The sequence below is a fragment of the Poeciliopsis prolifica genome, unplaced genomic scaffold (genome assembly GCF_027474105.1).
Source record: "Poeciliopsis prolifica strain line A6 unplaced genomic scaffold, Auburn_PproV2 SCAFFOLD128, whole genome shotgun sequence".
NCBI lineage: Eukaryota > Metazoa > Chordata > Actinopteri > Cyprinodontiformes > Poeciliidae > Poeciliopsis > Poeciliopsis prolifica.
In genome coordinates, this window is record NW_026562503.1 from 334,427 (window position 1) to 403,966 (window position 69,540).

A 69,540-nucleotide genomic window follows, 5' to 3' on the forward strand; every position below is an offset into this window, starting at 1 on the left:
GAAATTGGCCCTGTAGCTTCCAGACTGATCATCAGGAGGCCATTCTGCTACAACAACAAAAGGACAAGTTGCAGATAAAGAATGGACTGTTGTATAGGAGGATTTTAAGGCCTACAGGGAAGGAAGTGTTCCAATTGGTGCTTCCACCAAAATATCGGCTCCAAGTATTAAAGCAGTTGCATGACGACTTTGGGCACCTCGGTATTGAAAAAACAACCGAGTTGGTGCGGGATCGGTTCTATTGGCCGAAAATGGCACATGACATTGAACAGTATGTCAAGACCTGTGGGGTATGCGTGGCTCACAAGACCTTGCCTCGCAAAACAAGTCCCCTACACCAGATCACAAGTCGAGGCCCATTAGACTTGGTCTGTATAGACTTCCTGTCGATTGAGCCAGACTCTCGTGGGGTGGCTAATGTCCTCATTATTACCGACCATTTTACTCGGTATGCTCAGGCCATACCCACCATCAACCAAAGAGCTACTACAGTTGCTAAAGTTCTGCTAGAAAAGTTCTTTGTGCACTATGGCCTACCATGTCGAATCCACTCTGACCAAGGTCGTGACTTCGAGAGTTCACTGATAAAAGAGCTCCTTAACATGCTGGGGATAAAGAAATCGAGAACTACACCCTATCACCCCCAAGGGGATCCTCAGCCAGAGCGCTTTAATCGTACTCTCTTGTCTATGTTGAGCACTCTCAATCCAAAGGACAAACAGAAATGGAGTCAGCATGTAGCCTCTATGGTTCATGCTTATAACTGTACTCGCAATGAGGCAACAGGATATTCACCATACTTCCTGATGTTTGGCCGAGATGCTCGTCTGCCTGTGGATGTGTGTTTTGGTCTGTCTCCAGCTGGAGAAGGAGGCACAAACACATCAATATGTGAACAACTGAGAAAAGAATTACATCATGCTTTCCAGCTCGCAACTGAGGCTTCCAATAAGAATCATAAGAAAAACAAGCGAGGCTATGACAGCAGGGTACGAGCCCAGAACCTGCAGGAAGGGGATCGAGTTCTCATTCGAGCCTTGGGAATCCCTGGAAAACATAAGTTAAAGGAGAAGTGGAATCTGCAACCTTATGTGGTTGTTGGAAAGCTTCCCAACTTACCTGTTTATCGGGTAAAACCGGAGAGTGGGCAAGGAGCTGTAAAGACTCTTTCACCGAGATCATCTGCTACCAATAGGGTTTCTGGTGAGGATTCCAGACATCCCTGAACAAAGCTGCCTGCCTCAGAGACCTTCCACCAGATCCACTCCTGTGGCTAAAGCAAAGACTGAGGTGCAGCATTCAGCAGAGGAAGTGAGAGAAGAAGATTCTGAAGATGATGAAGACACCCTCAGTATTACTACGACGAGGTTGTCCATGATGCCTGGTTAACACATCCTCCACCTGTTCAGTTGTTGTCCCTTGCTAATGACAAGTCGGATGTCATCTCTGAAAGAGATCCTGGTGGACCAAGTCTGTCCTGCAATGAGGAGAGATTGCTTGACCACGACGCAGCGGTAGAAGAGGACGCCAGTGGTGTTATACTTTCATCAGAGGACCTTGTGGCGGACACAGGGCTAGAGGTGGGAGACGTCCCAAAATCTAGTGTGTCTGATGATGAAGTTGACTCTACCAGCATTCCTTCTGCTAAACGTCTAGTTAAGCCTGTCATCCGTTTGAGCTACGACGAGCCAGGAAAGCCCAGACAAGCCATTGGTCATTGTGCACAGAGGAATGAGGATATACATAACCAGAGACGCTGAGGAAGATCCTAATATTGTCTGTCATCCGCCCCGCAATGTCCCAGTTCACAGATCAGCAAGATGCAGCTTTGAGAGTTTGCAAAATATAGGACTGTCTGATGGGGACATCTAGACATTTAGGACGGGGAGGGTGTAACCCGTTGGGTTCTCAGCTAGAAGAGTTTGTTAACCGATGGGTTCTCAGCTAGGAGAGTTTGTCAACTCTTTTACCACATGAAAAATTGTCTGATGGGGACATCTAGACATTTAGGACGGGGAGGGTGTAACCCCCTGGGTTCCCAGAAATATTGTTGTTTTGAAAAAAATAACAAACTTAATATCTTAAAGTAAGATATAACAATGTCAAAGTCTTTTAGTAGGAGTTTGAAATGAGCAAGAGTTCATTAAAAAGAAAAAACAGTTGAAGTAAAAAGTATTAAAATATTGTGTTCTGTTACTTTAAGAACGAACAATTATTGTATAGTTTGTATGTAAAGTACAGCTCAACACGAGGTGTGACACACTAGAATGCTGTGTGTTTTGTTGTTCTGCCTAAGGTCAGTTACTATTGGGTGATTGCACTTTTCCTGAGTTCTGATTGACTGGGGGGCGGGACAAAAGAGAGTACCGCGGGAGAGGAGAGCAGAACAAGAGAAGGGGAGAGACGACGCGGGTACTCGGTGGAGTTAGCTGGAACTTTTGGTGAGCCGTTTCGGTGGAATACCGGCTACCAAAGTGCCCCAACTTGGCTGTGGACTAGCACCAAGGGACAGCTGACGGACCAAGGAAGAAGCGAGCGGTGAGCTGGATGCGGAGGTCTGCATCGGAGCTGTCGAGACCCACTACACCTGCGTCGGGCCTGCTGTGTTGGAGTTGGCTGCGGTTTCCTCCGCCTCTACCCAAAAGGCGCGGATTAACCGACGGATGTCTGGTGAGATGAGCCGTCAGGAACTATGTACACCCGTCACCGTGAATTGAGGACCAAGGGTGAGTGTCTTCAGTATCAGGCCTGCAACGGGGGTTTATAGACTATTTTGCCGGCTTTAATTTGTTTTATTTTTGGTGGGCCCACTCATTAAAGACTGTCAATTGTTTTATGTTTTTGGTGTTCAAACTAAAGGACTCTAATGTGTTCGGGACTGTTCAACATAAGGTAGTTTGGGACTACGCGAACATTTAAAAGGAAGGGAAAGTCCCTATTTATAAACCAGGTGGTTGTTATTTGTTTTGATATTTTTAGTTATTTGATGGTTAACAATCACCAAAAGGTGTTGTTTGAATTATATTTTGCCAGACATAAGGTCTGCTGGTGACCATATTCAGTGTGAGGGTATATTTTCACATGTGGTTTACTTTATTTTTGTTCTGAAGTTTGGTAAATAAATACTTTACCTGAATAAAGTCTCATCATTTATGGGTCAGACATAGGCAGTTAAACTAAGTTGAATGACAAAACAGTACCTGGGGTTTCATGGGAAATGTAGTGAAACCCGTTTCATGGGGTGTAACATTAAATAATTAGAACCCAGAGCGCTAAATCTAGCCTAGATACCAGAAAGCGCTACAGAAGTTAGCAGTGAAGTTATCAGTGAAGTTAGCAGTGAAGTTAGCAGTGAAGTTATCAGTGAAGTTAGCAGTGAAGTTAGCAGTGAAGTTAGCAGTGAAGTTATCAGTGAAGTTATCAGTGAATTAGCAGTGAAGTTATCAGTGAAGTTAGCAGTGAAGTTAGCAGTGAAGTTATCAGTGAAGTTAGCAGTGAAGTTAGCAGTGAAGTTATCAGTGAAGTTAGCAGTGAAGTTAGCAGTGAAGTTATCAGTGAAGTTAGCAGTGAAGTTAGCAGTGAAGTTATCAGTGAAGTTAGCGTTCACGGAGGGAAACTTGTTGCTGTTCTGCTCAGTCAGAATGTTGCTGATGTCAGAAAAATCTGCTGTCATGTCCATGAGCTGGAAACAAAATAAATAAAAAAAATCAACAAACGTGTTTGCAAAAAACAAGTTGCATCGTATTTTCACTTAAGACTTACAAAATAATTTCATGATTTTGGCAAAAGTGCCAATCAGGTGTGTAAAATCTGCTGTAGAATTTAAACTGAGGTAACGCTGAACAGAAAATCGTTTGAAAAAAAAAAAGAGGAGACATTTACCCTAAATGCTGCAAATGCAAGCATTGCTGAAAATAATTCAAACTCATGTAACATCGTGTTAATGTTTCAGCTCTCTGCATCACTTTGAGTCACCAAGCTTTATTTTTTATACCCTTGCTAATTCATCAGTTCGATTTCAGAAAGGAATCAATGACATTTTTTTTTATAACAGAAACATAAAACGTACTCATTTTACATCTTTAAGATGACTATAACAAGACTCATTGTGTACACTGAGGGCGATGAGTTCGGTCAAAAGGAAAACGTTCAGGATTCCCAAAGATACGGCCACACCGAGGCAGAGCCTCTCTTTGGAGCTGCTGCTACCTGAACAGAAACCTGAACAGAAACCTGAACAGAAACCTGACCTTAGCAAAATGTAATTAAATTAAATACATACTATATTTCTCTGTAACTTTGTTCTTACCTGTGGGATGAGATGCACTTTGTTCAACAGGTTCCATATTGACGTAAATTTCCTCCATCGCTTCAAACTCTGTACTGGGTTTTTTATTTTTTTTAAAAACATTGACTATAAGTAGTGGAACAAAGTGTAAAAAAACTGTGGGAAAGAGGTGAGATGTCTGGGGTTCAACATAAAAACGTATTTTAGAGATAACAACCAGATAAAGAAATTCATGAGTATGGAATCAGAATTATTTCTTAAATATCTTACGCCACATAAAATTCTTGAAGGTTTCAATAGTTTCCTAGGTTCATATTTGCTGAGTCAATTCTGTATCGTTGAATATTTATTTCTCCTTTTCTCTGTTTTCCCTTCAGCTCGGTTAATCCTACTCATAATAAACACATTACAATTTTCTTTGGGTGACAAAAATAATTGACTTTTACATTCACGCACAACTTTGCGGTCGACCACATGGTACTGCATGGTACCGCATGATATCAAAAATTTAAAAAATGTTTTAAATCACTGATATAAGAGTAAAAACAATAATAATAATCTGATGAGATATTTCTGCTCTTTGCATCCAAAATGATTTCCTTGAAGGCTAATACATTGTTGGAGCAGATAACCGGTTCCCTCCTCTGTCATATTAAGATCATAATTGTGTCATATGGATCCAGCAGTTTTACAGGTCTCTCAGTCTGTCCTGATAACTAGACATAGTCTTGCTCTCAGTAAATACAACTGTCATCTTTTAACCTTGTTTCTTGTCCAGTAGCAGAAATACTTACATTAAGAAGCCACAGTCCTTGAGTTGCATTCCAAATGACCAAACTTGTATCACCCATGAATCAAATAATTAAGGAATTGAACATATTTGTTCATATTTTAAAGGTATGTAGTTTAGGATCGCTATCTACTAAAAAAAAGCTGCATAATCTGGCTAGTTGGGTGTAAACCTCAGTCACCATGTTTCCTCATCTTCTGAAACAACCACCAGGCAGAGAGCAACAGATTGACAATCAATTTGCTTTGTGAAGCACCGCCTCACTGGGAGGGAATCAAAAGGCTAAAGTGCCAATCAGGTGCAAGTTGGGCGTTTAAAGTAAGAGAAACCCGATACTGCCTTCAGAGCATGCTGAAGATCAACAAGCAAGCAAAACATTCACAAAATGGATGTAGAATATCGGAGTTCAGGAATAGAATTGGAGTACAGGATAGAAGAGTTGACTGAATAAAGACGTTGCACAGAAATTCAGACTGGGAAGCTAACTGGCAAATGCTAGCTAAGTATGTAGAGCAGGAAAATAGGTTGGATTTACTTAAATTTATGCAAACCAATTGCCTCAAAAGATTCAATTACTGCAACATATAAAATACAAGTGTAGTTACACTGTGTAATTTTGGCAAAGAATGTTCTTAAACTCATCCAGAATATTATTCTCTGCAAAAAAACTTCTTTATTTTCTACCTACAGCAGCAGCAGCACCAGCAGCAATATATTTGCTACATACAATAAAGATACGGTCTCATTTTTTTTTTTTTTTTTTTTTTGGGACATAGTTGTCCTGTTCAAAACCTTGTGGTTTGCTTGAGCAGAAATGGTGTGGTGTCTGCTGGGCGTGTTAAATATTAAACATTTAGCACACAACATCCTCACTACTTTCAGATAGTTCACTTTTTATTTTATTTTAGTTGTTGCGTGGACTCAATTTAAATAGATTAACTGATAAAGCTTTTTTTTTAATTGTTTGTGTGTTTTATCCAAAGATTCCTGCCAATGGTTTAAGATGAGTATAAACAACTAGTTGATGATAATTAAGTGATGTTCACTTGGACTTTTTTTTAAAAAGTCTGATGTTTATTTTACACTGAGGCGGCCAAAGTCCAGGTTCAGCAGAAGGTCTGAAGGCATCTGATTCAGGCTTCAAACTAAGTACCCGTTTGCTTTACTGTAGAGCTTTGGTAAGGTTAAATTTAGTGGGCTAAAGAAAATCAGACAGTTGATTCTCCAATGTGAGAAATCCCTTGAGGTAGTCAAGTTTCTTGTTTGTTCAAATTTGTTAGTCATTTACATAGTATGATGACTAATTAACAGCTGATTTATTAAGTGATCTTCAGTTAATAAATACAATGTAATCTTTCAATTCATAGTTGAAGTTCTATTATCGGAATTCTGCAAATTAAATATTTTGTCGTATATTTCAATAATTCCTTTCATTCAGTCTAAGCTCCCTGAAAAGGAGAAATTACCTTTCAGATCAATATATTTTGATTGCTTTGAGTATCATGATATTTTTACTTCATCTGGCTGATATGATCTTCTTTAACGCATGCTGATGGTTCATATTGATCGTTAATAAGCTTATCATTTACAAGAGGTGAACATTAGTGAACATTAGTGAACAGATAGCATCATGAGAAGCAAGGAACAAAAGCTGTAGATAATTTTAACGGTAAAAAAAAACCAATCACCATGTTGTGACCAGCTCTGGGAGAAGGGCTGTGTAGTGAGTATGTTTTATTTTTTTAATATTTGTTTTAGGTAAAGTGCACCATTAGCAAACTTAGTTAATGTTATTATAACTTGGGGCTAGTTGTCAGAAGATGTGAGAGGGGTTATTTAAAAAAAAAGAAAAAAAAATCACTGATTGAATGGTTGGTTGATAGCCAGCATATATTTGAAGTTGTGCAAAAAAAACCAAACTAAAAAAATTATATGAAACCTGAATGGCCATTCAGTTTGATAAATATTTACACAGACTATTATTCAATAAATCGATAGAAATCCAAGTGCATGCATTAAAACATCCAATCTAGATAATAGAAATTGTATTCACTATCTGAATACAGACTGAAAGTTTACATTGATCATTATAAGCTTCAGTAACGGAAAATTCACAACTATATTTTGTTACTGAACACACTCAAGTGTATAAAATGATGGATGGAGGAAAAAAGCATCATTTGGGCCGAGAAACATACAGCATATAAGTTAGAGACAAAAGTAGTGGATAATGATAAAGGTAACAAAATAATTTACCATGTCGGAGCGTAGTTGTGCAGTGTTAAAAAAATAAAGAAAGAAAGAGAGAAAAAAAACTTTCAACTCTGGGGAAAGCTAAAACTTAAATATGAGTAGCCTCAGTAAGGTCTGTTTAATAAGTGTCACATATTCTTAAGAAATAAATTTACAAATGAGAAACTTACTGACATGTTTCACACTAGCGAGTGTTACAGAGAAAAATGTATGAGTTTCAAATGTGTTTATACCGGCGTTTACTATTTTGGAGAAAGCATGAAGCTGGGAAGATCAGTGTTGATTCAGCAGCAGGAAAAAAATGGAACCAAAGTAGCATTTACAATGATGGGAGGATAAATTTTGGAAAATTCTGGACAAATTCTTTAACCAAGGAAAGTTAAAAGTCTAATTTGAATAACCTCCCGTTGGCCTGCTTACAAACAGTCACATATTCTTAAGAAGTACATGTACAAATGAGAAACATTTACTGAAATGTATCACACTAGTGAGTGTTACAGAAAAATCTATGAGTTTCAAATGTGTTTAAACCGGCGTTTTATTTTGGAGAAAGCATGAAAGAAATCACAAACTTGTAGTCACTACCATAAATAATGTAGTTAAATAGCAGGTTTTCTTTAGACGTATGTATTTGCAGGGGGCAGGGCTTTTTTTTTTTGCCCTCGACTGCCCCAGACACAACAAGGCAATTAGCACTCCCCCCTCTGCATTGACCCGCTGCAGTGCAGCTGGGGAGCTTTACTTGTAAAAATCAGAAGCCTGTTTTAATATTGTATGACAGGAGGAGAGCGGGGGTGTTTTCTAAAAACATTTCTTCTGTCTTAAAAAAATAAACAGACAGAAAACAGAAAAACCAGATGTGGCTGAGAACGACCCCCAAAGGGTTTTCTCCCACAGGCCCGCACCCATAGACCGTACCTATATTGATCAAGCCCCCAGCTCAGACCCCAGTCGTAGGCCAGGCACAGAATCAGAAGTAACATCTCCATTCCAGATCTTTTTAAACTTCAGTAGGCATAGTATATAATTATATACATTTTTCTTGATTAAATAACTGTTGTTGTATTGGTATTACTCTTAAAAAGAAGTCAATAGGAGTTTTCAAGAAAACAAAGAATAATAGATGTCTAAGAAATGTTCATTTAAGGAGGGGTACATCCTGACATCTGGAAGGGAGGGAGGGGGAAGGTGTGTGTGTGTGTGTGTGTGTGTTGGGGGGGTGTGTGTGGGAGGGAGGGGTGTGTGGGGGGGTAAATAGAGGTCAAAGATCGTGAGAAAAAAACCCTAGTTAATCTAAGGCGGGACTTCCGGTTAAAAGGGGCGTGGCCACCTGTCAAAATGAGACTTGACGAAAGGGAGCCCATAATGTCTCTCTATCAACAAATGTTCTGAGTCCATAACTTCATGACCTTTGACCTTTTCTCCTCTGGTCTGTTTAGCAGCTTCAGTCTCAGATCAGCAGAAACATTAAATCAGGGAAACTTGGACTAGATTATCTTCTCATTGTCGACATGATGCAGTTTGATCTGATTAAATATCAGATTATTGATTATTATGGGTTGTTGCTGTTTGATGTTTTAAGATCTTGTTCTTTGGGCCCCTCTCTGCCCCTGACCCCTCTAAGGTCTCTGTACGGCCCTGCCCCCGCCTGCTGTAATCCTTCATGGCAGATCTTCAGAACCGTCTGGTTCCACCGGGTCAGAACCTCTAAATCATTAATTCCTGGTTCTGATGCTCGGTTTGAGCTGCAGCAGGTCGTCTCGGCCGGGTCTACAAGCTGCCATGTGATTGGCCGATTCCACAAGAGCGTGTAACCCAAAGAGGACTTTTATTTTGCGGGTCCACTTCCTGTGTAGTGCTAAACTCTTCCAGCTCTCAGTTTCTATTCCTCCTCGTCTCCAGGTGGTTTTCTGTTGGCATCTTCCTCAATAATTGATCCAAATCTTAGAATCTCCTGATTTGATCAGCTGGTGAATCTGACAGCAGTTTTTGTTTTTATCTCTGACTCTTTTGCTCGTCGGTTGGTGCTGGTTGGTTATGTCTCCTCGTTTTGGTTAAACTCTCCACTAACTGAACATGAATGTTGATCAGTGAAGTTAACTGATCACAACTGAATTTAATATTGTGCAGTTTTTTCATTTATTTCTCACTAGTTGAAAATTTGATCATTCATTTTTATTGATTATTGAGATTTTGAAAGTGCACTTTAACCTGATTAGCTTGGAATATGATATATTATTTTATATTTTTATTAAAATGTTGGATTGTCAAATTAAAATCTCAGGACTGCGTCTAATATGCATAAACCAAATGATCAGCATTAATATTATTTAATCGATGTTTTTGGATGAAACTTAATGGGTTTTTATTTTGTGTTGGATCAAAATCTCATCTGGATCTGAAGATGACGAGCTGGAAAAAACTTTATGGTTCGTATGAATTATCAACAATCCTTGTGCTGCTGTAGTTACCTTGTGTAATTACTACCTTATGTAATTACACAAGGTAATTATCTTCTGTGTTGTCTGGAAACATTGCATTCTGCTTATGTTGAACTTCTAAAAAAATAATCTAAAAGGTCAAATCTTGATTATAAAAATAAATTAAACTGGATTATGTAGATTTCTAAAACATTTGAAGTTAGACTTTGATTACCTTGTGTAATTACATAATGTAATTACCTTATGTAATTGTAATTACTTTGTGTAATTACCAACCTTCTGAGCTGCTGAGTCCTGATGGTACAAGTGGTTGGACAGCTAATACCTACCTGTACCTAATAAAGTGTACCTAATAAAGTGGCCAGTGGGTGTTTATGAAATAGACTTATGTGTTGTATCAAAATTTTTATGTTTTTATCATTTGGACCTCAGGATTATTATTTATAACCAATAAATAAATAAACTGGAAACTTCAGAAAAACATTAAAACAATTTAGGAAAAAAATCCAAAAGAGAAAAAACATTTATTGAGAAAAAAACATTTTATTGTGAAACAGGAAGTTAAAAGTCACCAGAATAAACCAAAATGACAAAAAATATTATTAATAATAAACAGATTTATATGATCTGATTTTTCCACTTTACATGAAATGTTTTCCTGCATCATGGAGACGAAGGAGCTGAAAACTGGAGGAAAATGAAACATTTTAACTCTAAACATGATTATCTGGAGCTTCAGTGAAGATTCATGATGAAGATCAGGATCAGAACCGGGCTTCAGGTCCGGATGTCTGGGTCCGGTTCTTTGGATCCGGTTCTCTGGGTCCGGTTCTGATCCTCAGTTCATGGACAGGATGGGAGGCAGAGCTGAACAAAAACAGAATGAACAGGAAGGTTTGATCAGAAGAGATGATCTAGATTCACTGTAGAGGAGATGTGAACCGGATCTATGTGAACTAAGTCTAGATGCAAACAAACCAGATTAAAGGTCTAGATATTCTAGATCTGGGAGGAACCAGATTTATTATCATATTGTCCAAAATCCCAAAATAAATGAATAAGATCTGGTTTGAATCTGCTTCAAACTGGTTTCAAACTGGTTTAAATTGAATTTAAACTGGTTTAAACTGGTCTAAACTGGTTCTCACCTCCTGCTTTCTTCTTGTAGTAGATGAATCCAGTCAGAAACAAAACCAGACCCACGATCAGTCCTAGAACTCCAAATGCAATTTTGATCTTCTCCGACTCAGGCATGGGTCGACCAGGGGGCGGAGCTTAAGACAGGTGAGCAGACAGACAACAGGTGAGCAGACAGACAGACAGGTGCAGATTAAGTTATAAAACGTTGGTTTAATCCAGAGAGAAGTCAGATTTCAGTTTGTTTTCATCGTCTCATTTGAAATCAGTGACGGGTCGTTCATGCTCTCACAGGGATTCATCAGTTCATTTGTGAAAAGTTCATCATTTCACATCATTGAAACATTTAAGATTTATTTGTTTTGAACAACAACCTCAACATGATGACGTGTCAGTCATCAAGCTATTAGCTAATACTTAGCTAATAGCTTACTATTAGCTAACAGTAAGCTAACAGAAAAACAAGTTCAGAAAGAATTTTATGTTTTATGTATTTCATTCATTTTTAAGATTTCAGTAAGGTTATAAATATTCACCAATCACAATCAGTGGAATAATTAATTAGAGTTTTTGTGGATTAATTGAATTTCTTCATGTGGAATAAAATAGAAAAGTTAATTTGTTTGTTCTGTAATAAATGTGGAGCCTCTGATTGTTTCTCATTAGAAAGATTTAAAGATTTAAAGGTTTGATGGTTTAAAGTATCAGATGCTAAATGGAGTCATGCAGGTTTTTACTCCAGTCGATGCTCAGCGGCTCCTTCAAGCTCAGATGCTCCACCAGGCAGGAAATCGTCTCTCCAGACCTGCAGGACATCAAGCAGCAGCATGAGACCCGTTTGGTTCTGTTCACACCGACCAGCATTAGCATTAGCATTAGCTTCTTAACCCCAACGTGAAGCGGCAGACCGCCATGTTGGCTCCATTAAGCCATAGAGCCTCTCTGTCCATCTGTCCATCTGGTTTCTTCATGACGTTCAGCCAGTCGCTGCCGTTGTTCCAGTTTGCTGCCAGTTTCTGACCAAACGAGTTCAGACCAACGAAGGATCCAACATGGCTGTCGAAGCGAATGAACTCCACCTTGTTGTAGACGTAGGAGTATCTGTAGTGAACGTCCTGCAGCGCAGAGGAGTTGAACTGGCAGAGGAACAATTCCTGACACATGAAGCCAACTGGGGGGAGAGCAGGGTGAAGATCCAGACAACATCTGGGTAATATAAATCTAGAAAACATCTGGATAATGTAAATCTATAAAACATCTGGATAATATAACTCTAGAAAACATCTGGATAATGTAAATCTATAAAACATCTGGATAATATAACTCTAGAAAACATCTGGATAATGTAAATCTATAAAACATCTGGATAATATAACTCTAGAAAACATCTGGATAATGTAAATCTATAAAACATCTGGATAATATAACTCTAGAAAACATCTGGATAATGTAAATCTATAAAACATCTGGATAATATAACTCTAGAAAACATCTGGATAATGTAAATCTATAAAACATCTGGATAATATAACTCTAGAAAACATCTGGATAATGTAAATCTATAAAACATCTGGATAATATAACTCTAGAAAACATCTGGATAATGTAAATCTATAAAACATCTGGATAATATAACTCTAGAAAACATCTGGATAATATAACTCTAGAAAACATCTGGATAATGTAAATCTATAAAACATCTGGATAATATAACTCTAGAAAACATCTGGATAATGTAAATCTATAAAACATCTGGATAATATAACTCTAGAAAACATCTGGATAATGTAAATCCATAAAACATCTGGATAATATAACTCTAGAAAACATCTGGATAATGTAAATCTATAAAACATCTGGATAATATAACTCTAGAAAACATCTGGATAATGTAAATCTATAAAACATCTGGATAATATAACTCTAGAAAACATCTGGATAATGTAAATCTATAAAACATCTGGATAATATACCTCTAGAAAACATCTGGATAATGTAACTCTAGAAAACATCTGGATAATGTAAATCTATAAAACATCTGGATAATATAACTCTAGAAAACATCTGGATAATGTAAATCTATAAAACATCTGGATAATATAACTCTAGAAAACATCTGGATAATGTAAATCTATAAAACATCTGGATAATATAACTCTAGAAAACATCTGGATAATGTAAATCTATAAAACATCTAGCTAATATAACTAGAAAACCAGTTTAATTCATTTAAGCATAAATCCATATTTTGGGTTTATCTCTGTTTCTATTCTCAAAAACAAAATATTTATGATCCAGTGAACGGATCCAGTGAACGGATCCAGTGAACTGATCCAGTGAACGGATCCAGTGAACTGATCCAGTTCACTGAATCAGTGAACTGATCCAGTGAACTGAATCAGTGAACTGATCCAGTGAACTGATCCAGTGAATTATCAGGCTTTGGCTGCAACCAGAGATGATAATGAAACTTTATGATCCTCTATAATGTTAAATATTTAGGAAACATTGAAGCTCTTTATGTTCATTATTATTGATTATAATTCAGATCCGACCAATCAGAGCTCAGCTGGTCTCAGAAAACAAATCAGAAACATAAAGCAGATCAACAGATTGAAATCAATCATTAAGTGTTTCTGCATATCAGCCCAGGAATCTGAATGATCGATCGGCTCCTACCTGCAGTCTGGACCAGAACCAGAACCAGAACCAGGAGCAGAACCAGAGAGCGACTCATTGCTGCAGGTCAGGAGATGAACTGAGAGCCTGAAGCTGCAACCAGACGGAGAATCACCTGGTGACGTCACCTGTTACCGGGCAGATTGACCTGACAGGAGCAGAGCAGCAGGTGATCCACTGGATCCACTGGATCCACTGGATCCACTGGTTCTGATGGTTCTGTTGGTTCTGATGGTTTTGATGGTTCTACTGATGATAAACCTGCTGCAGGAATTTTTCTCTTATCTGTTTAAACTGGAAATATAAATGAAAAACTGATCAAATTTTTCCAAATGTTTCTCTGAAACTCAAAGACATAAAAACTTTTTATTTGTTTTGTTGGATTAAAATTTTCTGATCAAAGTTTTTACAGATTTATTTACATTTTTCCAAATCAGAGACAAACTGAGAAATTATTGTTTTTATAAAAGTTCATTTCAGAAAAATTATGTTAGAATGAGAAAATAAAGTGAGTTATTAAAGTCAGTTTGGACGTTTTGTTTCTTGAAATCTAATAAATGTGATGAACTTTGATTTCTGACGTCTCATAAATGAATTTATAATCTGAGTTTATGGAAGTTTAATTCGAGTTTATGATGCTGTTATGAACAGATTCCTTTGTTCCTGCTGAAGGTCATGAAATGTTTCATCTTCACTTTTATTATTTTACTTTTTTTCTTGTCCTGATTTATTCTCATAATTTATGTTTTTCAGTTTCAGATTCGTTTCTTTTTTTAAATCAATATTTTATTTTTCTGTCTCTTTGCTTCCAGTGAGTTTAACTTTATTTATCATTTATCATTAAAAGTTTCATTTAGTTTTTATATTTAAATGATTTTGAACTTTTCAGACGATGGAGGAAAAGTTTCATCTGGTTCTAGTCAGTTTAAAGAGACCAGCATGTTTTTATCAATTCATATTAAATATTATTATTTATTATTTAACAGAAGATTTTTAGTTCAGTTTTTTTATTTGTAGAAAAGTAAAATTTTTTTCTCATTTTAATCAAAATGTTTCCAGATGTTTATATTAATGAGAATAAAACTCCAGACAGAAACAGTTTTTATTTCATTTTAATCAGAACCAGCCAGTAAAACCGACCCGGTCCAGAACCAACTGGGTCAGACGCTCCAGAACCCGATTCCTCAAGCAGAACATCTAGAAACCATATTTCTATAAGATCAGCCTGAGTCCAGGAGCTTTAATGTTGGATCTCTGATTGATCCGAACCGATCGGATCCACGTGTTGGATCAGAACCGGGACTTCCTGTCAGGAGGTTCAGGACGGACCAATCAGCTGCTTCCCTTTCACCATGAAGAACGCTCCGGCGGCGGCTCCCAGCAGACCCAGCATCACTCCCACCGCGCACAGAACTGCCGGGCCGGCGCCGGGCCGGCGCCGGGCCCGGGCGGCGCCTCCACCTGCAACTCTGCAGACAGGAAACGGGTCAGTCGGTCTCTGCCGCAGCCGCTTCCTGTCTAGTCAAAGGCCGCTCACCCCAGGTCCTGGTCAGCGGCCTCCTCAGAGCCGGATGGTCCACTGAGCAGCTGTACACGTCTCCCAGCTGCAGAACCGAGTCCAGCCTGGAGATCTGGGTGAAGCTGCTGGTCCTGCTGGGCAGCGGGACGCTCAGGCTGCTGCTCGCCGTCACGTCCTGTCCGTTCTTCAGCCAGGACACCCGGACTGGCGCCGGACAGAAACCGGAGACGTGACACACCAGGACGTTCTTCTCCCCCAGAACCGCATGGTGGGCTGAGAAGAGCAGGACGGAGGGAGGATCTGAGGGCAGGAAGGTCAGAGAAAGGTCAGAGAGCAGAGTTCACACTAAACACACACACAGAGACACACACACATCAGTGACCAGAGGACACACTAAACACACACACAGAGACACACACATCAGTGACCAGAGGACACACTAATGAGACTAAATAGACTGAATGAGACAGTCTCATTCAGTCTATTTATTCTCATTCAGTCTCATTCAGTCTGATCTTGTTCAGTTCCGTTTCCTCACCCAGCGGATCAGGAATGTCCTTCATTCCCAATCGGAGAATCTTCAGGTTGTCTTTGCAGAACTTTTCTCTCTTCACGGCTCGTTCATAAAACCCTGTGAACTCTGGATGAACCAGGAAGTGCGGCATGGTGACGACTCCTTTTCCTTGGTTGAAGTCGGCGTGCCAAACATGTTCACCATCCAGGGCCATCATGTCCATTTCATTAGCAGGTGAACAAGCCACCACCTCCAGGTCCTCATGTTGGCCTGCAGGGAGCAGGAAGAGGTCAGAGGAGGAGGAGGAAGAGGAGGAGGGCAGACGCTCAGCAGCCGCAGAAACACAGAGCAGCAGCAGCAGCAGCTGCAGCAGCTCCATCTTCAGCTGGTCTGACCTGAACTCACCTGAGTCAGTCAGAAACTCTCCACCCAGCAGCCAATCACAGCGTAGTGATGTCATCAGGCTGGCCTGCAGGTTCTGCTCTCTGATTGGTCAGGCTGGGCTCCGCCCTCTCCCTGTTTCACCTTCCAGGTTTTCTAAATGTTCTTATTGTTCAGACTCTGATGAAATGATAAATAATATTTAATATTCAGGTGAGGAAGGAAAACGGCTCCAACTGGTTCCAGTCTGAATGAATCATAAACATTATGGGATGGATATTAAATACCAGTTTCCATCTTTTATCTGATCAAATATTAAAAGAGGAAATATTTTGTATTTTCCATCATTTCCATTTTCTGGTTTGTCTTTTCATCAATAATTAAAGAATATAAACGATCAGAGGAATAAATCAGGTTTGGGATGTTTGGATAAATTCTCAGTGATTATTGAATTAAATGTTTCTTCTTCTGCTGGTCTGAATTCATCCCTTCATCAGAGACTGAGGGTTTGACCATCAGCAGAGCTGCTAGCATTAGCACAGCATTAGCATAGCATTAGCATAGCATTAGCATAGCATTAGCATCACCAGAAACCAGCCACTCTGTGTTTCTGCGGCTGCTGAGCGTCTGCCCTCCTCCTCCTCTGACCTGCTCGATCAGCCTGACCCCTCTGACCTCTTCCTGCTCCATGCAGGGTCTGACCAACAGGGAGGAAACTTTCCATCCTGGTCCGATTCATCGCTTAGCAACAGAAATGAACTACAGACAACATGGCCGCCGCAGAGAGCTTCATGTTCTCCTGTTTGCTTAGTGACCAGAAGAAACGCAGATGAAACGGTTTCCTGTCAGAAAACAACTATTCTTTCCAGCCTTCTGCTCATTTCATCTCTGCAGCTTTTAAATCTTTTATCACCTTTTCAAATCAGTGGTGGGTAGAAAAGTCGACCTTTGGTAGATTCTGGAGGAACTGCTGTTATAGAAGCTGAACTTTTCCAGAAAGTCAAAACTAATCCTGAATCATTTCAACTCCAAACAGAAAAATGGGAAACAATTATTTCTGCTCATTTATTTTGTTGGTAAATTTGTGTCACATTAATGTCATGAGATGAAATTTAATGTTTAAGTTGGTTTTAATCTTCCATCCACAAGCGAAGGAGTCAAACTTTCATGACTGACATTTCATCTGATTGATGGAAACTTGATCTGATTAAACATCTGAGCTGCTGGAGGCCGAGTCACTGATCTGACGATTATTCAGTTTGACTCAAACGGCCCTAAAGCTAATGTTGGCTAACGCTAATGTTGGCTAATGCTAATGTTGGCTAATGCTAATGTTGGCTAATGCTAATTTTGCTAACGCTAATGTTGGCTAATGCTAATGTTGGCTAACGCTAATGTTGGCTAACTCTAATGTTGGCTAACACTAATGTTGGCTAATGCTAATGTTGGCTAATGCTAATGTTGGCTAACTCTAATGTTGGCTAATGCTAATGTTGCTAACGCTAATGTTGGCTAATGCTAATGTTGGCTAACGCTAATGTTGGCTAATGCTAATGTTGGCTAACGCTAATGTTGGCTAATGCTAATGTTGGCTAACGCTAATGTTGGCTAACTCTAATGTTGGCTAACACTAATGTTGGCTAATGCTAATGTTGGCTAACTCTAATGTTGGCTAATGCTAATGTTGGCTAATGCTAATGTTGCTAACGCTAATGTTGGCTAATGCTAATGTTGGCTAATGCTAATGTTGGCTAACGCTAATGTTGGCTAATGCTAATGTTGGCTAATGCTAATGTTGGCTAATGCTAATGTTGGCTAATGCTAATTTTGCTAACGCTAATGTTGGCTAATGCTAATTGGCTAACGCTAATGTTGGCTAACTCTAATGTTGGCTAACACTAATGTTGGCTAATGCTAATGTTGGCTAACTCTAATGTTGGCTAACACTAATGTTGGCTAATGCTAATGTTGGCTAACTCTAATGTTGGCTAATGCTAATGTTGGCTAATGCTAATGTTGCTAACGCTAATGTTGGCTAATGCTAATGTTGGCTAACGCTAATGTTGGCTAATGCTAATGTTGGCTAATGCTAATGTTGGCTAACGCTAATGTTGGCTAATGCTAATTTTGCTAACGCTAATGTTGGCTAATGCTAATGTTGGCTAACGCTAATGTTGGCTAACTCTAATGTTGGCTAACACTAATGTTGGCTAATGCTAATGTTGGCTAACTCTAATGTTGGCTAATGCTAATGTTGCTAACGCTAATGTTGGCTAATGCTAATGTTGGCTAACGCTAATGTTGGCTAATGCTAATGTTGGCTAATGCTAATGTTTGCATCATTTATTAAAAAGTTCTTCGAGCAGCACAAGTTTTTTTCTCACTGATTTGTCTCCCTTACATAATCACAGAACTGGTTGGTTAAACAATGTGACCTGATTGACCTCTGACCTGACTGTAATGTTATTCTGTTTGATTATCAGTGCATGTTCCTGTCAGAGCTGGTTGCTCCTTAATCCCAGTAATCCCAGTAATCCCAGTCTGCCTTGTTTCTGTCCAGTTCTTCTGACTGATTCTATGATATTTATGTTCATTTATTCCCTTTCTTTAGTTATTCTTTAGTAGTTAATTCATCTTTCTGGTTCCTGTTTACTCTCACCTGAAGCCTGTTAGCCAATCAGCTCAGGTGTTTTGCTCAGTGTTTAAACTCGTTTCTCTTCTTGTTGGACCTTCATGTTGCTTCCCTGGTTTTTGCACTCGGCTCCTGTTTTCTTCCAGCTCTCTGTGTTCTCAATGTTTTTCCATTAAATATATGAAATCTTCTATGTGCCTGATCTCCATGTGTTTGTGAATTTCGCCACATGGAACCGTCTGTGTCTGGACTCAGTAACAGCAGAGGAAGGTCAAAGTTCACACGTCCCAAGATGGAAGGAGATTGAAAGTGGTGTCCCTTTGCAGGCAGCAATTGGGAATATTGACTTAATAAAAAACCTTAAGGAACTTAATCCCTGTTCTGAAACAGCACTTAAGACCTGGTCAAAGCTAGTAAAAGACAACAGAGAGTCCTGTTTACCAATCAGATGGATAGCGTATGACCAAGATTTTACCCCAAATAAAATAGATAATACCTTTAAAAGATGGATTAACAAGGGTTTAGTAAAATACAATGATTTGTATCATAAAGGCTGTCTGAGGACATTTCAAGACATTAGGCAAAAATATGACCTTGATAACAGAGACTTTTTCTGTTATCTACAAATCCGGCATTATTTAGACAAAACAAATACAGAAGATCCAAGCAGAGCATTTGTTGGAATATTAAATATCTTTCTGAAATCATATCAATCAACTTCTACTACTAAATTAATATCCAAAATGTATGATGAGCTACAAAATCTGGAGGGAGGGGACACGCTATATATAAAGGAGAGATGGGACAAGGAAGGGAACCACCAAATTCACATTGAAGACTGGTTAGATATTTTGAATAACTGCTGGAGATGTACATCTTCACTAACATATAGAGAATTTGCTTGGAAAACGGTTACACGCTTATTTAAAACACCAGCTCAAAGGGACAGAAATGCAGATAAAACATGCTGGAGGTTATGTGGATCGGAACAAGCAGACCACTTTCATATTCTATGGAGCTGTCCTAAGTTGTCTTCTTACTGGAGGACAATTAAACAAAATGTGGAGACTGTTATTGGAGCCAATCTTACACTAAACTTTGAGATTATGCTTTTAGGCAAACGACCAGATTGTGTAAAGGGATTCTGTAAAACATATATTTTTGATATATTACTGATTGCCAGTAAAAAAGCAACTACTCGGAAATGGATGACGGACAAAATACCCACATTAGAAGACTGGACAAGCATCATTCAAGACATTTGCAAGATGGAGGAATTGACATTTGCATTGAAACTGGAGCAAGACAAATTAGAAAAGTGTTGGACCCCATGGTGGACTTTTATGAATACCAGATCTGAAGCTAGTGAGATTGTGGTGACACCCATTGTTCCTTAGCTACTCTGTTGAACCCTCGGTTTAAGGGTCATAAAAGTTATTCTAGTGTTGATACTGACTTGTTTTGCTCTTCCTCCTCTCTTCCTTTGAGAGGAGTGAGGAGGAGGGGAAAAAGGGAACACTAAATACTGGAGATGGACAATCACAAGAAGGGGTTAACTGTATTGATTAATATAACAAACTGAATAGATGATCGTGTACAGGTTTATATCATCTTATGTGAATGGATGAGATGTATGTTTTCTATGTTGTTCCTTAATAAAAACTTGAATTAAAAAACAGTAGCAAACATCCATCTCACTGCAACACAGGATTCAAAACCAGCTGCTAAGCATCCTGGGAAATATGGTGCAAAATCAAACCACAACATGCAAGTATTTCCACAGAAACCACGACTATCATCTTTTTTATAATTGTTGTTTATTGTGAAACACCAAAGTGTTAGAAATCAGAATAAACCCAAATTACACATAATGATGCAGTTAGACAATAAAGCTGCTGTCTTCTCTAATTAATCACAGCAGAAATAAACATGTGACATCAAACTTCCATCATCGTAAAGGATTCAGCTTTTCTTCTGGTTCTTTTGCTCTTCAAGCCTCAATAATGATTTCAGATGTTTTTACAGCTGAGGAAAAATCTGCTCTTCATAAAACCATAGAGAGAAAATAAAACCACAGAAAGTGAAGATTAATAAACCTGAAACACTTCCTGGAGAGAAGCAGCTGATCAACTGGACCGAAGAGTCCAGAACAAACTTCAGGTTCTGCAGACCAGGTTCTGATCAGGTTCTGCTCAGGTTCTGCTCAGGTTCTGATCAGGTTCTGATCAGGTTCTGCTCAGGTTCTGCTCAGGTTCTGATCCTGAACCGGCTCCTGCATTCAAAGGTGAGGACGGGAACCAGATCTGAACAGGAACAAAGATCCAGAGAACAGAGTCAGAAATGGACGGTTCAGAACCAGAACCAGCATCCTGTCTCATGAACAGGTCCATTTGGTTTGGACCGAGAGGTTCTGACCTTTGACCTTCCTCTTGTAGTAGATGAATCCAGCCAGAGACAGAATCAGACCCAGGATCAGTCCTGAAGCTCCGATGGCCAGTTTGTTCCTCTCTGACTCCGGCATGGACGGGTCTGGAGGGACATGAGGACAGGAGGGGGACAGGTGAGACAGGTAGAGACATGAGGACAGGTGAGACAGGTAGAGACAGGAGGACAGGTGTCTCCAGTCCTTCTTACCCCAGTCGGTGATCAGAGGTTCCTTCAGGCTGACATGTTCCACCCTGCAGGAGATCTGCTCTCCAGACCTGAAGAGAGAGACACCAACAAAGCCAGGTCAGAACCAACAGAACCGGGTCAGAACCAACAGAACCGGGTCAGAACCAGGACGATTATCAGGGAGGGCGGCTGCCCTGTGACTTTTAGCTGAGCCTCTGCAGCACCTGAACAGAATAATGAGTCATTGAGGTTCTGCTCAGGTTCTGCAGATCCGATCCACAGCAGGAGGTCATGAAGTCGTTTCATTCCAGTGTTTTGTACCTGAGGCTCATTTAAAACCTGCAGTTTGATCGTCCTGATTTAGAGAATCGGTTTATTCATGCAGCAGCTTTTCTCTGAGCTCTTCCTCCTCCAGCAGCTCTGCAGCACTTTCTGATGACGTCTTCAGTTAGGAAACATTCAGGAGACAAAGTCAACCTGGAGTCCAACTGGACTCACCTGTTGGACTCCAGGTGGTTCTGAATCTCGCCCAGCAGATTCAGAACCATTAATGTTTTGGTGTTAGACTTCATGCAGAAGTTAGTTTTACTGTCACAGAGCCACATTCTGTTTATGTAACTCTATGGTGTATTTTATTAGTAGTTAAAATCCAGTGTTAAAACAAATCTACAGGTGTTAAAATGTAACTCTTGACTTCTGACCTCTGACCTCCTCCAGCGGCTGTGACATTAAGCTCTCAGGTTCCAACAAAGCCACACAAACTGAGTCATTTCAGGACAATTTACTGTCCACATGTCACTGCTGTTAGCATATTTAGCTCAGTGTTAGCATATTTAGCTTGTATTATATTTAGTTTGGTGTTAGCATATTTAGCTTGGTATTGGCATAGTTAGCTAGGTGTTAGCATATTTACCTGGACTCACCTGGATTTGAACTCCAAGCTGGAGTGGATCTGGTAGAGCCAGCCTCCGTCTGGCAGCGCGTCGGTGGAAGTGACATCAGAGGTGACTTCCTGTCCGTCTCTCCTCCAGGTGACTCTGATCTGTTTGGGGAAGAAGCCGTAGACGCTGCAGGTCAGCATGGAGGGATGACCACCAGCAGGAGGCGCCACTGAGGTCAGAGCGACAGACGGCGCCACTGGAACAGGAAGAGGAGAGGAAGAGTTAACTTTCCTCAGTGCAAAAACTAAAATTAATACAAGATACAAATCTGTATTTTCATTCAGCCAAAGTTGGGAAACTTATTATTTTTGTTTTGGAAACTTAATATCTGAGTTTCTGTGTTGCTTCTCCTGGGAAAGAGGTTGCTGTGTCTCGGTGGGTCTGATTTGGTTCTAGGTTTATTGGTTTAGGTTTATTGAGGACATCTGGGGCATTGAGGACATCTGGGGCCCACCAGATCCAGCCACGACCCCCGGACTGGAAGCAGTTTTTTATGAACTCACCTGATCTATTCAAAACATTTCTGTACCAGACCCCAGAGTTATGGTGGCAGAACACGTCCTTCTGGGCTCGCCTGCTGCTCAGAACCACAGGATTACTGTTCAAGATGTTTGCCTGTCTCATTCCAAACGATGTGTATCCAACATAGAGCCCAATGTTACTGTCAAATCTCAAAAACTCCACTTTTTTATAGATGTAGGAGTAGATGTACTGGGTGTCCTTCAGCTCAGTGGAGTTAAAGAGGCAGCGCAACACTGAATGGACTTCAGAACCATCTGGAAAACAAAACATGCACATTCCTGGTTATCTGAAACATTTAGAGTTTATTCAGTCTTAAGCTACACTCTGGGTTTCAGTCGTGACCCGGATGACGCGCTAAATCCAGAAGTGGATTTCTCCAGTGATCACAGCGAGGAGCTAAAGAACTAAAGGACTGGATGGAACAGACAAGGCATCTCCAAAAAATATGTGTATATTATAATCCATATTATCTAAAAAAGACTTATTGTGATTATTTACCTGGTGTTCTCATAACTAACCACCTGGAGCTGCAGGCCTCATATTATTATTATTATTATTATTATTATTATTATTATTATATTATATTATTATTATAGGACAAGTCAGAAGAAAGTTTTCAAAACCTGGAAATAAAATCATTTAGCTTCAGGTTGGGTCACATTTAGGATCAAAAGGAGCTTTAAATGGCCGTCGACTGGTTTCTTCCTGGTGACTGAGCTTTGTGCTATTTTAAGTCATCAGTCTATGATACCGATGCTACCGCTAACAACAAGCTAACCCATGTTATGTCTGAGCCTGGATCTTAAATCATTTATTGAGTTTCTGTAAACCAGATTCATGCTGTGGTTTAGTTGTTCGTTGGTGATGAGTCGTTGTAGATTCTGGTCCAATGTGGGTCGACTGTTGGCTCCGATCTGCAGAAACCTCATTATTTTATGAGTAATTATCACTTTATGTTTAATACACTGAAATTAAACTTCACTTTAGCTTTTTCTTCTACTATCTTTAAGTTGATGTGCAGCTTAAAGTAAGAAATAACATGAACACCAAGTAGCTGCAGCTTGGAAATAAAAGCAAAAGAGTTTTTCTTCACATGCAGATTATCTTTTGATAGCTTGTACAGTAAGAGGTAAATAACAGAGCAGGAATCTTTAGATGTGGTCCAACAGACCCGAGTCCGGCCGATCAGTCTCTGGTTCCCCAGAGAGCTGATCATGACCTGATGTCCTGAAACAGACCTGCAGGACAGCGCCCCCTTCAGGCCTGGAGCTGAAGACCCCTGTCATTCTACAATTGACTTCATTTACGTCTCTAAAATGAATTGGATCATTCACAGTGCATCATGATAAACTATTATGTCAAGCACATGCCAGAGATTCTCAACCCTAAAGTCGACGTCAGTATTTAGGAAACTGCAGAGCTCAGCTGTTTCTAAAGAGTCTACTGAGCTCTGGATACCAATCACAGATTAGATCCCAAACACCCACTGTGAGCGCCTCCTGCTGTCTGGACCAGAACCAGGAGGATCAGGAGCAGAGAGGGACCCATTCCTCCAGGTCAGGAGACAAACTGAGCCAGCCGGAGGAACTGGTACTGGAAAAACCAGAACCACACGTCACGACCGCCGTGTCATGTGTTACCTGGCAGACTGATCTCATACAGGATCTTTTTCTTGTTTTTTGTCGTGTTAAACTGAGAAACTGAGATTTTCTCATCTTATTTTTGAACAGATTGTGTTACAATCTGCACAATTAAAGTTATGTTTCATTAAAACAAACAAAAATCCCATAACATTAAAGTCCAGGAATCAGATCTTTATTTTAGACACATTAAGCAGCAGAAAAATGTGAATCTGTTTGCTTCATCAGCAGGTTGAGACATGAAGATGTTCCACCTGAGAGGAGATCTGAACCCAGAAACAGAAAACCAACGATCAATACAGAGTTCAATGAAAACCATCATGTTATAGGAATGAAAGCGTAACTTTTTACACACACTTAAAAAACTCAAGAAGTTTTTTAAAATAAGGTGGAAGGAAAAACTCTGGGATCAGATCGGGTCTGAAAAGAACAAACTGCTCTTTCCTCATTGATCTACACAAACCTGTTGAGTCAGAAATGAATCGTAAAGAAAGATGTAACTGCAGCATTGATAGATGCTGCAGTTTCTGCTCTACTGTCTAAAGTTTCATTACCAAGAACCACAAACCATTTCAGGTTCAAATGTAACACAGAATAATTAGTACATGTTTCCTAAACTGTGTATAAAGTGACAGCTTGGTTGATTCTGAGCAGAACAAACTGAGGAGCAGAAATTCAGTTTTTAGGGAAACATCAGCGTGAAAATGTGAAACAATCCAGAGGATTGAATATGAGCTTCAGATAATATGTCTGGTAAAGATCAGTAACATGGTGCCAATCAGCTCTCTGTCCCCCTAACGAGGAAGAAAGTCCCGACCGCCACCCCAAGCAGACCCACGATGAGACCGACTCCACAGAACGCCGCGGGTCCAACGCCAGGCGGAGCCACTTGCACTTCAACATCTGGAGACAGAAAACAGAGACAAGTCGCTGAAAGCTTGTTGAGCTGCTTCTCTCTACTGCAGTCGTCTCAAACTTCAAAGTGGGTCCTGGAGGGCCGGGTGCATCCTAGAGGTTTTAGTAACAACCTTCTCAATGTTCGCCTTAAACCTCTAAGGCCTCATTTGATCCAGATGTGTTAAACCAGGGAGAGACTAAAACATGGAGGATGCCGGACCTCCAGAACCACTTTGGGCTCCACTGGATTAGACGTCTCTGCTTCAGCACTGGGTTCCAATGCTAGTTCACTAGCAGAGCTGGACTGCATGAGGCAGCTCAGCCCTTTAATTCAAGTGTGTAGAAGAATGGATTCATCTAAAAGCTGCAGGCTTCAGTTTGAGACCACTGGTCTAGTTAAAGGCCGCTCACCCCAGATTCTGGTCAGTGGTTCTTTCAGGGCTGGATGTTCCACTGAACAGCTGTAAATGTCTCCCAGCTGAGGGACAAAGTGCAGCCTGGAGATCTGGGTGAAGGTGTTGTCTTCGTTGGGAAAAGGAACGTTGATGCTGGTTCCTTCAGTCACTTTGTCTCCGTTTCTGGTCCAGGAGACGTTGACCGGAGCCGGATAGAAACCAGAGACGTGACAGACCAGGATGTTCTTCTCTCCCAGCTCCACAACGTTAGCCGTGTAGAGCAGGCTGGTTGGAGGATCTAAACACATGCAGGATCATCTTAATCATGAGCAGAAGATCATGTGGCTTTAACCAGATCTTCTCCAGTCTTCCTCAACCACATTTGAAGATCTTACATCTGGAGTGCTGGTTCCAAAGATTTCCTTGCATACAAGGAATTTGATTGGCAGCAACTATATCTGAGTACCGGCCCATAGATTCCTCCTCAGACAATCAATATTTCTGTGTTCAAACGCTACGGACCAAAATGTTTTACTAATTGTGGTGGAAAACCACAAACACAACAACTTGGACATCAATAAGCAAATCAAATGCAGAAGAAGCTGCACACCTGAAGGTACGCAGACAGAACTGTGGTCATTGGAGAGATGACCACAGATCCTGCATGTTCCTGCACATATTCATGGACCCAAAGGAGACGCAGCTTAACTGGAACCAAACCAGACATTAACTGGCCAGTGTGAGTCTTAACAATGGAGCAGGAGTTGCATCTGACTGTTTGGCTGATTTCTGTTGTTTTCTACTGATGTTAGCAGAAATAGTTGGTTGATGATGATGTTGGTTGTCTCCCTACATCAGAGCCGGTCTCCTGTAACTTTTAGGCGTCTCCCTGGTCCAACATCTGTAAATGTAAATGCAGTCTGGTTCTCCAGAGTTCTGCTAATGACTCATTATTTGACTCAGGTGTGTTGAAGTAGAGATGCATCTAAAGGTTGCAGGAGAATCTGGAGGCCTGGAAGTTCCCAGTCCTGCCCTATATTATATGGATTTATATCAATGTTTTGATGCACTGTATTGTACCTAATTTTTAGAGCCCTGAATGTCTTAAATTTTGATGCATTTGTTCGTTTTTACTTGCTGCAGCATCACTTTCCCTTTGGGACTCTAATAAACCTGAAGCTGAAGGGATTAGAGATGCTGAAGCAGAGCGTTCCATAATCTGGATTCAACTGTACAAGAAACAGCAAATGAGGATGAAGTCAGATTAAACAGAGCTGATGGAGTAACCAGAGGTCCAAACGTTCCCACACTCAGTCCATTCAGTCTGATCTAAACTTGTTCCCTAGCAGGAAAGGAAGCAGAGTTGATCTTTCCTCACCAAGTGGATCAGGGATGTCCTTCAGACCAATACGGATAATCTTCAGGTTACTTTTGCAAACTTGTTGCCCCACAGGAAACTTGGATGGTTGACAAAGTCCGGCAGGGTATCAACTCCTGTCTCATGAATGAAGTCAGCGTGCCAAGCCTCTTCCCCATCCAGAGTCATCATGTTGAATCCATCCGTGTCTGAACATGCAATGACCCGGAAACTGTCATGTTGAACTGAAAGGAGAGCAGAAACAGAGCTTTGAGTGATCAGTCTCAGTAACCAGCCTGGATGAGATTTTTACCATCAGCAGAAACACAGAGCAGGACGCAGAGCAGCAGCAGCTTCATCTTCTGCTTCATCTTCTGCTTCATCTTCACCTGATCTGAGCTCAACTCACCTGAATCAGTCAGAAACTCTCCACCCAGCAGCCAATCACAGCGCAGTATTCAGTGACGTCATCAGTAGGTAGGCTGACGCTCCAGGCTGACTTCAGTCCTGTAGGTTCTGCTCTCTGATTGGTCAGACTGACTGGACTCCACCTCCTTATCTAGACAACCTTATTTCAGAGAAATATCAGCTGTTGATTTACTGTTGATTTCAAATGAAGTCATTAATGAATTAAGTCTATTTGTTTTCATCCACTTGTTAATAGTGTCTTTTTTACATTCATTACATGATGTAATGTGTTGGTGATGTGAAGCAGTAGGTTAGGTTAGCATAGTAAACCTGATTTGACTTTGCTTCAAATAACAGCAGCGCCACCTAGTGGTGAATTAGGAAGGCAACAGGCCTTTCCATTACATACACAAAGACACGTCCTTTTTATTAAATAGTGAAGTACATTTTAAAACATGTCGCTGGATTTTTAGATATGTTACAAATTTTAAATTCTATATTTAATTCATTTTTATATTTTTTATAAAAATAAAATGGGTTGATGGCAGCAGCGCGTATATATGTCAAATAAATATTTTAATAATTTAATATTTTTTTCCTGTAAAGGTGGATTTCTCAATAGTTTGATAATACAATTTAAAAGGACAGTGAATCACACAGTAAACGAAGCAAAACACTCGTTTCTCTTCGTTCATTTTCGTGTCCTTGGTCCTCTTCTCACTGATTGGTGCATTTATTGCTGTGCTCTTGGCCCCCGTATGCTGATTGGCCCGCTGGTCTCCGTGTTGTCCCGCCTCGCCTCCTGATTGGCTCGTGTGTTTCGGAGCGTTCGCGTGTTGCGGCTCCAGCAGAGTCACCTTGCTCCGGCCGCTGCCGCTGCTGCTGTTCTGGGGAAAGAGCAGAGGAACCGACCGGGCCAGAGGCGACAGGAAGGCTGCTGGCCACCGACCGAACCGGGTCGACATGGGGAGACAAAGCCGAAGACCTCTCCGAAGGCCATAAAGTTCCTGTTCGGAGGTCTGGCCGGGTAGGAGCTGCTGCTAGCCGTGGTGCTAACGGGCTAATGTCAGGGGTCAGAGGGCGAAGAGGAGCCGCTGTGCTGCCAGGGGCAGATTGACCTGGTTATGATTATCATTACATGACCAGATTAATGTTAGCTTGTCTCCATGTTGGTGTTGGACTCATGCTAGCTGCTAACGGCTAACGCTAGCTGCAGGACCGGTGTTCAGATTAAATCTGCTGCCCGGGAATTCAGGTCCCGGTGGTTCTGATCCGATGAGAACCGATTTACTGGCCACGACCAGAGGCGCTGATTGGATCAGAACCTCCTGACTGGTTCTGCTCCAGGAGGTTCGGAGTCAGTGAGATTGGTTCCGACCTGCTCCAGCAGAACCACCTGACTGCAGGGGATTATCAATGCTTGCTGTGGAACCAGCAGAAAGGTTCAGGTTTGCTCAGTAGAACAGAACCACCCAGTGACCCACAAGGCCCGGTTCTGATGGGACCCTCTCTGTCCTGCAGCATGGGGGCCACGGTGTTCGTCCAGCCGTTGGACCTGGTGAAGAACCGGATGCAGCTGAGCGGCCAGGGAACCAAGGCCCGCGAGTACAAGACCAGCTTCCACGCTCTGTTCTCCATCCTGAAGAACGAAGGAGTGGGAGGCATCTACACCGGGTCAGTACCACCAGACGGGTCCAGACCGGACCGGTCTGCTGGATCAGGACCAGAGGAAATCCTGTTATCCTCCCAGCAGCGCCAACTTCCTGTTTCATTCGCCTACATCCATCCTGTAGCTTTTGATTTGATTGCTGATTGGCCGGCACCGATAACTGATCACTGATGATGGACTTTATTGAGCTTTCAGTAATCAAATAAAGTTTCACAAAGCAGTTTTTAAATGTTCTGGTTTGAAGATCATTGAAATTTTTAAACTCCACATAGTTAAAGACGCTCAGTGCTGTGAAAAATGAGGTGGAATCTCCCTTTGGCCGTCTGTCCAATCAGAAGTCGGCTCCATATTATCCAGTGTGTTGATGTCATGATGGATGACAGGAAACATTAACAGCAAAGCAACAAACCTTCTTAATAAAGTTTTCTTCAAAGAGATTGTACGAGTGACTACTTAAGCATGCTAGCTGCTAGCCTGTCCAGAGCTAATGCTAGTGAGTAGTCTCCTCCTCCTTAGCGAGCACCGGCCAATCAGCATTCAGATCAGGAGCTTCAGGATGGAGTCGCCCCCGCTGGACGGTGACATGTCCCTCACATGGTATGGAGACGTGTCCTCCTGTCCTAACTGAGGTCGTCCTCTCAGCCTGTCCGCAGGGCTCCTCCGCCAGGCCACCTACACCACCACCCGCCTGGGGATCTACACCATCCTGTTTGAGAAGATGACCGGAGCCGACGGACGGCCGCCCAACTTCCTGCTGAAGGTCGGATCCTCGGAACCAGTTCTGGTTCTGGTTCCTTCAGGTTAACCTGTGGCTCCCCCTGCAGGCTCTGATAGGGATGACGGCCGGCGCCACCGGAGCGTTTGTGGGGACGCCGGCGGAGGTTGCTCTGATCAGGACGGCTGATGGGCGGTGAGAGCTGCTTTCTGATTGGCTGCTCTGCTCTCAGGTGTGTGTGTGTGTGACATCAGGTGTGTGTGTGCAGACTTCCTGCTGACCAGAGGAGAGGATACACCAACGTGTTCAACGCTCTGGCTCGCATCACAAGAGAGGAGGGGCTGACCACACTGTGGAGGGTCAGTATGTCAGAAACAGGCGGAGGCAGCACCCCTCCCGTCACGTGACCTCAGCTCTGACCTCTGACTGTGTTTCAGGGTGTGTTCCCACCATGGCCCGGGCGGTGGTGGTCAACGCCGCTCAGCTGGCGTCCTACTCCCAGTCCAAACAGGCACTGCTGGACTCAGGTCAGAATCACACACTGCAAGCTAACCGCTAAGACACTGCAAGCTAACCGCTAAAACACTGCAAGCTAACTGCTAAGACACTTCAAGCTAACTGCTAACTTAATGCAAGCTAACACACTCTTGAGTCTGGTGTGTGTGTGTGTGTGTGTTTCTGTTGATGTGTGTGTGTGTGTGTGTTTCTCTTGATGTGTGTGTGTGTGTTTCTGTTGATGTGTGTGTGTGTGTTTCTGTTGATGTGTGTGTGTGTGTGTGTTTCTCTTGATGTGTCTGTGTGTGTGTTTCTGTTGATGTGTGTGTGTGTGTTTCTCTTGATGTGTGTGTGTGTGTGTTTCTCTTGATGTGTGTGTGTGTGTGTGTTTCTCTTGATGTGTGTGTGTGTGTTTCTCTTGATGTGTCTGTGTGTGTGTGTGTTTCTGTTGATGTGTGTGTGTGTGTGTTTCTCTTGATGTGTGTGTGTGTGTTTCTCTTGATGTGTCTGTGTGTGTGTGTGTTTCTCTTGATGTGTGTGTGTGTTTCTCTTGATGTGTGTGTGTTTCTCTTGATGTGTGTGTGTGTGTTTCTCTTGATGTGTGTGTGTGTGTGTGTGTCCAGGGTACTTTGGAGACGACATCTTGTGCCATTTCTGTGCCAGTATGATCAGCGGTCTGGTTACCACAGCAGCATCGATGCCTGTCGACATCGTCAAAACCAGGTGAGACGGCCGGGTCCAGAACGGGTTAGAACCTCCATCGGTTCTGATGCCGCACCATGTTTGGGTCTGAAGCGGTCCGGTTCTGGGATCTCCGGATGGTTCCAGAAGCAGCTGATTGGATCTTCTCTTGTTCCAGGATCCAGAACATGAGGATGATCGATGGCAAACCAGAGTACAAGAACGGCCTGGTGAGTTTCTGCAGCATGGTCCAGGACCGGGTCAGAACCGGTCCAGAACATCAGGGGCCTCATGGCCACATGTATGAATCTCGATGCGTCACAGAGAATCAAAATGGCCGCTCAGATTGTTTCCACGTCATCTGCTGACCGACTCAAACACAGAGGTCACAGCTGGCTGAGGTTTTCCCTCCTACGGGCTTCATGGTGCAGGTTCAGGGTTCAGGGTTCAGCTCCGGATGAGCTTTGATGCTCCAGGAAACATAGCGGCGCGGGGTCTCTGCGTGTACGCAGCGTTTCCACATGAGGCCCCTGGTTCTGCTCCTGGCATCAGCTGCAGCTGGGCCATTTGACCACTAGGTGGCAGCAGAGTCTCTGAGTCAGAGGGCAGGAAGTTGGTGCTACTGCTTCCTCTGGTTGTTTCTAAGTGTGTGTGTGTGTGTGTGTGTGTGTGTGTGTGTGTGTGTGTGTGTGTGTGTGTGTGTGTGTGTGTCTCAGGACGTTCTGATGCGCGTCGTGGGGAGGGAGGGCTTCTTCTCCCTGTGGAAAGGTTTCACTCCGTACTACGCCCGGCTCGGCCCTCACACCGTCCTCACCTTCATCTTCCTGGAGCAGATGAACCGCCTGTACAAGACCTACGTGCTGGACCGCTAACACACACACCATCACACACACACCATCACACACACGCACACACTCTGAGGAGGACGAGCCTCGGCGTCTGCAGGAGTTACAGCAGCTGATCCATGTTGTTTTTCTGCTGCTTTACAATAAAATCTCACCTGAGAGAAACTCAGTGAGGTCAGAGTTAAAGCTGAACACACACACACACACACACACACACACACACCACACACACACACACACACACACACACACACACACGAAGGTTAAAGTTCTCCTGGCTGTGATGTAAGCTCCGCTCACTGACATTTGATTATAAACCTGTGACCCCTGACCCCTAGCATCATGGTGTCACCTGGTTACCTTGATTACCGAGTGGGAAATAAAACGTTTTTATCCTCAGGTTGTTTGTCTGATTTACTATGAAGATTCATTCCTGATTCTCCGGATCAGAACCGGGTCGGTGGGTTCAGCTGCCGGGTCCAAAAGACTCCTGTCAGAACCTGAGGAGACAGACCGGAAGTACTGGATGTTTATCCTGCATGTGGACCGGAACCGGACCGGGTCTGAGGCCGCGCAGCTCCTGGGTCAGAGGTTCTGGAGAAGGATACAGAACCATGTTTCTGATCAGAACCAACATGGGCGCCTTACCTGGAGAAGCTGTGATGCTAACAGAGGCGCTAACTGGACTCAAACGGTTCAGGTTCTGATGGTCCTCCACCTCAAGACCCGACTGAGCGTCCAGGTTCAGAACCAGCAGCCTGGTCAGTGTTGAGCGCCGCTAGCTAAAGAGCTAGCTCCGCTAATGCTAACAACTATTTATTAACTATTATTATTAGCCATGCTAATGCTAACAGGCCTCACCGGCAGCCTTAGAGCTGCATTGCCTTCACTTTAATCACATTTTACTGCATGTTATTGGTATTTTGTGGCAGTTTAAAGGTTTATTGTTATAATTTGTCGGTAGTTTTCCGTCTGAAGGCGTCGCAGCGCTAAGCTAACCTCAAGCTAACCCTCAGCCATCAGTGGCTCACGTTCATCTGCAGGGAGAAACTAGAAATAATATAAAATAAAATGTTGGAAGCTATTTTCAAATCAAGCTCCATTTTGTGCAAAGAACCAGCTGGAAAATCCAGGCATCTTTTCCAAACAGGAAGTTTCATTAAAAACATTTAATTCATGTTGGATTAAATCTGTGACTTCAGACGCAAAACCACTAATATTTATTAATATTTATTTTATTGCATTTTGTACATTTTGGATATCTATTATTTCAACATATTTATTTTCAGTGAATTCAGATATTTTACAGAGTTTTGGGTGAATAAAGCGAATTAAAACTTTTACCAACTCAGCCGTCTGTGACGTAAGCGATACGTAGCGGGCTGAGCTGTGATTGGCTGGAGGAAATCACTGGTCTCACACTAAAGCGGGACAGGAAGTAGACTTTGAGCTGCAGGAACACAGAAAGTGAACATCTCTGCGTTTAGTATCAGAGCCGCTGTAGGTAGAAAACAAGGAGGCAGAAATGATCAGATTCTGAACCCGTGAAGGAAACAAACACATTAAACTGCTGGCAGTTTGTTGCATGACGCAGATCTGGATAGAAACAGCAGGTAAAAACTAACTGCTGTCCAAGTCGAGCATCAGGATGAAGAAAAGGAACAAAACCAAAACATCCCAACAAACTTGTTTCCGAAACACAAAGAAAAAATATCAGTGAGGCCTGAGAGCTGGAGATCAGCCGTGTTCAGCCAGCTAGCATAAGCTAGCATGGATTAGCACAGGCTAGCAAAGATTAGCTTCAGAAAGCATTAGATCAGAGGGTTTTATTGTCCCTGTCTGTCTGTCAGCTGAAGCCGATCAGACTGATTGATCATCACTGAACCAATAGACGCTCAGCCAGGAAGAATCCATGTAACACGACCAGAACCAGAACCCAGACTGCAGTCTGACAGACACTAGCAGCTTCTGAGCTCTGATCTACAGAGGAACCGTCGCTTCATCTGGAGGAAACACTGCAGCATGGTGGTGGCAGCATCATGCTGTGGGGCTGTTCTGACAGGATAATGAGGAAATATGGCAGCAAAGACTTGAGTAGGAAGCTAAAGTTCTGACCCGGATTGGCCCAGATGGATCCGCAGCTTCCAGAAGAGCTGGAGACAAAACGGCTGAAGGACAACAGAGACACCAAGTGCTGACCTTTGACCTCTGGCCTGTGGACACGTCAGAGTGAGGCGACCAACAGACCCGACCCGGTTCCATCGGTTCTGTCCAGAGCTCAAGTCTTCCAGAGGTACTGTCCTGCAGCCTCAGTCCAACAGACGGGGACCCGAGGACCGGACCGGACCGGAGGACGGGACCCAAACTCCAGTCACTGGGTGTTCTGGGTAAACATCTGGTTTCAGCTGGATGACCTTCATCAGAGTCTTCATCAGGCTTCTTCTCATCTTCCTCCAGCCAATCAGAGCCATTTTATTCTCCCAACAGGAAGTAGGGCTGGTGACAGGAAGTGGGCGGAGCCTGTAGAGAATCCTGAACCAGTTTCCCTTAAAAAGTGTCACGTGTGAACAGAGGATCTCTGAAGTGTTGACATGTTAAAACTAACACACACACACACACACACACACACACACACACACACACACACACACACACACACTGCTCTCTCACTGCCATATAAGGACACACACACTCTGTAACACACACAGTTCACACAGCAAAACGATGAACCACTTCCTCTTCACTCTGTCGCTTCAACTCTTTCAGTTTAACTCAGAAGACGGGTTCACCGTTACTGAGGAAGTGTGTGTGTGTGTGTGTGTGTGTGTGTGTGTGTGTGTGTGTGAGAGAGAGACACTTTCATCTCTGCAGGTTCTGCTTTAACCTCCATAAATGGAAACTGCTGCAGTCAGTCGAGCTCTAACTGGTTCCATCCAGAAACTGGATCTCAGAACAAATTGGACCAGAACCGCTGAGGCTGTTCAAATCCTCCTGAGTCAGAACCAGAACAGAACCGCCCGGCCCAGTGGAGCGGGTCGTGACCCCGGGTCATGGATCCTAAATCAGTTTTAAACCCTGATGGAGAGCAAAGGTCCATCAGAACCAGTTACTGCAGACTGGGATCACTGGTGGGTTCCTACTGGGTTTACTGGAGTCAGTCAGAACTCCTGCAGTGATAAAACATGAATCCAGATCAATAATCTGGATCATGATGAACAGCAACAAACCCAAACTGGTTTCCAAGCTGTGGGAACCAGTAGAACCAGAAGGTTTCAGCAGAACTTCAGACTCCTGCTGGTTTAAAGCAAACCTTGGACCTCCAAACCGGACCGGATCTTAAACCGGACCGGATCTTAAACCGGACCGGTTCTGATTGTGCCAACGATCTGGACCTCCTGGTGCCGGTCGGTTCTGGTGGATACCTGCTCCTGGTTCTGAACGGATCAGACTCCAGAACCGATTTGGTTTGGACTCTGCTGTTCAGGTGTTCTCCACCTGACCTCTGACCTCATCACCGTCCTTCCTCTGTCCAGCTGAGGGACAACATGGAGGCTGTCTCACTGAACCGTTCTACTTCCTGGTTCTCACTTCCAGGTAGGGCGAGCGAGAGAGAGAGAGAGGGGGGAGAGTGGGCGAGCGGCAGAGAGAGGGAGGCAGGAAGCGGGCGGGGCCGGTCCTATAAGAGACGCATCGTCTTCCTGCTTCTGGCATTTCTCTGCTGTCCTCCGTTTGCCTCAGACTCAGACTCTACCTGCACAGGTAAGACCACACACACACACACACACACACACACACACACACAGGCCCAGAGGGAGGCCAGACCTGGACCGTAACCCTGGCGACTGTCTCCATCAGGATGTCGTGGCAATCGTACATCGACAACATGAGGACGCCTGACCACAGCGGGACGACGCCGGTGGCAGAGGCGGCGATCTGCGGCACCGGAGCTGGACAGGAGAGCATCTGGGCCAGTTCCCCGGGTCTGCAGGGCATCACGGTGAGCAGAGACACAGAGACACTGAGACATGCAGAGACAGACAGAGAGACATGCAGGGAAACATGCAGAGACAGAGAGACACACTGAGACACGCAGGGAAACATGCAGAGACGCAGTGAGACACAGAGACATGCTGCAGTTCCTGTTTCCACTCGGCTCCTGCCAGAACTTCCTCCTCTGTCGGCTCCAAATCTCCGGGACTCTTTCCTGCTTCAGACGCCGCTGCTGGGGACAGGTGACCTCACCTGTCCCGCTGTGACCTCACTGGCTCCCGTCCGCCGTCTTCTGGCTCAGGGAGGAAGGAAGTTTGCGTCTCTGCATCGTCTTGAGCCGCGGGCGTCGCCGCTTCCCGCTCTGAGCCCGCCGCCTGATTGGCTGCTGCGATGGTTTGGAGGCATCTGCCGCTCACTTCCTGTTCGGTTGCTTCATGCACTTCCTGCTGCAGCAACCGGGTCGCAGCCACAACCGGGCGGGTCTGACTGCTGGTTCTGAGCCTGCAGAACCTCCCGGGTCCAAACAGATTCTGGGTTCTGCTTGCAGAGCAGGTCAGTCAGCGTCAGGCCCGGTTCCGCCAGGTTCCGGGTTCTGCTGCTCAGAGCGGGTTCAGCTGCCTTATAAGGGCATAGCGCCGAAAAGCAGCGAATACAGGAAGCTGAGACGATCACTTCTTCTTTCTTCACACACACACACACACACACACTGAGACACACACACACACACACACACACACACACCCAGAAAACAGGCCTGCAGGCTCTGATTCTCTCTGAGCTGCTTCAACATGTTTTCTCTTCATTCTAAACAGATTCACTGACAACATGACTCACATTAGAGCTCCATGTGTCTCAGTGTGTGTGTGTGTGTGTGTGAGTGTCTCAGTGTGTGTCTGTGTGTGTGTGTGTGTGTGTGTGTGTGTGTGTGTGTGTGTGTGTGTGTGTGTGTGTCAGTGAGCGGTATCAGCTCCCTGCAGGCCTGTTCTCTGATTGGCTGCCGCTACTCGTCTTCACATTCTTTCGTCTTGCAGCTGATTTTTCTCCAGTTGTGCTGTGAAGCTTAGTCTCTGATGAACTCGGTCCTGCTCACCTGTCCTGTTTCCTCACCTGCTGCCCGTCCTCGGCCCGGTCCTGGGTGGTGCCGTGCAGTTCGAGGAAGCTGGGAATCCGTAGCTCTGACTGTTTGTCTCCTTTCAGGCCGACGAGATCAAGAAGCTGGCCGGCAAGGATCGGTCCAGCTTCGCTCAGAACGGCGTCTACATCGCCGGGACGCGGTGCCGCCTGATCCGGGACCAGATGGACAACGAGCCGACCTTCGCCATGGACCTGAAGACCGCGGCCGACGCCGACGGCAACACGTTTGGAGTCTGCGTGGGCAAGACCAACACAGGTGAGCTTCCACCTTCAGACGTCACCTTCAGGTTCCTGAGTCACAATGTCTCACCTGTCCTCTGTCTCCACCTGTCCTCTGTCTCACCTGTCCTCTGTCTCCACCTGTCCTCTGTCTCCAGCTATCGTCATAGCAAAGGGCACTAAAGACGCCACTGGCGGCCAGATATCCAACAAGGTGTTCAGTGTCGTCGAACATCTCAGGAAAGTCAAGATGTAAATCCAACATGGCCGCCACATTCCCTCCTGCCTCCCTGACCCTTCGACCCCTCCCAGCTCCTTGTCCTTGACCTTCAGTCATCGAAGCGTCTCCTCCATGCAACGACCAATCAGTGACTGTGTGTGTGAGGGTCACCTGACCCGGCGCTGACCCGGCGGGTCAGGCTGGTTCTTCAGCAGGGAGCCAGTGTTACATGTTTCACCTGAACCCAATAAAGAGTCCTGTTTATTTTACCTGGTCTGCTTCTTTCACACACACACACACACACACACACACACACACACACACACACACACACACACACACACACACACACACACAGAGACACACACACACACAGAAACACACACACACAGAAACACACACACTGAGACACACGCACACACACACAGAGACACACACACACACACACACACTGAGACACACACACACACACAGAAACACACACACACAGAAACACACACACTGAGACACACACACACACTGAGACACACACACACACACTGAGACACACACACACACACAGAAACACACACACACAGAAACACACACACACTGAGACAAACACACACACACTGAGACACACACACACACTGAGACACACACACACACACTGAGACACACACACACACAGAGACACACACACACGCGCAGCAACATGGTTCTGTGGGAACCTGGTTCTCCTGGGTCTCCAGACGGGTCCGGAGTGTTTATGGACCGGCCGGGTTCTGATGGGCCCAGAACGGTCAGGGAGAAATATTTAACTACGCATTTTAAACTGAATGTAAAGCAAAAATATCTGCATCACGTTTATAAAAACCACCAGGAATCTCTGGATGCAGCTGGAGGAACAACGACAGAATATTTCCTGCTGCTAACTCAGTGCAGGTGAACTTTGACCTGCAGGGTCCTGAGCGGGTTTTTCACAGGTCAGCTGCTGCATGATCAGAAAGTCATGACAGGACGGGTTCTGCTGGTTCTGCTGGTTCTGTTGGTTCTGCTGCAGGTGAAGCTAAAGGCTCAAAGGTCTCCGGGTTTCTGCCATTTGCAGTGACTCCTCAGCCAGGTTCAGGTTTCTGCTGCAGGTGAACTTTGACCTTCTCTCTCATTAGGGACCGTCCTCAAAGTTCAGCTTCAGCAGGAACCGGGTCACTGCAGAACCTTCCAGAACAGAACCGCAGCCTGCTGGCTGACCTTTCTTCATCATCCTGGTTGCCGGTTCCGTCTTCTGCCGTTGTGTCCTTGAGCAAAAGGCTGCAGCCCAGAACCAGAACCAGAACCAGGACTGGTTCTGGTTCTGGTTTCAGTTTTTATTCCAAAGTTCAGATTCAGTTCAGCATTTAAATAAAATTTATTTTAAACCTGAGTTTCCAGGAAACTGAGGAATTGGACCGGTTCTGTTCAGGTTCTGTTCAGGTTCTGGTGCCGGTCACATCCAGACGGTCCCTACTGCTCTTCCTCCTCCTCCTCTTCCTCCCTCCGCCTATAAAACCTCTGACGGCGGGAGATCTTCAGCCAGACGGAACCGGACCGGAACCGAACTCCTCTCTTCTTCAGCCGTCAGGTGAGTCCGGCCAGAACCCGGTTCCGGTCCGTTGCAGCTCTTCCCAGCTCCTGCAGGCTTTTATTTTGAAAGGCCGCCGTGTGTTTAAGCGAACCTGCAGTTCGGAGACGTGTGGTGTCGGTGGGTTCTGGTTCTGGTTCATTTGGACCCGGTACCAGCGCGTTGTGACTGAAGGTCACAGAGCTGCACAAACAGCAGGGGGCGCAAAGTCCGGACCCGCTTACCGAGCCACTCCGAACCGATCCGAACTCACTGAACACACAGCGACCCGATCAATGCAAACCCAACCGATCCGAACCGCTCAGGACGGGCCTGGAGCAAACAGAACCGGAACAGAACCAGAACGGGTCAGAAAGATGGTTCCGGTTCCGGTCCGCTCAGCCCGATCAGACAGCAGTGATGCTCAGGTCTCTGATTGGATAAAAGAGATCAGAGGTTAAAGTTCACAGGTCAGCAGCTGCATGATCAGAAAGTTAGTTAGTAGGAAAAACTGCAGCTTATTAACATGGAGAAAGATCTGAGAGAGAGAGAGAGTGTGTGTGTGTGTGTGTGTGTGTCTCTGTGTGTGTATCTGTGTGTGTGTGTGTGTGTGTGTGTCTCTGTGTGTGGATCAGTGTGTGTGTGTGTGTGTGTGTGTCTCTGTGTGTGTATCAGTGTGTGTGTGTGTGTGTGTGTGTGTCTGTGTGTGTGTGTCTCTGTGTGTGTATCAGTGTGTGTGTGAGTGTGTGTGTGTGTCTGTGTGTGTGTGTGTCTCTGTGTGTGTGTGTGTGTGTGTGTCTGTCTGTGTGTGTGTGTGTGTGTCTCTCTGTGTGTGTGTGTGTGTCTCTGTGTGTGTGTGTGTGTGTGTCTGTGTGTGTGTGTGTTTCTGTCTCACTGCTGAACAACAGCTGAGCTCCTGAAGAGCATTTGAAACCACTGATGGCCTTTACAAAATCCACACACACACGTTCATTCAGTGAGTTGTGTGTGTGTGTGTGTGTGTGTGTGTGAGTCAGTGTGTGTGTGTTCAAATGTCAGCAGTTACAGTCTGGTTCTGGTTCTGTTGGGTTTCTCACCTCGACCTCCTTAGAATGGTCTAGTTAAAGGTCAGCAGCTCCTCCTGCTGCAGATTAAAAATATCTAAACACTCCCGCTTGTCCCATAAACACACACACACACACACACACACACACACACACACACACACACACACACACACACACACACACACACACACACACACACCCCTCCATGGTTCCTCCCTCTCTTTGGTTCTGTCCAAATGTCAGCCGGGCTCTGATTGGCTGCTTGGCTGGATGGGCGGGGCTTCCGGGGCACGGAGCGGAAACATGGCGCTGAGCAGAATCCCTGCTGCAGGTCCGACACACACACACACACACACACACACACACACACACACACACACCTAACTGGACCGGGCCGAGTCTGACAGAACCAGTCAGTAACTGTGACTGAGTTCTGCTCAGTGAAGGGTTCAGCTTGTCTGGACCTGATGGAGATTCATTTTCTATAAATATCAATACGATACTTTATTACATTCTAACATCAAGCACAACAATATATAGAAGAATCTGTTTCATCCCGATGCATGGGGGGTTGAGGGGTATTAGGGGCATTGACCACCCACAGAGTCACCTGTTCACCCACTGCAATGCTAACGGCTCAATGCTAACAGCTAGGTTACCTTTAATGCTAACTAATATTCATACTAACAGTTAAACATTATATTTAATAAGCTGTAAAAATACAGCAGCAGCCAAACGATGTCAGTTAAAACATTTAATGGTAGAAAAAATATTAATAATGAACTAAAGTACAAATTCATATAATCAGTTTAGCTAAAATTTCAACCAGTTCAATAAACTGAATAATTAATTTAGGCTAAAAAACAAACCAAAGAAGATAAATATGAAAACATTCAGATTGAGTTCATTTCGACCTTCAACCAGAAGCTAACAGCTATGAGTCGAGGTGCACCTGCGGTCCAGGTGCGGCGTTCCAACACTGACCCAGCTGCGGCGTTCCACCTTCGGCCCAGGTGCGGCGTTCCACCTCCGGCTCAGGTGCGGCGTTCCACCTTCGGCCCAGGTGCGGCGTTCCACCTTCGGCCCAGGTGCGGCGTTCCACCTCCGGCCCAGGTGCGGCGTTCCACCTTCGGCCCAGGTGCAGCGTTCCACCTGCGGCCCAGGTGCGGCGTTCCACCTTCGGCCCAGGTGCGGCGTTCCACCTCCGGCCCAGCTGCGGCGTTCCACCTGCGGCCCAGGTGCGGCGTTCCACCTTCGGCCCAGGTGCGGCGTTCCACCTTCGGCCCAGGTGCGGCGTTCCAACACCGGCCCAGCTGTGGCGTTCCACCTGCGGCCCAGATGCGGCGTTCCACCTACGGCCCAGGTGCGGCGTTCCACCTCTTGCCCAGGTGCGGCGTTCCACCTTCGGCCCAGGTGCGGCGTTCCACCTTCGGCCCAGGTGCGGCGTTCCACCTGCGGCCCAGCTGTGGCGTTCCACACGGCCCAGGTGCGGCGTTCCACCTGTGGCCCTGGTGCGACGTTCCACCTTCGGCCCAGGTGCGGCATTCCACCTCCGGCCCAGCTGTGGCGTTCCACCTTTGGCCACAGGTGCGGCGTTCCACCTTCGGCCCAGGTGCGGCGTTCCACCTACGGCCCAGCTGTGGCGTTCCACCTGTGGCCCTGGTGCGGCGTTCCACCTTTGGCCCAGGTGCAGCGTTCCACCTTCGGCCCAGTTGTGGCGTTCCACCAGCGGCCCAGGTGCAGCGTTCCACCTCCGGCCCAGGTGCGGCGTTCCACCTTCGACCCAGGTGCGGCGTTCCACCTACGGCCCAGCTGTGGCGTTCCACCAGCGGCCCAGGTGCGGCGTTCCACCTACGGCCCAGCTGTGGCGTTCCACCTCCGGCCCAGGTGCGGCGTCCACCTTCGACCCAGGTGCGGCGTTCCACCTACGGCCCAGCTGTGGCATTCCACCAGCGGCCCAGGTGCGGCGTTCCACCTACGGCCCAGCTGTGGCGTTCCACCTGTGGCCCTGGTGCGGCGTTCCACCATTGGCCCAGGTGCAGCGTTCCACCTCCGGCCCAGGTGCGACGTTCCACCTTCGGCCCAGGTGCGGCATTCCACCTCCGGCCCAGCTGTGGCGTTCCACCTTTGGCCACAGGTGCGGCGTTCCACCTTCGGCCCAGGTGCGGCGTTCCACCTACGGCCCAGCTGTGGCGTTCCACCTGTGGCCCTGGTGCGGCGTTCCACCTTTGGCCCAGGTGCAGCGTTCCACCTTCGGCCCAGTTGTGGCGTTCCACCAGCGGCCCAGGTGCAGCGTTCCACCTCCGGCCCAGGTGCGGCGTTCCACCTTCGACCCAGGTGCGGCGTTCCACCTACGGCCCAGCTGTGGCGTTCCACCAGCGGCCCAGGTGCGGCGTTCCACCTACGGCCCAGCTGTGGCGTTCCACCTCCGGCCCAGGTGCGGCGTCCACCTTCGACCCAGGTGCGGCGTTCCACCTACGGCCCAGCTGTGGCGTTCCACCAGCGGCCCAGGTGCGGCGTTCCACCTACGGCCCAGCTGTGGCGTTCCACCTGTGGCCCTGGTGCGGCGTTCCACCATTGGCCCAGGTGCAGCGTTCCACCTCCGGCCCAGGTGCGACGTTCCACCTTCGGCCCAGGTGCGGCATTCCACCTCCGGCCCAGCTGTGGCGTTCCACCTTTGGCCACAGGTGCGGCGTTCCACCTTCGGCCCAGGTGCGGCGTTCCACCTACGGCCCAGCTGTGGCGTTCCACCTGTGGCCCTGGTGCGGCGTTCCCCTTTGGCCCAGGTGCAGCGTTCCACCTTCGGCCCAGGTGCGGCGTTCCACCTTCGGCCCAGGTGCGGCGTTCCACCTCCGGCCCAGCTGTGGCGTTCCACCTTTGGCCCAGGTGCAGCGTTCCACCATTGGCCCAGGTGCGGCGTTCCGCCTTCGGCCCAGGTGCGGCGTTCCACCTCCGGCCCAGCTGTGGCGTTCCACCTACGGCCCAGCTGTGGCGTTCCACCTGTGGCCCTGGTGCAGCGTTCCACCTTCGGCCCAGGTGCGGCGTTCCACATGCCGTCCAAGTCCGGAGTTTTACCTGCGGCCCAGCTGTGGCGTTCCACCTCCGGCTCAGGGGGACGTTCCACCTTCGGTCCAGGTGCGGCGTTCCACCTTCGGCCCAGGTGCGGCGTTCCACCTGCGGTCCAAGTGCGGTGTTCCAACACCGACCCAGGTGCGGCGTTCCACCTTCGGTCCAGGTGCAGCGTTCCACCTTCGGTCCGGGTGCGGCGTTCCACCTTCGGCCCAGGTGCGGCGTTCCACCTGCCGTCCAAGTCCGGAGTTTTACCTGCGGCCCAGTTGTGGCGTTCCACCTTCGGCCCAGGTGCGGCGTTCCACATGCCGTCCAAGTCCGGAGTTTTACCTGCGGCCCAGCTGTGGCGTTCCACCTCCGGCTCAGGGGGACGTTCCACCTTCGGTCCAGGTGCGGCGTTCCACCTTCGGCCCAGGTGCGGCGTTCCACCTGCGGTCCAAGTGCGGTGTTCCAACACCGACCCAGGTGCGGCGTTCCACCTTCGGTCCAGGTGCAGCGTTCCACCTTCGGTCCGGGTGCGGCGTTCCACCTTCGGCCCAGGTGCGGCGTTCCACCTGCCGTCCAAGTCCGGAGTTTTACCTGCGGCCCAGTTGTGGCGTTCCACCTACGGCCCAGATGCGGCGTTCCACCTGCGGTCCATGTGCGGCGTTCCAACACCTTCGCAGGTGTGGCGTACCACCTTCAGTCCAGGTGCGGCGTTCCACTTTCGGCCCAGGTGCGGCGTTCCACCTTCGGCCCAGGTGTGGCGTTCCACCTTCGGTTAAGGTCCGGAGTTTTACCTGCGGTCCAAGTGCAGCTTTCCACCTGCGGCGCAGGTGCGGCGTTCCACCTTTGGCCCAGGTGCAGCGTTCCAACACCGACCCAAGGGCGACGTTCCACATGCGGTCCAGGTGCGGCGTTCCACCTTCGGCCCAGGTGTGGCGTTCCACCTTCGGCCCAGGTGTGGCGTTCCACCTTCGGTTAAGGTCCGGAGTTTTACCTGCGGTCCATGTGCAGCTTTCCACCTGAGGCCCAGGTGGTGCATTCCACCTGAGGTCCAGGTGCGGCGTTTTACTTGCGGTCCAAGTGCTGCGGTCCATGGTGTGACGTTCCACATGCCGTCCAAGTCCGGAGTTTTACCTCCGGCTCAGGTGCGTCATTCCACCTGCGGCCAAGGTGCGGCGTTCCAACACCGACCCAGGGACGGCGTTCAACCTTCGGCCCAGGTGCGGCGTTCCACCTTCGGCCCAGGTGCGACGTTCCACCTTCGGCCCAGGTGCGGCGTTCCACCTCCGGCCCAGGTGTGGCGTTCCACCTATGGCCCAGCTGTGGCGTTCCACCTGTGGCCCTGGTGCGGCGTTCCACCATTGGCCCAGGTGCAGCGTTCCACCATTGGCCCAGGTGCAGCGTTCCACCTCCGGCCCAGGTGCGGCGTTCCACCTACGGCCCAGCTGTGGCGTTCCACCTTTGGCCCAGGTGCAGCGTTCCACCTTTGGCCCAGGTGCAGCGTTCCACCTTCGGCCCAGGTGCGGCGTTCCACCTTCGGCCCAGGTGCGGCGTTCCACCTACGGCCCAGCTGTGGCGTTCCACCTGTGGCCCTGGTGCGGCGTTCCACCTTTGGCCCAGGTGCAGCGTTCCACCTTTGGCCCAGGTGCAGCGTTCCACCTTCGGCCCAGGTGCGGCGTTCCACCTTCGGCCCAGGTGCGGCGTTCCACCTTCGGCCCAGGTGCGGCGTTCCACCTTCGGCCCAGGTGCGGCATTCCACCTTCGGCCCAGGTGCGACGTTCCACCTTCAGCCCAGGTGCGGCGTTCCACCTTCGGCCCAGGTGCGGCGTTCCACCAGCGGCCCAGCTGTGGCGTTCCACCTGTGGCCCAGGTGCAGCGTTCCACCATTGGCCCAGGTGCGGCGTTCCGCCTTCGGCCCAGGTGTGGCGTTCCACCTCCGGCCCAGCTGTGGCGTTCCACCTACGGCCCAGCTGTGGCGTTCCACCTGTTGCCCTGGTGCGGCGTTCCACCTTCGGCCCAGGTGCAGCGTTCCACCTTCGGCCCAGGTGCGGCGTTCCACCTTCGGCCCAGGTGCGGCGTTCCACCTTCGGCCCAGGTGCGGCGTTCCACCTTCGGCCCAGGTGCGGCGTTCCACCTTTGGCCCAGGTGCGGCGTTCCACCTTCGGCCCAGGTGCGGCGTTCCACCTTCGGCCCAGGTGCGGCGTTCCACCTCCGGCCCAGCTGTGGCGTTCCACCTTTGGCCCAGGTGCAGCGTTCCACCATTGGCCCAGGTGCGGCGTTCCGCCTTCGGCCCAGGTGCGGCGTTCCACCTCCGGCCCAGCTGTGGCGTTCCACTGCGGCCCAGCTGTGGCGTTCCACCTGTTGCCCTGGTGCGGCGTTCCACCTTCGGCCCAGGTGCAGCGTTCCACCTTCGGCCCAGGTGCGGCGTTCCACCTTCGGCCCAGGTGCGGCGTTCCACCTACGGCCCAGCTGTGGCGTTCCACCTGTGGCCCTGGTGCGGCGTTCCCTTTGGCCCAGGTGAAGCGTTCCACCTTCGGCCCAGGTGCGGCGTTCCACCTTCGACCCAGGTGCGGCGTTCCACCTACGGCCCAGCTGTGGCGTTCCACCAGCGGCCCAGGTGCGGCGTTCCACCTACGGCCCAGCTGTGGCGTTCCACCTCCGGCCCAGGTGCGGCGTCCACCTTCGACCCAGGTGGCGTTCCACCTACGGCCCAGCTGTGGCGTTCCACCAGCGGCCCAGGTGCGGCGTTCCACCTACGGCCCTGGTGCGGCGTTCCACCATTGGCCCAGGTGCAGCGTTCCACCTCCGGCCCAGGTGCGACGTTCCACCTTCGGCCCAGGTGCGGCATTCCACCTCTGGCCCAGCTGTGGCGTTCCACCTTTGGCCACAGGTGCGGCGTTCCACCTTCGGCCCAGGTGCGGCGTTCCACCTACGGCCCAGCTGTGGCGTTCCACCTGTGGCCCTGGTGCGGCGTTCCACCTTTGGCCCAGGTGCGGCGTTCCACACCTTCACAGGTGCAGCGTTCCACCTTCGGCCACAGGTGCGGCGTTCCACCTTCGGCCCAGGTGCGGCGTTCCACCTCCGGCCCAGCTGTGGCGTTCCACCTTTGGCCCAGGTGCAGCGTTCCACCATTGGCCCAGGTGCGGCGTTCCGCCTTCGGCCCAGGTGCGGCGTTCCACCTCCGGCCCAGCTGTGGCGTTCCACCTACGGCCCAGCTGTGGCGTTCCACCTACGGCCCAGCTGTGGCGTTCCACCTGTGGCCCTGGTGCAGCGTTCCACCTTCGGCCCAGGTGCGGCGTTCCACATGCCGTCCAAGTCCGGAGTTTTACCTGCGGCCCAGCTGTGGCGTTCCACCTCCGGCTCAGGGGGACGTTCCACCTTCGGTCCAGGTGCAGCGTTCCACCTTCGGTCCAGGTGCGGCGTTCCACCTTCGGCCCAGGTGCGGCGTTCCACCTGCGGTCCAAGTGCGGTGTTCCAACACCGACCCAGGTGCGGCGTTCCACCTTCGGTCCAGGTGCAGCGTTCCACCTTCGGTCCGGGTGCGGCGTTCCACCTTCGGCCCAGGTGCGGCGTTCCACCTGCCGTCCAAGTCCGGAGTTTTACCTGCGGCCCAGTTGTGGCGTTCCACCTACGGCCCAGATGCGGCGTTCCACCTGCGGTCCAAGTGCTGCGGTCCATGTGCGGCGTTCCAACACCTTCGCAGGTGTGGCGTTCCACCTTCAGTCCAGGTGTGGTGTTCCACCTTCGGTTAAGGTCCAGAGTTTTACCTGCGGTCCAAGTGCAGCTTTCCACCTGAGGCCCAGGTGTGGCATTCCACCTGCGGCGCAGGTGCGGCGTTCCACCTTTGGCCCAGGTGCAGCGTTCCAACACCGACCCAAGGGCGACGTTCCACATGCGGTCCAGGTGCGGCGTTCCACCTTCGGCCCAGGTGTGGCGTTCCACCTTCGGCCCAGGTGTGGCGTTCCACCTTCGGTTAAGGTCCGGAGTTTTACCTGCGGTCCATGTGCAGCTTTCCACCTGAGGCCCAGGTGGTGCATTCCACCTGAGGTCCAGGTGCGGCGTTTTACTTGCGGTCCAAGTGCTGCGGTCCATGGTGTGACGTTCCACATGCCGTCCAAGTCCGGAGTTTTACCTCCGGCTCAGGTGCGTCATTCCACCTGCGGCCAAGGTGCGGCGTTCCAACACCGACCCGGTGACGGCGTTCAACCTTCGGCCCAGGTGCGGCGTTCCACCTACGGCCCAGGTACGGCGTTCCACCTTTGGCCCAGGTGCGGCGTTCCACCTCCGGCCCAGGTGCGGCGTTCCACCTACGGCCCAGCTGTGGCGTTCCACCTGTGGCCCTGGTGCGGCGTTCCACCATTGGCCCAGGTGCAGCGTTCCACCATTGGCCCAGGTGCAGCGTTCCACCTCCGGCCCAGGTGCGGCGTTCCACCTTCGGCCCAGCTGTGGCGTTCCACCTTTGGCCCAGGTGCAGCGTTCCACCTTTGGCCCAGGTGCAGCGTTCCACCTTCGGCCCAGGTGCGGCGTTCCACCTTCGGCCCAGGTGCGGCGTTCCACCTACGGCCCAGCTGTGGCGTTCCACCTGTGGCCCTGGTGCGGCGTTCCACCTTTGGCCCAGGTGCAGCGTTCCACCTTCGGCCCAGGTGCGGCGTTCCACCTTCGGCCCAGGTGCGGCGTTCCACCTTCGGCCCAGGTGCGGCGTTCCACCTTTGGCCCAGGTGCAGCGTTCCACATTCGGCCCAGGTGCGGCGTTCCACCTTCGGCCCAGGTGCGGCGTTCCACCTTCGGCCCAGGTGCGGCGTTCCACCTTTGGCCCAGGTGCAGCGTTCCACCTTCGGCCCAGGTGCGGCGTTCCACCTACGGCCAGCTGTGGCGTTCCACCTGTGGCCCAGCTGTGGCGTTCCACCTTTGGCCCAGGTGCAGCGTTCCACCTTCGGCCCAGGTGCGGCGTTCCACCTTCGGCCCAGGTGCGGCGTTCCACCTTCGGCCCAGGTGCGGCGTTCCACCTTTGGCCCAGGTGCAGCGTTCCACATTCGGCCCAGGTGCGGCGTTCCACCTTCGGCCCAGGTGCGGCGTTCCACCTTCGGCCCAGGTGCGGCGTTCCACCTTTGGCCCAGGTGCAGCGTTCCACCTCTTGCCCAGGTGCGGCGTTCCACCTGCGGCCCAGCTGTGGCGTTCCGCCTGCGGCCCAGGTGAGGCGTTCCACCTTCGGCCCAGGTGCAGCGTTCCACCATTGGCCCAGGTGCGGCGTTCCGCCTTCGGCCCAGGTGCGGCGTTCCACCTCCGGCCCAGCTGTGGCGTTCCACCTACGGCCCAGCTGTGGCGTTCCACCTGTTGCCCTGGTGCGGCGTTCCACCTTCGGCCCAGGTGCGGCGTTCCACCTTCGGCCCAGGTGCGGCGTTCCACCTCCGGCCCAGCTGTGGCGTTCCACCTTTGGCCCAGGTGCGGCGTTCCACCTTTGGCCCAGGTGCGGCGTTCCACCTTCGGCCCAGGTGCGGCGTTCCACCTTCGGCCCAGGTGCGGCGTTCCACCTCCGGCCCAGCTGTGGCGTTCCACCTTTGGCCCAGGTGCAGCGTTCCACCATTGGCCCAGGTGCGGCGTTCCGCCTTCGGCCCAGGTGCGGCGTTCCACCTCCGGCCCAGCTGTGGCGTTCCACCTACGGCCCAGCTGTGGCGTTCCACCTGTGGCCCTGGTGCAGCGTTCCACCTTCGGCCCAGGTGCGGCGTTCCACATGCCGTCCAAGTCCGGAGTTTTACCTGCGGCCCAGCTGTGGCGTTCCACCTCCGGCTCAGGGGGACGTTCCACCTTCGGTCCAGGTGCAGCGTTCCACCTTCGGTCCAGGTGCGGCGTTCCACCTTCGGCCCAGGTGCGGCGTTCCACCTGCGGTCCAAGTGCGGTGTTCCAACACCGACCCAGGTGCGGCGTTCCACCTTCGGTCCAGGTGCAGCGTTCCACCTTCGGTCCGGGTGCGGCGTTCCACCTTCGGCCCAGGTGCGGCGTTCCACCTGCCGTCCAAGTCCGGAGTTTTACCTGCGGCCCAGTTGTGGCGTTCCACCTACGGCCCAGATGCGGCGTTCCACCTGCGGTCCAAGTGCTGCGGTCCATGTGCGGCGTTCCAACACCTTCGCAGGTGTGGCGTTCCACCTTCAGTCCAGGTGTGGTGTTCCACCTTCGGTTAAGGTCCAGAGTTTTACCTGCGGTCCAAGTGCAGCTTTCCACCTGAGGCCCAGGTGTGGCATTCCACCTGCGGCGCAGGTGCGGCGTTCCACCTTTGGCCCAGGTGCAGCGTTCCAACACCGACCCAAGGGCGACGTTCCACATGCGGTCCAGGTGCGGCGTTCCACCTTCGGCCCAGGTGTGGCGTTCCACCTTCGGCCCAGGTGTGGCGTTCCACCTTCGGTTAAGGTCCGGAGTTTTACCTGCGGTCCATGTGCAGCTTTCCACCTGAGGCCCAGGTGGTGCATTCCACCTGAGGTCCAGGTGCGGCGTTTTACTTGCGGTCCAAGTGCTGCGGTCCATGGTGTGACGTTCCACATGCCGTCCAAGTCCGGAGTTTTACCTCCGGCTCAGGTGCTCATTCCACCTGCGGCCAAGGTGCGGCGTTCCAACACCGACCCGGTGACGGCGTTTCAACCTTCGGCCCAGGTGCGGCGTTCCACCTACGGCCCAGGTACGGCGTTCCACCTTTGGCCCAGGTGCGGCGTTCCACCTCCGGCCCAGGTGCGGCGTTCCACCTACGGCCCAGCTGTGGCGTTCCACCTGTGGCCCTGGTGCGGCGTTCCACCATTGACCCAGGTGCGGCGTTCCACCTCTTGCCCTGGTGCGGCGTTCCACCTTCGGCCCAGCTGTGGCGTTCCACCTTCGGCCCAGGTGCGGAGTTCTACCTGCGGTCCAAATGCAGCTTTCCACCTGCGGCCCAGGTGCGTCATTCCACCTGCGGCCAAGGTGCGGCGTTCCACCTACGGCCCAGCTGTGGCGTTCCACCTGTGGCCCTGGTGCGGCGTTCCACCTTTGGCCCAGGTGCAGCGTTCCACCTTCGGCCCAGGTGCGGCGTTCCACCTTCGGCCCAGGTGCGGCGTTCCACCTTCGGCCCAGGTGCGGCGTTCCACCTTTGGCCCAGGTGCAGCGTTCCACATTCGGCCCAGGTGCGGCGTTCCACCTTCGGCCCAGGTGCGGCGTTCCACCTTCGGCCCAGGTGCGGCGTTCCACCTTTGGCCCAGGTGCAGCGTTCCACCTTCGGCCCAGGTGCGGCGTTCCACCTTCGGCCCAGGTGCGGCGTTCCACCTCCGGCCCAGCTGTGGCGTTCCACCTTTGGCCCAGGTGCAGCGTTCCACCATTGGCCCAGGTGCGGCGTTCCGCCTTCGGCCCAGGTGCGGCGTTCCACCTCCGGCCCAGCTGTGGCGTTCCACCTACGGCCCAGCTGTGGCGTTCCACCTGTTGCCCTGGTGCGGCGTTCCACCTTCGGCCCAGGTGCGGCGTTCCACCTTCGGCCCAGGTGCGGCGTTCCACCTCCGGCCCAGCTGTGGCGTTCCACCTTTGGCCCAGGTGCAGCGTTCCACCATTGGCCCAGGTGCGGCGTTCCGCCTTCGGCCCAGGTGCGGCGTTCCACCTTCGGCCCAGGTGCGGCGTTCCACCTCCGGCCCAGCTGTGGCGTTCCACCTACGGCCCAGCTGTGGCGTTCCACCTGTTGCCCTGGTGCAGCGTTCCACCTTCGGCCCAGGTGCGGCGTTCCACCTTCGGCCCAGGTGCGGCGTTCCACCTTCGGCCCAGGTGCGGCGTTCCACCTTCGGCCCAGGTGCGGCGTTCCACCTTTGGCCCAGGTGCAGCGTTCCACCTTCGGCCCAGGTGCGGCGTTCCACCTTCGGCCCAGGTGCGGCGTTCCACCTCCGGCCCAGCTGTGGCGTTCCACCTTTGGCCCAGGTGCAGCGTTCCACCATTGGCCCAGGTGCGGCGTTCCGCCTTCGGCCCAGGTGCGGCGTTCCACCTCCGGCCCAGCTGTGGCGTTCCACCTACGGCCCAGCTGTGGCGTTCCACCTGTTGCCCTGGTGCGGCGTTCCACCTTCGGCCCAGGTGCGGCGTTCCACCTTTGGCCCAGGTGCGGCGTTCCACCTTCGGCCCAGGTGCAGCGTTCCACCTCTGGCCCAGGTGCGGCGTTCCACCTTCGGCCCAGGTGCGGCGTTCCACCTCCGGCCCAGGTGCGGCGTTCCACCTTCGGCCCAGGTGCGGCGTTCCACCTTCGGCCCAGGTGCGGCGTTCCACCTTCGGCCCAGGTGCGGCGTTCCACCTTTGGCCCAGGTGCAGCGTTCCACCTTCGGCCCAGGTGCGGCGTTCCACCTTCGGCCCAGGTGCGGCGTTCCACCTCCGGCCCAGCTGTGGCGTTCCACCTTTGGCCCAGGTGCAGCGTTCCACCATTGGCCCAGGTGCGGCGTTCCGCCTTCGGCCCAGGTGCGGCGTTCCACCTTCGGCCCAGGTGCGGCGTTCCACCTCCGGCCCAGCTGTGGCGTTCCACCTACGGCCCAGCTGTGGCGTTCCACCTGTTGCCCTGGTGCGGCGTTCCACCTTCGGCCCAGGTGCGGCGTTCCACCTTCGGCCCAGGTGCGGCGTTCCACCTCCGGCCCAGGTTCGGCGTTCCACCTTTGGCCGAGGTGCGGCGTTCCACCTGCCGTCCAAGTGCTGCGGTCCATGTACGGCGTTCCAACACCTTCACAGGTGCGGCGTTCCACCTTCGGCCCAGGTGCGGCGTTCCACCTTCGGCCCAGGTGCGGCGTTCCACCTGAGGCCGACGTGCGGCGTTCCACCTGCCGTCCAAGTCCGGAGTTTTACCTGCGGCCCAGCTGTGGCGTTCCACCTGCGGCCCAGGTGCGGCGTTCCACCTCTTGCCCAGGTGTGGCGTTCCACATGCGGTCCAAGTGCTGCGGTCCATGTGCGTCGATCCAACACCGACCCAGGGACGGCGTTCCACCTACGGCCCAGGTGCGGCGTTCCACCTCTTGCCCAGGTGCGTCATTCCACCTGCGGCCAAGGTGCGGCGTTCCAACACCGACCCAGGGACGGCGTTCAACCTTCGGCCCAGGTCCGGAGTTTTACCTGCGGTCTAAGTGTGGCTTTGCACCTGCGGCCCAGGGGTGGCGTTCAACCTTCGGCCCAGACGCTACTTTCCACGTCAGGCCCAGGTTCATCTGTCGTTCCCCACTGGTCCAGGTTAGGCGTTCCACCTCTGTCCCGGGTGCGGCTTTCCACCTCCGGGCCATGTGTGGCGTCATAACAATAGCGGACCAGTTGCGGCGTTCCCCCCTCGGCCCAGTCGCAGCTCTCCACGTCCGGCCCAGGTTTATCTGTCGTTCCCCCACCGGTCCATGTTAGGCGTTCCACGTTTGGCCCATGTGTGGCGTCGCACCAATACCGGCACAGGTGTGTTCCACCTCTGGCCCGGGTGTGGCTTTCCACCTCCGGGCCACATACTTCTTTAGAACAAATCTACAAAATATAAAATTGCATCTTCCGTGTCTTCCCGGCAGCAGCCAGTCACTGCATGTTGGCATTTTGGATCATTTGCCAAGTGGTGAGTGGAGGAAATGCAGCATGAAGCTCTGAAGCACTGAATCATATCTGACTCTGTGGATGAAGGCAGAGCCTCTGAATGTTTTTTTTTTTTTTTATCGCTCAAGCAGTGAAAGGGATGAAGGCCGACCAGAAACCTCACAGCAGCTTTTAGATTCTTGATCACTTTAAAGCTGCAGTCTGTCACTTATATAAACAGAAAGTTTTTTTTAACCCGCAACTCCCTGGGCCGATGGGAGTTGCGGCGTTCTCCCATCGGCCCAGACGCGGCTCTCCACGTTTGGCCCACGTGTGGCGTCGCACCAATACCGGTCCAGGTTAGGCGTTCCACCTCCAGGCAAGGAACGGCGTTCCCTGATCGCCGCCCAGACTCGGCGTTTGTCCTCCTGACATTAGCTAGTCATCATGTAGCTAGTATTAGCTGTATCCATGTCCCTCTGCACGGGGACAGAACTGTTCAAAGTGTTTTGCTTTAGTTGGTTTGGGTTCAGCAGCTGCAGCCGTTTCTTTGTCCACCTAACAGAACCTTGGAGCTCATGTTGCGTTTAAATGCGACTCAGAAAAGCAAAATAAATCAAAAGTGTTTTGAATCAATGGGACAAACTTTATAAATGTTTTAAACTTTAGATTTAGTCTTTTCAAGTCCCGAGTCTTTGGACATTTTAAAGTCTTATTAACGACTCGAGTCCAAGTCATGGGACTCGAGGCCCCACCTCTGCCAGGTAGGTCCAGTTGGGTCCAGAACCGGGTCCAGGGAGTCCAGAGCTGGTTGCAGTGTTTTGTCTTTGTTTGATGTCCCCTGAGTGGACGAACATGCTTCCCACTACGGCTCTGGTTCTGATCTGCTTGGTTCTGATCTGCTTGGTTCCGACCCGGTTATTACACCGGATCAGTGTGAACCTCAGTCAGCTGATCCAGTTCTGATCGTGTCCTCCTCGTCCCGCAGTCAGGATGTCCATCACCAAGATCCGGCCCGTGAGATTCTGGACTCCAGGGGGAACCCGACCGTGGAGGTGGACCTGTGGACGGCCAAAGGTGAGCAGCGGCTCCGCGGCGCCTCAGGCGTCCCTCAGGGTCACTAACGTCCAGCCGTGTCCAGGTCTCTTCAGGCCGCCGTCCCCAGCGGCGCGTCCACCGGAGTCCACGAGGCGCTGGAGCTCCGCGACGGAGACAAGAGCCGCTACCTGGGCAAAGGTAGGAGGACACCTGTGAGGACAGGTGAGGACGGCCCAGCGTCCTGTTAACGCCTGGGTTTGTCCACAGGGACACAGAAGGCTGTGGACCACGTCAACAAGGAGATCGCCCCCCAGCTGATCGAGAAGGTATGTGCCAGGGGTCAGAGGTCACCTGCTTCCTGTAGAGTCCAGCACTTTGTCCTCATGTCTGTCCTCATGTCTGTCCTCATGTTTGTCCTCATGTCTGTCCTCATGTCTGTCCTCATCTCTGTCCTCATGTGTGTCCTCATGTTTGTCCTCATATCTGTCCTCATGTCTGTCCTCATGTTTGTCCTCATGTCTGTCCTCATGTCTGTCCTCATGTCTTGCAGAAGTTCAGCGTTGTGGATCAGGAGAAGATCGACAAGTTCATGCTGGAGTTGGACGGCACGGAGAACAAATGTGAGGCCCCGCCCACTCGTCCACCTGAGTGTCCGTCTCTGTCCTGAGTGTCCGTGTCTCCGTCTGCAGCCAAGTTCGGCGCCAACGCCATCCTGGGCGTGTCTCTGGCCGTCTGTAAGGCCGGCGCCGCGGAGAAGGGCGTCCCGCTCTACCGCCACATCGCCGACCTGGCGGGACACAAAGACGTCATCCTTCCTGTTCCTGTGAGAGGGCGGGGCTTAGCGAGAGAGGGCGGGGCTTAGTGAGAGAGGGTGGGGCTTTAACTAGGACATGTTGTGCTCCTCTGGTTCTGTGTCTTCAGGCCTTCAATGTGATCAACGGTGGGAGTCACGCTGGGAACAAACTGGCCATGCAGGAGTTCATGATTCTCCCTGTAGGAGCTTCAAACTTCCATGAGGCCATGAGGATTGGAGCTGAGGTACCGTGACCTTTGACCTGCGGCCTGCGGCTCCCGCCTTCGCCTCGTTCATGTCTGTGTCTGTGAGTTCAGGTTTACCACAACCTGAAGAACGTCATCAAGGCCAAATACGGCAAAGACGCCACCAACGTGGGAGACGAAGGCGGCTTCGCACCCAACATCCTGGAGAACAACGAGGGTGAGCTCCGGCCCGGTTCTGAAGGTACTTTGGACCCACCGGTTCTGGCGCCGTCTGATCGGCTGCGTCTCTGCAGCCCTGGAGCTTCTGAAGACGGCCATCGAAAAGGCCGGCTACCCCGACAAGATCATCATCGGGATGGACGTGGCGGCGTCCGAGTTCTTCCGCAGCGGGAAGTACGACCTGGACTTCAAGTCGCCCGACGACCCGACCCGACACATCAGCGGCGAGCAGCTGGGAGACCTGTACCGCAGCTTCATCAAGGGGTACCCAGGTGAGACGCACCTGGAGGCAGGACGCTAACTGGACCCGACCGGTGCTGGTCTTAAAGTTCTGGTCTCTGTTGGTTTCCAGTTCAGTCCATTGAGGATCCATTCGACCAGGATGACTGGGAGCAATGGGCCAAGTTCACTGCCTCTGTGGACATCCAGGTGAGCTGGACAGGTGTTTGTGATGAGCAACATGGCCGCCGTGACCCACCTGCTGTGCCTCCACCAATCAGATCGTAGGAGATGACCTGACGGTGACCAATCCCAGGAGGATCCAGCAGGCCGTGGAGAGGAAGGCCTGCAACTGCCTGCTGCTCAAAGTCAACCAGATCGGCTCCGTGACCGAGTCCATCCAGGCGTAAGACACCTGGACACCTGTCTGTCTCTTTGTCCCCTGGTGCCTTTGTGACGTACCTGTCCACCTGTCTCCACCTGTCTCCAGGTGTAAGCTGGCCCAGACCAGTGGTTGGGGTGTGATGGTCAGCCATCGCTCTGGAGAGACAGAGGACACCTTCATCTCTGACCTGGTGGTTGGACTCTGCACTGGACAGGTAGGTCGGGTGTTCTGGACCGGGCCGGGTCAGAACCAGCAGAACCTGCTGCCTGTTTCACTAATGACGCTCCCTCTGTCTCTCAGATTAAGACCGGCGCCCCTGCAGGTCGGAGCGTCTGGCCAAGTACAACCAGCTGATGAGGTGAGCGCTTCCTGATTCCTCCAAATAAAGTCTTTGCTCCAGACTGACCAATCGTCTGCTTCCTGCAGGATCGAGAGGAACTGGGAGACAAAGCCAAGTTTGCTGGGAAGGATTTCCGCCACCCGAAGATCAACTGAGGCTCCGCCTTAACGCCGCCGCCATGCCAACGGGGCTCCCTGAAGCCCCGCCCCCTCACAGTGGGGGGCATTTAGCCCCGCCCCCTCACAGTGGGGGGCCTTTAGCCCCGCCCCCACGTGGTTATTGCATAACGAGTGTTTTCTATCACAACTCAGTAAACAGAAACAAATAAAATCAATATTTGAGTCATTGCTTCATTACTGATGGTCCCCAGGCTGCCCCCTGCTGGACGGTTCAGGAACATCATTCAGATGAGCTCCTGATTTCAGCCTGATGGGAAACACACACACACATCTACACACACACACACACTCTCACACACATACACACACACATACACACACTCACACACACACTCTCACACACACACATACATCTACACACACACACATACATCTACACACACACACACACACACATCTACACACACACACACTCACTCACACACACACACTACACACACACACACACACACTACACACACACACACACACACATCTACACACACACACACACACATCTACACACACACACACACTCCGCTCTGTGACGTCAATTCTGATTGGCTGAGGAGTTTGTGCAGCAGGCAGCTTGTTGCCTAGTGATGACCAGCAGCGATGATGATGATGATGATGAGGAGGAGGAGGAAGAGTTTGATCTGCTCCAGAACCTTTACTGGACCCTGGACCGCTCCAGGCCCGGCCCAGACCCTCAGCATGGTTCATGCTGACCCTGTGTGCTGGTCGGTTTATCTGGCCCGGTTCTGATCCGGTCCTGCCACAGGAACCATCAGAACCAGCAGCAGGTTCTGGCCGGGTTCTGATGGACGACCTGCTGCCCTCTGAGAGAGAGAGTGTGTGTGTGTGTGTATGTCTGTATGTGTGTGTGTGAGTGTGTGTGTGTGTGAGTGTGTGTGTGAGTGTGTGTGTGTGTGTGTGAGTGTGTGTGTGTGTGTGTGAGTGTTTTATGTGGACCTGATGACGTCAGAGTCTGAATAGGGGGCGGAGCTTCGTCTGACAGGATAAAGGTGATGGGGTCATAAACTCTGAGGCTCCGCCCCTTTCACACAATACTTCCTGACAACAACATGGTCTCCCTGGCAACAGTTTAAGGAAAGGTCAGGGGTCACAGTGCCGTAGAGAGGAGTGATGTCAGAGAGATCGGCGATCTGATTGGCTGAGAAGGCGAGGAAGATGATGATTGTTCATGGGACGCCTGAGGTCAAAGGTCAGAGGTCAGGTTGGTTCCTCAGAGCATCAGGGTCTCCAGCCTTGAGCTTCGTCCCTCAGCACCATGCTGCCTCCACCTGAAGGATTCCCTCCAGGTGGAGTCGGCCCAAAATGGTTCTGACCCGGCACAGATGGTTCTGGACCTTCATGGACATGGATTCGTCTCTGTGTCTCTGACTGGACCCGTCACTGACCCGGTGTGTGTGTGTGTGAGAGAGAGACAGCGTTGCCGGGCCGACGCCATGAAGGCCTGGGCGACCCAAACAATGTGTGACATCACAGCGACATCACGGCGCCGAGTCGTATAAAAACAAACTCTGAGGTTGTTCTGCAGACCCGGCCGGGCTTCAGAATCAGAATCAGAACCAGGACCAGAACCAGGACCAGGACCAGAACCAGAATCAGAACCAGGACCAGGATCAGGATCTGCCTCTTTGGACCCGACCGCCAGCAGAACCTTCTGGACCTGCAGGAAGTAAGTTCTCTGAACCCAAAATGTAAATTGTAACAATAATAAAATCTTTAGTTGATCCAGTTTTGTGATTTAATAATAAAAAGAGAAAAAATGAATTGAACTATAAAAACTAATTTTAGTCTTTAATGAACAAAAACTGATATAATCGGGTTTATGATGTCATCATAGTTAATAAATTATAATAACTTCTGCAGTGAATCTTGCAGTGATGTGGAATAAAACTGATGGTTTGTCATTTCTAAATAATAGAATTGAACACAATTATTATAATAGTTTAAATAATTTGACCTGTTATGTTAATGAGATGTAATTAAATAAAGCATTGTGGTTTTTTCTAAACCTTTAATATTTTTCAGCAGTAAAACTAAATATTTTCTGGCTCCACAATGAAATGAATTCAGGATCATTTGTTAGTAAAGATTCTCCAGGAGTCACGTGATGCAGCCTCTGCAGGCGGACGTGTCGGTCAGCTCCTGGTAGTCTTCGGCGGCAATGGTTTTACACTAGCAGCTATATTGCTCCAGTTATAGAATTTATTCTTGAAACAGTGGAATACTTGAACCTGACTAATTAGTACCGAAACTTAGATTGTTTTTGGAAGTTTTTCACTGGCTTAAGAGAGAGGCCTCTGACGCGGGAAGATGGCGGCGGATCAAGACAAACCAACATTGAAATCCCTGATGAAGGCTATCCGTGAATCAAAAGAAGAGCTCACTGGGCATATAAATCAAAAAATAGATTATATCCAACAATCGCTAACAAAAGTAGAACAGTCATTGTCAAGGCTGGTGAACAGGGGCAGGAAATGGAGACCAGAGTTGGAGCTAACGAAGACAACCTAGCTGATATCTGATACTCAAAATGGAGAAGGAAATAACTTTCCTGAAAGAAAAAGCGGATGACTTGGAAAACCGGAGCAGGAGATCAAATGTCAAAATTATAAACATCCCAGAAAGATCCGAAGGTACTGACATGGTTGGTTACATGGAACGGCTAATCCCGCGGCTTCTCGGGGAGGAACACTTCCCAACCCCGGTTACCATCGAGAGGGCACACCGCCTGGGGAGAGCGACCGACCGGACCAGACCTATCCTGGTTAAGTTCCTGAACTTCAGGGATAAAGACAAAGTGCTCCGCGCGGCCAGGGACAAGGGGACAAGGGGACAGTGCTGTTGGATAATAATCGAGTCTCATTTTACCCGGATTACAGCATCGAGGTGCAACGCAAAATGCTCGCTTTCAGCGAGGTGAAGAAAAAACTACGAGAGAAAAATATTGAATACGCCACCCGCTACCCTGCCAAGCTGAGGATCAGACATGGAGGAGGATTTAAGCTTTTTTCAGCCCCATCAGAGGTGGAGACCTTCCTGACCTCTGTTCAGGACGAAGGATAGATCATAACAGGCACCATGACTATTAACGGTAAAACAACATTACATAAAAAAAACCATAATTTCTGACTTTCCTTCAAATGTTAATCCATCTCATGTAGCAGTGGATGCACCTCGGCCTATTAAATTATAGGTGAGTTAAGTAGATTTTGTTAAATATAGTTAATTTTGGTTCCTGAGCGTTTTTCTTCTGGAGCAATCATGTTCTTTTTTGGAAAAATTGTTTTCTGCCGAAGATACTACAAATGTATAGAAGCGGAGTTTATCCCACTCTTTGTTTTTGTTTTTTTTTTTTGGTTAATGGGGGTTAAAGTGTGGGTTTTCTCTTTTTATTCTTTCTTTTGGGGTTTAGGGGACACTCTCTCTATGGCGTTTACCACGTTAATGTTGAAAACTGTAAGTTCATGGTAAAAGATCAGAGATCTCTTTATTTTGTCCAAGTTATGTACATCCCATGTTACCTATTCAGAATATTTTCTTTATATTACTTAAAATGAATAAGACAGGACTACTAAATTGTGTTCGTTAAATGTTAGAGGGATTAACAATCCTATTAAAAGGAAGAAAGTCCTAACATACTTTAAGAAACTAAGCACAGACGTCGCCTTTATCCAAGAGACCCATCTTACTGATATAGAACATTTAAAGTTGCGCAGGGATTGGGTTGGTCAGGTATTTTATTCCTCTTTTTCATCTAAAGCTAGAGGTGTAGCCTTACTTATCAATAAAAATCTCAGATTTCGATTAAATCATATGGATAATGACAGATCTGGCAGATTAATTTTAGTAGATTGTGTCATAAATACAAATAGGGTAATACTTGTATCCTTATGTGGCCCAAACTTTGACAATCCAGAATTTTTAACGATTTAATTCTAAAACTGGCAGCGATTGAAGCGCCATGTATTCTGGGCGGGGACTATAACCTGGTTCTAAATCCATCAATGGATCGCTCCTCTCCTAAACGTGTTACACTATCCAGATCTGCGGTGGTTCTGACCCAGGGCATGAAAGAATTAGGATTGGGGACGTATGGCGCTTACATAATCCTACCGGTAAAGATTATTCATACTATTCCAACGTCCACAACACTTATTCAAGAATTGACATGTTTTTGATCTCACACCCACTTTTGTCACAAATTAAATCCTGTTCTTACTTAGCTGCTACGATTTCAGACCATAATCCCATACAAATGAAGCTAGAACTACACCAACCAGTTTTCTCTTCTCCTAGATGGAGATTTAGAGAATATCTTCTTAGAGACCCTGAATTTGTCACTTTTATGAATACCAGAATTGATATATATTTGGAAGTAAATTTAAATACCTCCTCACATTCAAATATGGGAAGCGCTCAAGGCTTATATGAGAGGGCACATTATTTCATATGTCTCATATAAAAACAAACAAAAAGGGAGCAGCTTTCTCAATTAGAAAAAGATATAAGGAGTTTGGAGATTGATCATTCAAGAACAAAGCGCCCAGAATTACTTAATGTTTTAAAACAAACGGATTTTATATGACAACCTGTGTACAAGTAAAGCTGAGGCAGCAATGGCTAGAACAAGATATCATTACTACGAATTCGGCAATAAGACAAGCAAACTCCTGGCGTGGCAAATAAAAAAGGATAGTGAAAGATATATTCAGAGTATTAACACAGATGATGGTAGACATTTAGAAAATACAAAAGACATTAATTTGGAATTTAAAAAATATTACCAATTGTTATATAAACCTGAGCTTCACAAAGACAGTGTAGATATAAAACAATTTTTGAATCATTTACATTTACCCCAGATTAATACAGCTGACAAAGACATACTAGATGGTGAAGTAAGTGAGGAGGAAGTTCACCTTGCTGTTAAATCATTACAAAATAATAAAGCCCCAGGACCAGACGGCTTTCCAATTGAATTTTTTAAAACCTTTTCAAACAAATTATTAACTCCCCTTACAAATATGATCAAGGAGCATTCCAAAAGACAACACTTCCTCAATCGTTAGAACTTGCAACAATAACATTACTTCCCAAACCTGGAAAAGACGTACAAAAGTGCAGCAACTATAGACCTCTGAGCCTTCTCAATTCTGACTATAAAATCTTGTCTAAAATAATAGCGTCTCGACTGGAGAAAATAATCCCAAAAATTATCCATGCAGATCAAACAGGTTTTGTTAAGAATCGACAGGAGCAGACAATATCCGGAGGTTACTTCATGTTATTGATATCACTAAAAGACAGAGACACCCCCTGGTGATTCTCTCTATGGGAGCTGAGAAGGCGTTCGACAGAATTGAACCTGATTTTCTTCTTGAGACCATGAGAACCATGAATTTTGGTGAAACCTTTATTGGATACGTGAGAACACTCTTTAATGGCCCTAGATCACAGATTCTGACTAATGGGGTTCTGTCGGACGCCTTCTCGCTCTTTCGCGGCTGTAGACAGGGCTGCCCAAGCTCTCCTAGCTTGTTTTCTATTGCTATAGAACCATTAGCGATAGCTATCCGATCTGATTTATCTATTACAGGTATAAAAATAGGTACAGAAGAACATAAAATTGCACTATATGCGGATGATTTGTTAGTATTTATATCTCAACCGTCTAAATCCTTACCATCTTTACTGACATGCCTGGAGACATACAGTGCAGTTTCCGGTTACAAAATCAATTACTCCAAGAGTGAAGCGTTTTCCACTTAATATGACAGAACAGGAGACACAACTACTGCCTGGCTCATTTAAATGGAGTATGGATGGTTTTACATACCTTGGCATTAATATTAGTTCTTCGCATGACCAAATTTACAGAAGGAATTACATCTCATTATTTAATAAAACCAAAGCAGAACTGGAACGATGGATAGATCTCCCATTATCCTTGATTGGTAGAGTTAACTCAATTAAAATGTCTATATTACCTAAATTTATTCATTTATTCCAATGTATCCCCCTAAAAGTCCCAATGACATTTTTCAAAGATTTGGATAAAGCAATATCTCTATTTTTATGTCAAAAGAAGGTCCCAAGAGTTAAGCTTCTTACTTTACAAGCTCCCTAAGCTAAAGGAGGATTAAATCTTCCAAATTTTAGAGTGTATTATCTGGCTTCCCAGTTCCGTACTCTATGGATGTGGACCCATTCAAATGGTAACAATGTAAGGTGGGTCTCAATAGAACAACAAGAATTGAAATCCAGATCATTGTCAATCATCCCTTTCTTGAGCTCAAAAAAGCAACTGTCTACAATTACATCAAATCCTTTAATCTTAGCTACCCACAATGCATGGTTACAGCTACATACCTTCTTGCACCTAAACATACAATTACTGGTTAACACTCCACTTAAAGATAACCCCAGCATTCCCCAACCTATAGCGGATGGTATATTACAAACATGGGTCAGAAAAGGCATTAGATCAGTCGGTGATCTTTATACCAATAATGTCTTTGCCAGCTTCGATCAATTATCTGAATCCTATGACTTGCATAGACACAGTTTATTCAAATATTTGCAGATCAGACACTGGATTAAGAGTCAATCATTAGAAATATTTCCAGATAAACCAGAGGAAACTCTGCTTGAATCATGTTTACTGGATCCAAAACGTATTACTACAAAAGGGCTTATTTCTTGTCTTTATAGAATGGTTCTTGCCTCATCACCAACTTATAACAAGTACTCGACAAATCGAAATGGGAATCTGACTTAAACTGCAACTATGATGATAAAAACTGGAGCGAATTACTAAACTCATCTCAAACAGTATTAATATCAACAAAACACAGGCAAATTCAATTTAACATTTTACATCGTACATATTATACTCCATATAGGTTGAATAAACTGAATGCCAATATCACTAACAGATGTCATAGGTGTAAGACGTCTGTAGGCGATCTTCTTCATATGCTCTGGAATTGTGTACACTTGCAAACCTACTGGAATAATGTAATACTGATAACATCAACAGTTTGTGGGCTTCCTCTAGATCCTGACCCAGGATTTGGATACTTGGAGATATTAGTCCTTGAAATTGAATTTTTGCAAGAAATACTTTGTTTTGTTAACGTCATCCGCAGCAAAAAATGTATACTTAAAAATTGGAAAAACTATGGAGCCTCCAAACAAGAAGCATTGGATCAACGAACTGTTTGTCATACTGCACTCCTGAAAACATTCTCCACTCCATACGTGGGACATTGGCGAAGTTTGACCAGATATGGACTCCCTTCCTGGACATCCTAACTAGATTGGACCTGAGAGACTGATCTGTATTGATTTTTACTGTCTTGTTTCGATCTTTCTAATATTTTTGTTGTATTCTTTTCTTTTAACTCTGGCCTTTCAAAAAATGAGTAGTGCCAAATGTAATACTGCTATATGTGTTGCTGCATGGAGAGAGTGGGGGGGGTGGAGGTGGGGGGTTTATTTAAAGATAAGAAAAAATGTTGTACATTAGATGTGGATTTTGTTGGATATGCATCCTGAATAAATATATATATACAAAAAAAAAGATTCTCCAGGAAATATTAATTGATTCATTTCAAACTGAAAATATAATTTAATCTGAATTGTTTTCCTGATCTGGAAGGCCGACAGGAAGTAGAGGAGCATCACTTCCTGTTCAGGATGTCAGTGAAACTGGAGCCATGTTTAAAGACTGGTGGAGTTTTTCTGTCTCAGTATTAATGTTATATTAATATTAATTATTAATATTAATTATTCATATTAATCTCCAGTTTCGCTGAATGTTTGTGACGAATTAAAATGTTTATTTTAAATTCATAATAAATAACTCAGAAAGTTTCTTTAATAATCTAATAAAACTCATCCAGTTTCTGTTTTTGATAACAAACAGAAAAATATTTTATTTTTCAGGTTTTAATTTAGTTTTGTCTGTAAACCAGATGGCCGCCGTCTCTGCTCTGGTGGGCCTCCTGCTCCTGGTTTCCGTGGAAACGGGGCCTTCACCTCTGAACCAGCAGCAGCAGGTGAGTCCTACATCCTGTGTCCTACATCCTGTGTCCTACATCCTGTCTCCTTAATCCTGTGTCTTTCATCCTGTCTCCTTCATCCTGTCTCCTTCATCCTGTCTCCTACATCCTGTCTCCTACATCCTGTCTCCTACATCCTGTCTCCTTCATCCTGTCTCCATCTTGTCTCTGCCAGCCGATTGGTCGGTCAGGTCATGTGACTGACGTTACTTGTGTGTCCAGGTTTCTCTCTCTGTTCGGCTCTCGCCTCGCCTCCCTCATCGAGGCCACGCCCCCGCCTGATGACATCACAGATGGCTCCGCCTCCTCGCCGCTGCTGCTGAGTCGCCACGGTAACGTGAGCGGATCAGCCAGCAGACAGGAAGTGGTTCCCCGCCTCTTCCTGGACTTCCTGCGGCGGCGGGCGAAGACGAGGAGGCGAGCCACACGGCGGGAGGAAGAGGATGCTTCGGGATGAAGCTGGACCGCATCGGCTCCATCAGCGGCCTGGGCTGCTAGAGACGGTCACCGTGGAAACGCCGCTGCCGCTCACTGCTGAAAGACGACCCTGCATGACCTCTGACCTCCAGGCGGAGATTTCATGCTGGACGATACTAACCAGAGCTGGCTGAGCTCAGGACGATGCTAACGCGAATGACCTTTGACCCGCCGGCTGCCTGCAGCCAGCAGAGACGTGTGTGTGACCTGCAGGTGTGTGTAGGTGTGTGTAGGTGTGTGTAGGTGTGTGTAGGTGTGTGTAGGTGTGTGTGTGACGAAGTATTAAACTGAACCTGATCTCTGCCTCATGATACCATCTGTTCAGTTCTGTTCGGTTCTGTTTGGTTCTGTTCGGTTCTGTTCTGTGACACCAGTCCCTCCTGCATTGAATCAGGCCCACAGCATCATGCTGCCACCACCACACTGCATGTCCAGGATGGTCATCATGTCCACCTGCTGTCAGGTTCTGGTTTGTGAGGAAATGAGATGAACGGATCTAGAAATGATTTCTGGTGGGAAGTGAATCCAGACTGACTGGTTAATCTCACAGTAATGATCTCATATGATTAAACTAATAAGAGTTTTTATCATCAGTCTCTGACATAAATGACAATAATTATAAATATCAGAGACGCTGGAAGGAGAAATTATATAGTTATACTTTATATCAATCTAATATTGGAAAAGTCACTAAATAACTAGTTATTAATAACACTGAATTAATTTCATGATTCATTCAGTCCAGAACCAGAACCAGTTTCTGGGTCACCTACTGAAAAAGCGATTCTAACCCAGACCTCTGAAAAGGTTCTGATCCAACTGTACAATCAGAACCATGATGCCTTCATGGTTCCGGGTGGTTTCAGGTGGATCCTGGTTCCGCCTGAAGGATCCAGAATGATTTGAGCTCAGTTTAGATTCATTCTGTCCCTCAGGGTGACTAGATTAGGTCCAAATGTGGGAAGGGTTTAATGACATGCGTTTATTTCATTCCGGTGAAATGGACGCAGTTCCTCTCCTGCCACCAGGGGGCAGAAGAGACCCTGCGGCGCGCCGACCAGGGTCACGTGACCGGGTCAGTTCCTGTGAGTTCAGTTAGCACCAGCTAACAGCTAGCGCCGATTCCTCGGAGGTTACCTACGGAGGGGAACCGGACCAGACAGAGCCGCCGTTCACCAGTCCCGCCCCACAGCCTCCAGCCTGCGCTGCTGTTCTCTCTGACCAGGCTCTGACCCGGTTCTGGCCCGGTTCCGACCCGCTCCTGCGAGGCTCCGGTAGTTACGGTGGAAGATGTCTGCGTTCAGCGGATGAAGGTGGCCAACGAGCGGCACAGCAAGACGATCACACGCGGGGACACGTCCAGAAAACCTCGGTGGTTCCGACAGGAGTAATGACTGCTATCATACTGGACCTGGCTGGGAATGGAGCGGAAACACGTCCATATATGGTGCGTGGCTCCGCTCGGCAGTCAGCGGGGTGACAGCAGGAAGTGACCAGACTCCTCACAACCTTTAGGACTTTAGATGCTTTTCCTCTTTAATCAGAACCAGAACCTGTAGAAAACATGGATTAAAACTGGTAATCTCAGTGGACCGGTCCCAGGTTCGGTTCGGCTTACAGTTCGGGGTTCTGCTCTTTGTCTATCGAAGCTAATTTAAACTTTAGATAACTGCAGCAGGTTGTAAACTGGATCCATGGAGCCACCGCCTCCTCCATGGTGGATCCCCAGGAAGTTTGTTGATGTTCCCGGTCAGGAAGTACAGATGTTCTGGCTCCAGTGGACCCGGTCAGGAGGTTCAAATGTTCTGGCTCCAGTGGACCCGGTCAGGAGGTTCAAATGTTCTGGGTCCAGTGGACCCGGTCAGGATTAGATGTTCTGGGTCCAGTGGACCCGGTCAGGAGAAATGGTTCTGAGAGAGCCCACAGCATCACTCCACCTCCATGTTCCTGATGACGGGTCGGGTTCACCTTCATCATGGTCCAGTTTGAGGCTCTGGTCCCGGTAATAAACTAAATCTGATTAGCTTGGATTAGCATGATGCTAATATTAGCATGATTAGCATGTGAATATTAATAGCAGCAGTTCCCCTCTGGGCTGTGGGGAGGATGCTAGCTTCGCTTGAGGCTTCTGATTCCATCAGCTGGTTTCTGGATGACAGGAAGTGAAGCTGCTGAGTTTTATGGCAGCATTAAAGCTGCAGGAGGACGTGAAAATAAACCATAGTATTGGTGATTATTGGTAATAGTGATGAACCCAACCCGGGCCCCGGGTTGGGTTCATCACCTGGAAACAAGTTGGGAACCGCCTGGATGTACTGACTATAGATTGTTCTCCTCTGGAAATGGTTCAGGCCATGTTCTGGACCCAGGTGGTACCAGGTGGACCCATGTGATACCAGGTGGAACCATGTGATACCAGGTGGACCCAGGTGGTACCAGGCCTCAGCAGGAAGTGGAGCGTTGAGGCTCTGCGGTTCTCATGCTGCCTGCTTTGCGTTGCAGAGGCCGGTGAACGAGGAAAAGTCTCCAGTGGGTCCCTGGCTGCTGGCGCTCTTCGTCTTCGTGGTTTGTGGATCAGGTGAGTTTCCTCTGCAGAACCGTGACCTTTGGTGACCCAGTGAGGTGGGTTAGCATGCTAGCATTGCTAATCAAGAAGCTCCGCCTGACCCGATTGGGCCGTCTGTCGGACCTGTAGACGCTGGCCGGTTCTGGTTCTGTTTAATCTGAGCTTGGACCAGGCGGGATGGGCCGGTTCTGGTGTTACTCCTCTGGTGGTCGGTCCAAACCCAACTGCAAAATATACATATGTAAAAATGAAGTTTGCGTCAAAGTTTGTGTAAATACAGAAAGACTTTGGTTGCAGCAGCAACAAACTTTATCTGTGAAGAATATCAAAGAGTCAAAAGTCACCAACATCCACTGAAACATGACAACATTCAGTTATTTAGACCAGGAAGCATCAAACCCGACAAGTTTCATGATTTTAATACTTTATTTTTGAAACGATGAAACTGAACCACATTTATCCTCAGTCAAGAAGCTAACGCTAAAGCTAACAGCTCCGTTGTAAATCATCCTGCTTCCCAGTTTTTGTCTCATAAAGATTTACTGGTCCATGAAATGACTCTATAGGGTTTGATTATGTTAAGGTGATCAGGTATAAACACCTGATCACCTTAACATGCTACTGATACACCTGAGATATTGATCGGCATCAAGGTGAGCCGATACCTGAGGATCTGTGGCTCTGATGGAGAACATGGAGCCATTGATCATATTGATCTGCTGGTGTATTGGCATTTACATGAATCCAGCAGAAACCATCAAAACCTCCCACTGCTTCCCTCTCAGGTTCTGGATTCGGTTCTGTATGCTTTAAAGTTCTGCAGAACTCCCAGGACCAGTTAGACCAGTAGAACCTCAGTCTACTGGGCCCGTTGCCCTGGTTATGACTAGTTATCTCCACTCAGGAGGCAGAAACCGCCGCAGTGAGGAGAAACAGGAAGTAACAAAATCTCACAGTCACTTATCTTCACACTGAGACAGGAAGTAGAACAGGAAGCTGCTCTTCCTCTTCCTCACCGCCTCCAGTATCTGGACCAGAACCTCCGGTATCTGGACCAGAACCTCGGGTACCTGGACCAGAACCTCCGGTACCTGGACCAGAACCTCCGGTATCTGGACCAGAACCTCCGGTATCTGGACCAGAACCTCCGGTATCTGGACCAGAACCTCCGGTATCTGGACCAGAACCTCCGGTATCTGGACCAGAACCTCCGGTATCTGGACCAGAACCTTCAACAGGGTCAGACTTCCTGCTTCTGCTCTCCTCCTGCTAACATCCAACTCTCTGTGTCTTTCAGCCATCTTCCAGATCATCCAGAGCATCCGACAGGGCATGTGATGACCTCTGACCCCAGAGCCAAGCCTGCCTTCATCACCCCGTCCTACACACACACACACACACACACACACACACACACACACACACACACACACACACACACACACACACACACAGGTGCTTCTGGCTTTGTGGGGATTAAGTTATTGGTCCCCATAAACCTGAACTCTGAAGTCTGATCTGGACACTGGGTCACCGTGAAGACGAGTCCTTACCGTGAAGACGAGTCCCCATCGTGAAGACGAGTCCCACCGTGAAGCTGTGGCCCAGATGGTGACGTGTCTCCAGACGTTTCCCCTGATCTGAGACTTGTCCTCACAGTGAAGAAGCAATCCAGTTGTAGAGACATGTCCTCAGTGTTAGGACTTGTGTCCACAGCTGTCCTGCTGATGTGTCCTCGTATCCCTGATTGTCCTCATGTTGCTGAGTTAGAGCCCAAGTCCCTACGAAGGCAGAAAGACCAGAATACACACTCACACACACATGTTCCTGTGGAGTTAGCTAATTTCTCTTCCTTCTGTTACTACAGAATATTGTTTTTTATTATTATTATTATCATTTTCTGCACTGCTGCTGGTGATGAACAGATGGAGTTACTGGTATCTGATGAAGTCTTAACTGTTTCCTTCCTGTCCAGCTGCCTGCTACTGATTTAAAGGATTCTGTTGTTTCTGAACACGGTGAAGCTTTGATTGGTCCCTCAGAGTTCAGAGTCACCGTCAGTAATAATTATTTAAAGATATTTATGAAGAGTCTGCAGTCGACCCATCCCTGAAAGCCATAACGCTGATGTTTCAGCAGAAGATTTGAAAAACAGGGCCAATTGTTTACCGCTCTCTAAGCTGTGACTATTAACACTTCCTCTGTATTTCACAATAAAACCACAGAACGCTCTATATGCTGGTATAATGTGACTCAGCCATAACACAAGCTGATTGCAGGGTGATTTGGTTTCCCTGGCTATAAGCAGGATTTCTCTTTAATGCAATGGAAACAGCATCTTTAGCTCCGCCTCCTTCTCTGATCTGGAGGAAGTGAATTTTACTGTAAAACTGATGACAACAAGCTCCCTGCTGCAGCTGTTTATGTCTCCCCTGCTGGAGGATTTCTCCACTTTTTTACAAAATAAAAC

The 69,540-nt window shown here is 48.3% G+C and overlaps 5 protein-coding genes and 4 pseudogenes across 5 annotated transcripts; 5 read left to right on the forward strand and 4 right to left on the reverse strand.

Moving 5' to 3' along the window:
• Positions 1-10,354: 10,354 nt before the first annotated feature.
• On the reverse strand, positions 10,355-13,929 carry LOC129355263 (HLA class II histocompatibility antigen, DR beta 5 chain-like). The gene is made up of 5 exons (XM_055024787.1): positions 13,589-13,929; positions 11,798-12,080; positions 11,647-11,714; positions 10,921-11,046; positions 10,355-10,639 (listed from the first exon to the last, which is right to left on the reverse strand). The coding sequence occupies exons 1-5, from the start codon at positions 13,644-13,646 to the stop codon at positions 10,611-10,613; spliced, it is 564 nt and encodes a 187-aa protein (XP_054880762.1). The 5' UTR covers positions 13,647-13,929; the 3' UTR covers positions 10,355-10,610.
• Positions 13,930-14,672: 743 nt separating this feature from the next.
• LOC129355264 (RLA class II histocompatibility antigen, DP alpha-1 chain-like) lies at positions 14,673-16,000 on the reverse strand (annotated as a pseudogene).
• A 4,453-nt stretch (positions 16,001-20,453) lies between these two features.
• On the reverse strand, positions 20,454-23,045 carry LOC129355242 (SLA class II histocompatibility antigen, DQ haplotype D beta chain-like). The gene is made up of 5 exons (XM_055024768.1): positions 22,692-23,045; positions 22,171-22,384; positions 21,269-21,336; positions 21,050-21,163; positions 20,454-20,937 (listed from the first exon to the last, which is right to left on the reverse strand). Exons 1-5 carry the CDS (start codon positions 22,984-22,986, stop codon positions 20,882-20,884), a joined length of 747 nt encoding a protein of 248 aa, XP_054880743.1. The 5' UTR covers positions 22,987-23,045; the 3' UTR covers positions 20,454-20,881.
• A 1,699-nt stretch (positions 23,046-24,744) lies between these two features.
• On the reverse strand, positions 24,745-27,397 carry LOC129355244 (mamu class II histocompatibility antigen, DR alpha chain-like; annotated as a pseudogene).
• Positions 27,398-28,225: 828 nt separating this feature from the next.
• Positions 28,226-32,211, forward strand: LOC129355245 (mitochondrial 2-oxoglutarate/malate carrier protein-like; the record flags this gene model as incomplete). Its single annotated transcript, XM_055024771.1, has 9 exons — positions 28,226-28,434; positions 28,929-29,081; positions 29,719-29,836; positions 29,901-29,986; positions 30,060-30,150; positions 30,228-30,318; positions 30,910-31,009; positions 31,146-31,197; positions 31,684-32,211. Coding segments are annotated over 9 exons (1,056 nt in total), but the record flags the coding sequence as incomplete, so codon positions are not given.
• Positions 32,212-35,443: 3,232 nt separating this feature from the next.
• Positions 35,444-37,644, forward strand: LOC129355247 (profilin-1-like). The gene is made up of 4 exons (XM_055024775.1): positions 35,444-35,571; positions 35,668-35,809; positions 37,000-37,192; positions 37,314-37,644. The coding sequence occupies exons 2-4, from the start codon at positions 35,669-35,671 to the stop codon at positions 37,409-37,411; spliced, it is 432 nt and encodes a 143-aa protein (XP_054880750.1). The 5' UTR covers positions 35,444-35,571; position 35,668; the 3' UTR covers positions 37,412-37,644.
• Positions 37,645-40,255: 2,611 nt separating this feature from the next.
• On the forward strand, positions 40,256-56,107 carry LOC129355252 (beta-enolase-like; annotated as a pseudogene).
• A 7,833-nt stretch (positions 56,108-63,940) lies between these two features.
• On the forward strand, positions 63,941-64,813 carry LOC129355265 (C-type natriuretic peptide 2-like). The gene is given in 4 exon segments (XM_055024788.1): positions 63,941-64,026; positions 64,250-64,449; positions 64,452-64,717; positions 64,758-64,813. Coding segments are annotated over 3 exon segments (360 nt in total). The 3' UTR covers positions 64,526-64,717; positions 64,758-64,813.
• LOC129355266 (stress-associated endoplasmic reticulum protein 1-like) overlaps positions 64,661-69,540 on the forward strand; it is a 4,898-nt pseudogene continuing 18 nt past the window's right edge.

Bases quoted from the DNA above. Each gene is read 5' to 3' on its own strand.
- LOC129355242 (XM_055024768.1), bottom strand. From the start codon at position 22,986: ATGTGCATGTTTTGTTTTCCAGATGGTTCTGAAGTCCATTCAGTGTTG. The intron at 21,337-22,170 runs GTGAGTCCAGGT...CTCTCTCTTCAG, and splicing joins AGCTTGGAGTTCAAATCCAG to GTCTGGAGAGCAGATCTCCT. The intron at 20,938-21,049 runs GTCAGAACCTCT...GTTCCTGTTCAG, and splicing joins CTACAAGAGGAAGGTCAAAG to ATCTGGTTCCCGTCCTCACC.
- LOC129355247 (XM_055024775.1), top strand. From the start codon at position 35,669: ATGTCGTGGCAATCGTACATCGACAACATGAGGACGCCTGACCACAGC. The intron at 35,810-36,999 runs GTGAGCAGAGAC...GTCTCCTTTCAG, and splicing joins CGGGTCTGCAGGGCATCACG to GCCGACGAGATCAAGAAGCT. The intron at 37,193-37,313 runs GTGAGCTTCCAC...CTCTGTCTCCAG, and splicing joins CGTGGGCAAGACCAACACAG to CTATCGTCATAGCAAAGGGC.
- LOC129355263 (XM_055024787.1), bottom strand. From the start codon at position 13,646: ATGAGTCGCTCTCTGGTTCTGCTCCTGGTTCTGGTTCTGGTTCTGGTC. The intron at 12,081-13,588 runs GTAGGAGCCGAT...CTCTCCCCCCAG, and splicing joins GGTTCTGGTCCAGACTGCAG to TTGGCTTCATGTGTCAGGAA. The intron at 11,715-11,797 runs GTTAAGAAGCTA...GATGTCCTGCAG, and splicing joins GTCTGCCGCTTCACGTTGGG to GTCTGGAGAGACGATTTCCT.